Source organism: Sabethes cyaneus, chromosome 2 (assembly GCF_943734655.1).
Source record: "Sabethes cyaneus chromosome 2, idSabCyanKW18_F2, whole genome shotgun sequence".
Classification (NCBI taxonomy): domain Eukaryota; kingdom Metazoa; phylum Arthropoda; class Insecta; order Diptera; family Culicidae; genus Sabethes; species Sabethes cyaneus.
Window position 1 is genome coordinate 109,318,166 of NC_071354.1, and position 72,089 is coordinate 109,390,254.

Consider the following 72,089-nt stretch of genomic DNA (forward strand, 5'->3'; position numbering starts at 1 on the left):
TCTTTAATTTCAGTAAGGTAGCAGGAAAGCAATAGTTTGTGTTCTTGATTTTGTTAAATTGTTTTCAAATGCACAATCTTTTGAGAATTGAGCGTATGCAATGTTACTACTTTGATAAATGTTACATACAACGCATGTTGCATATAGCATGTATACATGAAGAATCGAATGATTACAAGCATGAATACATGCTACTATCACTACAAAGAGACTTACGTAGTCCTGCGTCACCTATATATGCGGTCGTGTCTTGTACACAACCCCACTGATTTTTTTGGTCTTAAAATAATCTGCGAAAATCTGCACACGTTTTTAGGAAGTCTGTGAAAGCTTAAAGAGCTTCAAACAAAAATCTGCACCAAAACAATAAAAGTCATAAAAACTGCAAATATCTGCAAATTTATAATGATCTCCAAGACCTTTCCAAAAATCTGGAATTGGCAGACAACTCAAAATATTCTGCACATAACCAATGGTAAATTTCCATATGAAATTCCAGATGATTATCATGTGCCACATATAGGCACAATCCGCCTAGAAATACACATAAAAATTATACGGATATGAATAGTATGTGCAATTATACACATAAAAAATATACGTATATGAACAGTATGTGCAAAAGTTTCGCATACCCATAAATTATAACTGTTTGGCATATAAAGTTCATTAACTGGGCACATTGCAAAAATCTATGTGTGGGACACATAGAAACTATACGAAAAGTTTTCTCAGTGTAGTCTGGTATCCCTGATGATATAAGTTGAACTTAACAACCGGTATACAACTATCGTCATTTTTCTGCTGGGTTAATTCTGTAAATTTCAAAAGCAGTTTCTTTGTTTGAAACAAAAATTAAATCTGTGTTCCGATTACCAAGAAGAATACAGGGAAAACGTTTTTAAAAACCGAACGCCTGTTTTGGGCCCAGAAACTGCTGCCAAAATTGGACTTAAAGTTAATGACTGCTCATTTCCCCTTAAATATGACAAGAGCATAGAGTACGTTAATACATAAAGAATAAAGCTATGTTTGGGATATTTTTCATTGCATGTAGCGTACTCGTGATCTTTGCAACTAAATTGAACTTTTAACCTTTTTCATAAAATTTATAAAAATCCGTAGGTATGAGCACTTGATCCGTAAGGTCCGTAGAAAATTTATAAATCCGTAGACCTGGCATCACTGCTCTGAGGTACTTCCCAATCACAGATATCAAATTGGTATATGTGTAAGGTTCAAACACGGATCCAGTGTTGCCACATGTAGATTTATCTGGAAAAGTACAGATTTTTCCGATTTTGACGTAGGACTACGTCTTACGGCAAGTTTTGAGATAGGGTGTCATTCCAAAAAATCGAAAAATGCGAGCGTCACGAAAAATGAAAGGTTTTTAGCGCTAATAGCTCAGCGGTTTTCCGATCGATTTTCAATATTCTTACACCAATCGATCGGAAAATCTTCTAAGAATTGACCCAAATGAAGAAAAGTATGGATTCTTGATGTTGAACTATTGAAAATTTGAAAATAATGAGCCTATGTTTTACCAGAATTCTCGCTTCGTGATTGGTTGGAAGATTCTTTGCGATGATCTAAACCTATACCAATTTGATATCTGTGCTTGGGAAGTAAGCCAAAACAAGTGACAAAGTTCCCTCATTTCAGCAAGATTTCTTAACACCGCGGTTAAACCTAGACCATTTTGATATCCTTGCTTGGGAAGTACGCCCTGGAGAGTGACAAAGCCCCCTCGTGCCAACAGATTTCTTACGAACGCGATTAAACCTAGTCCAATTTGTTGTCTATGTTAGGGAAGTGTGCCAGAAAAAGTGACACAAGCTCATTGTCCCAACAGATCGCAAATTCTTTACTGGGAGACGATTAAACCTCGGCGAATTTGATATCTGTGTTGGAAAAATGTGCTATAGCTGTAGTGTTCGGTCATAATACGACTCTGTATGAAGGTGAAATTAGTCATCATCAATTCTGCCAATTTCAAAAGCAGTTTTTTTGTTTGAAACAAAAATTCGGTTTATGAAAATATATTTGCTGTGTTCAGATTGGCAAGAAGAATGCAGTATATACATTTTTATAAACACAATCCCGTTTTTGGGCCGAAAAACTGCTTCCGAAATTGGACTTTCCGACGAAAAGTCAATGACTGCTAGTTTCCCGTGAATACGCATGCTTACCGTTTCATTAGAAGTGTATTGAAAAGATGTGCTGTTGATAAAATAGGATTGAATTGGTAAAATCCCTTCAACGTGGGGAACCATGGGTAATAAAAACAATATTTAATTCCAGTAAGGTAGCAGGAAAGCAATAGTTTGTGTTCTTGATTTTGTTAAATTGTTTTCAAATGCACAATCTTTTGAGAATTGAACGTATGCAATGTTACTACTTTGATAAATGTTACATACAACGCATGTAGCATGTATATATGTTGCATATAGCATGTATACATGAAGAATCGATTGATTACAAGCATGAATACATGCTACTATCACTACAAAGAGACTTACGTAGTCCTGCGTCACCTATATATGCGGTAGTGTCTTGTACACAACCTCTCTGATTTTTTTTGGTACAGATTCTATACGGTATACTGAGAAAACTTTTGGTATAATTTCTATGTGTCCCACACATAGATTTTTGCAATGTGCCCAGTCAATGAACTTTATATGCCAAACAGTTATAATTTATGGGTACGCGAAACTTTTGCACATACTATTCATATGCTTATATTTTTTATGTGTATAATTGCACATACTATTCATATCCGTATAATTTTTATGTGCATTTCTAGGCAGATTGTGCTTAAATGCGGCACATGATAATCATCTGGAATTTCATATGGAAATTTACTATTAGTTATGTGCAGAATATTTTGAGTGTACAGATTACAGATTTTTGTCATAAACTACAGATGGGTGCAGATTTTTTTGGGTGTCAAAAACTAATTTTTTTCTTTCAGTTTTATTACTTGAAAACAATAGAGGAGCACCTCTTGACATGAATGCAAACAAAACAAAACGTGTTTGTCTATAAGGTTATGTACCAATATCATCAAAGAAATCAGTAATTTGCGATTTTTGTATTTTTTAAAGCAAACAAACCAGGTTTCCCTATGTAACAAACCAACTTTGTGGTACAGATTTTTGAGAGCAAAAGTACAGATGAAAAAGATTTTTTTACCTTCCAGTACAGATGAATATGTGGCAACACTGCACGGATCATCATAAAAGTTTGTTGCTATTATTTTTGTTTCCAGAAGAATCAGTACTCTTTTGTTGTATTAGTAAAAGCTGGTAATGAAGTAATTTGCGGTCAAAGTAAATTGATATATACCAGGTATGTGACCATCGAGGGTTGCATTAGTGTGTGTAGAAAGAAGAAGAAATAGTTCTGAAATATGGTGGAACTTGCATGAAAATTAAAACTAAATTAATTGTAATTAATGAATGCAGCTATATTATTCCAGAGAAATATTTGAACATTTACAATGAAATGTAAGGAATATATTTTAAAGTCATTTGCACTTGTAGCCTTCTTTATTATGCGTAAAAAATTTGAGAACATGAGTGACTAACTATTTCGATGTGTAATTGAAAAATGAATTTAATGTTTCTAATACTTCACGATCAATACGGTATACGGTTGCTTAAATTAAAACACGTTCCATCCAACATTTTGCTTGCATGATGCTCTTGAATATCTGCCTTTGATGTCTTCTTTTAAAAAATAGTTTTATTCGAATAGATGCTTGTGCTACTGCTTGAAAATCCTTAAGTTGAAGTCACTGTTCCAAGATGATACCTTTTTATCATAAATTTACCCGTCTCAACACTATGTAGAAAACCATAAAAAGTAATCTTAGATTGCTACAAAACGGTCTTAGAAGATAATTAACACTTTCACCCTTATTCTGCGAGTCACGTGACTCAATACGACAATTGTCACTCGCCGTGACTCGCCACGGTGAGTCGAATTGAGTGCTGTCAACTAGGTGACAACCGTGTCACCTAGGTAACAACCCCGTGCCACCTAAATGACAAACCGTGTCACCTAGGTGACAAAGCGAGTCACCTAGGTGACAAAGTGAGTCACCTAGGCGACAATTGTCACCTCATTCGCGATGACTCCAAATTAGTTACGTCACTCGCCTCGCAGAATAAGGGTGTTTAAAAGCTTACGAGAAATCAGACGAAAAATATCGCGGGCGGATAACAATGTTGCTCATGTTGCTTATTGAACAATCATGTCCGAGCATTTCAAAAAAAATCTTTTTTGTTTTACTACTTGTAGGAAAGCGATATAACGACATTTCTTTGAGACATCTTGATACCGTTTTGACGAAAAAATTTCCGCTTGCAATTTGGAATTTTGCACTTCATTGTATTCATGAAAATACATACTAGAAATAATGTTCTAAGCATAAACATAAAAACTGTGCGAAAAAAAATAGACAAATCTTGCGTATTCAACGATTTTTTCAAAAAATTAACTAATTTTCCATACAAAATGCTCGAAATCTCAGAACTAGTGTAGATGTGTTAGTGAAAAGTGTATATGACATCTCGCATTGTCATATACCTGGTATATATTAATTTACTTTGATTTGCGGTTTCGTCACCAACGAGAATGACATTTGCTGAGGATCGCTTATGTAGGAGTGAGAGGGGAGCAAAGAGTGGAGGAGAGGATCCGGGAGTTTGGAATTTGATGTTGTTGATATTACTCCTACTGCAATCAGCCTCAGCGAGGGCCTCAGCTAATGTCAAAAAATCTTTATATGTGTGCGTGGTGGAATACTTCATAGGGTGTTTGCAGAGTACATATCAGCCGTATGAAGCTGAAGGGTAAAGATGCGGCCACGGGAATGACACTTCCAATACCAACCTGTACAAAAAAAACGTAGCCAACATAGAGCGGGCCCAAGCTGACAGCTTCATAGATGGGCTCAAGCTGACAACCGAGTCGGATGCGTAAATTGTTAAATTTTGTTAGTTTTAGTTTGATTTTAGCCAAGGTTTTAGCATCACATAGCCAATGCCAGGCAGGCAATTGATGCGAAGTACATGAAACTGTGAAAATGATTAGTTAAATTCGTTTTGTGAAATCGCTTTGCGTTTGCCGCCTTTTTCATGTGAGCAACGAAAATGTGACGTCATATCAGCCCCCTGGATGCGGCTAACATCTTTTTACGCTTCCTACACGTCCGACACAAATAGTAAAAAAACCAAAGAAGTAATTTTGTTCGAGCGCTTACCAATACATATTCATCCGAGGCTGAAGTTAGAGCGGGCTACTCACAAATACATTTGGTCCGAGGCAAAGTTTGTTATGGGCTAGATGAGATGTTGGCTATACACGAAAAATGTATGGGAATGACATTTGTGACAGTGGGGTGGTACATATGTATTGGAGATCTGTTGGGCAGGCAAAAGTGACAGCTCCATATAAAACACACGGGCTGGGAAGAGCAAAATTTTTTAAATGATTTATTTTCTTCATTTAAAACAGAAATTACAAATTGCTTCATACATATGGCAAGGTAATATATCTGTTTACTAAATAAAAAAAATATTTTTAACAAATAAGCTAAGACGCGGTAGCAATGATCAAAAATGTAACTATGACCTAAGTTAGCGGGATAAAATTAAACAAATATCAATAGCCAGCAGTTGCTTTCGGCTAAGAAAGCAATTTATTATGCTAAAACCAATTTTATATTCCGTGACTTTCAACTTGGCCTATGCCGCCTATGCCGTATACTGCTTCAAAAAACAGTATATTTGGGACACCGATTTAGCGCGAATTCACCGAAACCCTAGTTACCAAAAGTCAGCATATATCTCAGGGAACATTTGTCGGATACTTAAACTATTAGTTGCTCTAAAATGATGAATAATTTTAGAAAAAATGATAATTTTATCCAGCACGTTTTTGCTGCATCGAATAGGAAAATTTGCAATGTGTGCCCAACAGATGTCTTGCATGTGTGTGTAGCAAAAGCCCTTTAATTATGTGAGGTTTGCACAACCAAATTTCAGGTTTGAAAACAACGCGCGACCAGGATGCCTCCCTGCACTAAAAAAAATCGTCACGTCAAGTTTACGTGAAAACATAAGTAATCCTCACTTACGCACTTTTCATGTAACATTCACGTGAATTCAACCGCTTAGTTGATTTCGAGGTATAATGATGGCCTAACAAGCCAGTCGTCGTATTTTCGAATCTCAGCTAGGCGAAAAGCCTTGGGCTTAACCATGTTTTCTAAGACTTCACTATTATTGTGCTTTGCAAGAAATCTTTTCATTCTCGGAAAGTTTACAGCAAGCTGTCAAAATAATTCTGTATTGAGCGAAGCTGACGAATTTTCGTTAATTGAATATCGATATTTTTCACATATCGATACGTATACTCAGTTGAAAGCATAATCAGCAAAATTGCTCGCATCACGTGACGATCTGCATTTTACATTTATTTTATAACACTCTGTATAACGTGTTAACATTTACAGAGCTGTTGTATTTATTTATATGCATGCCGAAATTAACTATATTTCGAAAAAATCTCTATCGAGATTTCGTCCACAAATGTCGATACCAGTGATATCGATACATTATCGCCCAATGCTGAGTTCGCCAAATATTGAAGGATGTGCTTTTGTTCAGAGCTGCCATACAAATAGATCAATTTCTATTGTTTAGATATTTGCATCATCATTCCGTACTTCTTAAATTTTTCTACTATTTGTAGGGAACGTACGAAGGTAGAAGAATTAACGTAAAATAAATCTAGTGAAACTAAATCATTTGTTTCAGTGTAACTGAAATTGCTTTGCATGTGTTGCGAGAATTTGTCATACGAACGGTAAGAGACAAGGAGAGCAATCTTGAATCGCTCAATATGAGACTCACGTATACTGACACATGGCATGATAAAGCTTGCTCTAAAAACAAAGAGTCAGTTTTTGGACGAACGTAGACGTTTACGGACGTTGTTGTTCCGTGTTCCGGAGGGCTCGGTCGGAGGCAACCGAGACAGACACTACAATGGCGCAGAAGGCAGAACAAAAGGGAATACGCTCCCAAAGAGTGAGTATAGTGTAATATATGGTGGCGTCTGGCCAACGCCAATTTAAGAAAAATTAAAAGACGTTTGTGCGCGTCTGTTTGTTCTGCCTCTGGGAAGGCAGAATATATTATTCAAATACGCTGGTATGCGTAGCTTGTGCGCCTCTGGGAAGGCTGTGAAAAATCGCTTGTGTGCGATAATTCCCCTGAGAGGGATGTTTTAATAACTCGCTTGTGCGCGTTTTACTTTATTGAATACGCTGGTATGCGTAGTTTGTGCGCCTCTGGGAAGGCTGTGAAAAATCGCTTGTGTGCGATAATTCCCGTGAGAGAAATGTTGTAGTAATTCGCTTGTGCGCATTTTACTTCATTCAATACGCTGGTATGCGTAGCTTGATCGCTTCTGGGAAGGCTGTGGAAAAATCGCTCGTGTGCGATAATTCCCCTGAGAGGGACCGTCTAGTAATTCGCTAGTGCACGACTTTCTTTATTGAATACGCTACTGTGTTACCTGACTCACTGCGAAATGCGTTGTATTCGCGGTATCGTGTTGGTTCGAAAGGTTTCGAAAAATATCGCCCTTGTATCGAAAATATCGTTAATTTTGATCACTAAAAATAACGTACTTGTCGTGTCCGTCGGTTATTTCCAACCGAGCCCTCCGGAATACGGAACAACGTCCGTCAAAGTCTACGTTCGTCCAAAAACTGACTTGTTTAGAGCATGCTATATCATGCCACAGTATGCGTAAGTCTCATATTGAACGATTCATTTCTCTCCTTGTCTCTCATCGTTCGTATGACGGTATTCTTCCTATGCAAGGGGTTTCAGTTACACTCAAGTAAATAATTCAGTTTCATTAGATTTGTTTTACGCTGATTCATCTAGCTCGGCTCGTTCCCTACATTCACCCCCTCCTCTACTCTTCTGATTAATTGACCAAAAAAAACTTATGACCATCATCATTTTTGACATCCGCATCGTTTTAATCATTACCACTATCAATTTCGTCATTACCATTATAATTACCATTACCATCATCATAATTAAAATCGTTAACATAATTAAAATCGTTAACATAATTAAAATCGTTAACATAATTAAAATCATCAACATCATCAAAACGTTCAAAATCATCATTCACGCCATCGAAATAATTAAAATCAACATCTATACTATCAATACTATCATTGTCGTCATTACCATTATCGTTTTCGTTATTACCCTCATCATTTTCGTCATTACCATTGCTATTTTGGCATTACCATCGTCATTTTCGTTATAAGCATCATCGCTTTCGTTTCGTCTTTACAATCATCTCTTTCATCAGATTCGTCATTGCCATCATCATTTACTTCATTTCTATCTTTATATTCGTCATTACAGCCATCACGTACGTCAGATTCGATATTACCATAATCATTTACCTCATTTTCATCATCACTTTAGTCATTATTATAATTGTTTTCTTCATTGCAATCCTTACTTTCAATATCACCAGAATCAGTTTTGTCATTACCATAATTATTTCCGTCATTGCAATCATCATTTTCATCATCAGCTCTCAGGGAAACCTTCGCACACAAGCGATTTTCTACAGGCCAGATCAAACTACGTATATCAGCGTGTTTCAGTAAACTATTCTATTTCTACCTTCCTAGAGGCACGCGATTCACACACGAAGCATATGCAAAAAGTAGCCCTCACAGAGGCAGCTAAAAGATATCAGGATCAGATTCGTGTTTTTCGACGAAGCATATGCAAAAAGTAGCCCTCACAGAGGCAGCTAAAAAAATAACCAGATGCATACAAGCATCTTTTCAACTTTCTCCGATGAACGTTTACCAGACACCGCTAATACGCCCACACCACCGTATTCCGAAAAGGCAGGCGCACACAAGCGAGTTACTAAAAGTCCCTCTCAGGGGAGCAATCGCATACAAACAAATTTGCACTGTCTTCCCAGAGGCGATCAAATTACGCATACCAGCGTGTTTCAGCACGCGATCACACACAAAGCATATACAAAAAGTCGCCCTTACAGAGGCAGCTAAAAAATAACCAGATGCGCACAAGCATCTTTTCAATTTTCTCAAATAGACCTTTGCCAGACGCCACTAATTCGCGCACACCAGCGTATTCCTATAATAGTAAGATGCACACAAACGAGTTACAAAAATCCCTCTTAGGGGAGCTATCGTACACAAACGATTACGCACAGCCTTCTCAGAGGCGATCAAACAACGCATACCAGCGTGTTTCAGCACGCGAATCACACACAAAGCATATGCAAAAAGTCGCCCTTACAGAGGCAGCTAAAATAACCAGATGCGCACAAGCATCTTTTCAATTTTCTCAAATAGACCTTTGCCAGACGCCACTAATTCGCGCACACCAGCGTATTCCTATAATAGTAAGATGCACACAAGCGAGTTACAAAAATCCCTCTCAGGGGAGCTACCGTACACAAACGATTACGCACAGCCTTCCCAGAGGCGATCAAACTACGCATACCAGCGTGTTTCAGTAAACCATTCTGCCTTCCCGGAGGCACGCGAATCATAATCGCAAATCACACGCAAAAAATACGCATGTGAAAAAGTCGCCCTCACAGAGGCAGTTCAAAAACCAGCCAGATGCGCACAAGCATCTTTTCAATTTTCTCAAATAGACCTTTGCCAGACGCCACTAATTCGCGCCCACCAGCGTATTCCAATAATAGTAAGACGCACACAAGCGAGTTACTAAAAATCCCTCTCAGGGGAGCTATCGTACACAAACGATTTCGCACAGCCTTCCCAGAGGCGGTCAAACTACGCATACCAGCGTGTTTCAGTAAACCATTTTGCCTTCCCGGAGGTACGCAATCACACACGCAAAACACATATGTTCAAAAAACAGCCTTCACAGAGGCAGTTCAGAAAACAGCCAGATGCGCACAAGCATCTTTTCGCGCACACCAGCGTATTCCAATAACGTAAGACGCACACAAGCGAGTTACTAAAAGTCCCTCTCAGGGGAGCTATCGTATGCAAACGATTTTGCACAGCCTTCCCAGAGGCGATTAAACTACGCATACCAGCGTGTTTCAGTAAACCATTCTGCCTTCCCGGAGGCACGCGAATCATACTCGCAAATCACACACGCAAGCATGTGCAAAAAACAGCCCTCACAGAGGCAGTTCCGAAGACAACCAGATGCGCACAAGCATCTTTTCGCGCACACCAGCGTATTGCAATAAAGAAAGACGCACACAAGCGAGTTACTAAAAGTCCCTCTCAGGGGAGCTATCGTACACAAACGATTTTGCACAGCCTTCCCAGAGGCGTTCAAACTACGCATACCAGCGTGTTTCAGCAAACCTTTCTGCCTTCCCGGAGGCACGCAATCACACACGCAAAAAAACACATATGTTCAAAAAACAGCCTTCACAGAGGCAGTTCAGAAAACAGCCAGATGCGCACAAGCATCTTTTTTAATTTTCTCGAACAGGCGTTTGACAGACGCCACTATTATATTCAACTTAACATACTCACAATTAGGGAGCACTACGCCAATGTCGTGTCCGTCGGTTATTTCCAACCGAGCCCTCCGGAATACGGAACAACGTCCGTCAAAGTCTACGTTCGTCCAAAAACTGACTTGTTTAGAGCATGCTATATCATGCCACAGTATGCGTAAGTCTCATATTGAACGATTCATTTCTCTCCTTGTCTCTCATCGTTCGTATGACGGTATTCTTCCTATGCAAGGGGTTTCAGTTACACTCAAGTAAATAATTCAGTTTCATTAGATTTGTTTTACGCTGATTCATCTAGCTCGGCTCGTTCCCTACAGTACTTAAACGTTATATTTCATGTGCCAGTAGTACGCAATAATTGTATTGTGAAACTGAATTGTTATTTATTCAACTTTTTACAAATTAAATGCAATAACAAAAGCACAACTTACAAAAAATCGTTTGTTATCGATATTAACTGCATATGCGTTTTAAACGAATAAAGCGCATGGTTACGTTTTATTTCAATAATACGCATATTCGCAGTGAGTCAGGTAAAACAGTAGTATGCGTAGCTTGTGCGCCTCTGGGAAGGCTGTGCAAAAATCATTTATGTGCGTTAATCCCAGCTAATTGGCACCTTTATCTCATTTGTTTGCGTTGACAAGGGCTAACATCACTGTGGGCTCAGGAGTCGTGGGCCCCACTGACAGCTGAAGAGCTAACTTGTGTGAAGAGTGGCGAATATATGATATCTCGTTTACGCTAACGCTAACATGTTGGCATCGAAAACATAACTTAATGCCAGCTACTACTGTGTTACCTGACTCACTGCGAATATGCGTTGTATTCGCGGGATCGTGTTGGTTCGAAAGGTTTCGAAAAATATCGCCCTTGTATCGAAAATGTCGTTAATTTTGATCACTAAAAATAACGTACTTAAACGTTATATTTCGTGTGCCTGTAGTACGCAATAATTGTATTGTGAAACTGAATTGATATTTATGCAACTTTTTACAAATTAAATGCAATAACAAAAGCACAACTTATAAAAAATCGTTTGTTTTCGATATTAACTGCATATGCGTTATAAACGAATAAAACGTATGGTTACGTTTTATTTCAATAATACGCATATTCGCAGTGAGTCAGGTAAAACAGTAGGACCCCAGAGAGGGATGTTTTAGTAATTCGCTTGTGCGCGTGTTACTTTATTAAATACGCTGGTATGCGTAGTTTGATCGCCTCTGGGAAGGCTTTGGGAGATCGCTTGTGTGTGATAGTTCCCCGGAGGGGAATTTTCTAGTAACTAGTGTGCGCAATTTGGCATCTTTTACTCTACCACATGTTCCTCTGAGTATTTTGAGTTCCTATGAAAAGGACGGAATACAGTGGAATTTCGAACCAAAACGCAATTTTTTTACAGTTTGGTATGAGGATGATGACGAAAATGATGATAGTAATGACGGAAATGATGAAAAAGATGATATTAATGGAAATGATGATTGTAATCAGGAAAATGATGATAGTAATGACGGAAATGATGGTAATGACCAAAATTAATAAGGTTATGACGAAAATGATATTTATGATGATGAAAAAGGAAAAAATTTCTGTAATCACGAAAATGATGGCGAAATGACAAAAATGATGATAGTAATGACGGAAATGATAATGATACTAACGGAAATGATTATTGTAATCACGAAAATGATAGTGGTAATGACGAAAATAATGATAGTAATTACGGAAATGATGGTAATGAGGGAAATAATTATGGTAATGACGAATATGATGATGGTAATGACAAAAAAAGATGATAGTAATGACGGATATCATGATAAAAATGGCGGGAATGATGACGATAATGACGAAAATGATTATTGTAATCACGAAAATGATGGCGGTAAAGACGAAAATGATGACTGTAATGTCAGAAATCATGATAAAAATGAGGAAAATGATGATAATGACGGAAATGTTTATTGTAATCACGAAAATGATGGTGGTAATGACGCAAATGATGATGGTAATGAAAAATATGGTAATGACGAAAATGGTGTTGGTAGTGACGAAAATGATCATAGCAATGACGGAAATGATGATGATAATGACGAAACTAATGATGGTAATGAGAAAAATGATAATGAAAATGACGAAAATGATTATAGTAATTACGAAAATGATGGTGATGACAAAAATAATGATACTAATAACGAAAATGGTTATTGTAATCAGGAAAATGAAGACAATAATAACGAAAATTATGATAGTAACGACGAAAATGATGAATAGATTATGGTAATGACGAAAATGATAGTAATGATTGAAATGATGACTACTCGTATAAAGATGAAAATGATTATGATAATGACGAAAATGATGTTAGTAATGACGAAAATGACCATAGCAATGACGGAAATGATGATGATAATGACGAAACTAATGATGGTAATGACAAAAATGATAATGAAAGTGACTAAATTGGCTATTGTAATCAGAAAAACGAAGACAACAATAACGAAAATGATGATAGTAACGACGAAAATGATGAATATGACGAAACTGATTATGGTAATCACGAAAGTGATGAGGAATGAACAAACTGATTATGGTAATGACGAAAATGATGGTAATGATTGAAATGAAGACTATTCGTATAATGATAAAAATGATTACGGTAATGATGAAAATGATGATGATTATTACAAAACTAATGATGGTAATGACAAAAATGATAATGTAAATGACGAAAATGATTATTGTTATTACGAATATGGAGAGGGTAAGGATGGAAATGATGATGGTTATGATAAAAATAACCGTGAAAATGATGATTATAATTACGAAAAGGATTATAAAAATGACAAAAGTGATGATAATGACGAAGCTGAAGATGATGATGAAGACAAAAATTATGATGAAAATGATGTTTTATCAAGATAATTTACCAGAAGAGTAGGAGAGGGGGTGAATGTAGGGAACGTACGAAGGTAGAAGAATTAACGTAAAATAAATCTAGTGAAACTATTTAAATCATTTGTTTCAGTGTAACTGAAATTGCTTTGCATGTGTTGCGAGAATTTGTCATACGAACGGTAAGAGACAAGGAGAGCAATCTTGAATCGCTCAATATGAGACTCACGTATACTGACACATGGCATGATAAAGCTTGCTCTAAAAACAAAGAGTCAGTTTTTGGACGAACGTAGACGTTTACGGACGTTGTTGTTCCGTGTTCCGGAGGGCTCGGTCGGAGGCAACCGAGACAGACACTACACTATTTACGCCAATTTTTATACTTATCATATTCAGTGAATTTATATAAAACAGATTCTTGAATGTAACAGGCTAAAAGAAGCTTTTTATGGTAGTTTTAGTTGCTAAAGCATCAGTAACATTTGCACATATAAACCAAAAAATATTTGGCCACCTTTTCTTGTTCTCGTTGCGGTGATTGACGATGCGGACTACCGCCGCAACAGGATGAAAATTTACGTAAATAACCGCAATATTTATCGACAGACTTCACAGCCATTAGAGTATTAGTTGGTTTCAAGGTATGATGCCGGTTTTTTTTTTCATGTGTGGACTCATTACTGCGACCAGTCTAGTTGATCTATTGCAATATCGCCCGGGTGTTTGCTGTATGACCTGCACTGTATTTCTTTTAGCTATAATCGCTATTGAATGAGCGATATGCTTATTAAGTTTTATGCGTGCTTGTGTGTATTGGGGTTTACCCTTCCTTCAAAGCTTGATCTACTTTACCCACATATTCCTCGCTGCCAGTACTATCCCATATTAAGCCGTCCCTGGCGAGGACTCATTCGTACCTCTGACCAGTACACTTAACTATAGGAGGGACATTTGCACTGTCAAGAGGCTTCAGAGGGTAAATATAGAATTCAGCATGAAGGAAGGGTAAATGGAGGGGCCTGAGAATAAACCCATGCTAAAGTCACGACATCGAATGGCTTGATTCTACGAAGATTCGAACCCACGACCACTTGCTTGTCAAAGCAGACTCGATAACCTTGCGGCTACGGAGCCCCCCATGATGCCGGTTTAACAAGCCAGTCGTCGTATTTCGAATCTCGTCTAGGCGGTGCTGATAAATAGTCAGTAGGATTGTTGCACTAGCCCCGTAACTGTCCTGTGCATCAATAGCAGGCTGTGAAACCTGTCGATAAAAAAGGGTCAAGTCTTAGAAAGACGGTTAAGCCCAAGGCTTCGCTTTTTTCACTTGAATTATTGGTAGCTTGCACTCATACTAACCGGTGTACGTGCGATCCCGGTAAATTTGAACAACTTTCCTCATATCGCTTTCGTAAAGCTTATTTCATGATTTCTTTACAATCATCATCTCTCTGGTTATCGGACATCAATTCAACATTTGTCAACGTTGTAATTATATGTGTAATGATGAAGATTATTTAAATAATTCAGGGTGTCGATTACCTGGAAAATCAGGGAAAACCTGGAAATGTCAGGGAATTTCGTTTTAACCTGGAAAAGTCAGGGAATGTCAGGGAATTTCATTTGTAGTCAGGGATTTTTGGCACTGGAAGAAAATATACCGGCGCTTAGCAACAGTCTGCAAGGATAATATTTATTTCAAGTCTCTGGCACCTTTTTGTTCAATGCCTCCGCGTGTGTCCAAATGAAATAAAATATAGGTAACACGTTATTTTTACTCATGTGCATCCTATTTGCTGTGTGTATATTTCAAAGAGTTTCGAAATTTAGAACTTCATGAATATACCTCTGACCCCCCTAACCAAACAACGTTTCTCAACAATGGCTGGACCGATTTAGGTTTCAACTAGAAGAGCTCACAGCCTAATTGTTCATTATTTACTGTCTGAAAGTTCTTCGTAGTTGATTGGATATTTAGTTCAAGCACATATTTTTTAGTCTATACAGGACTATTGTTTGAACAATATTTTCTCTGTTTTCTTAGCGGCCAATTTAGCAAAATTTCTATGTTTCATTTAGCAAATGACCATTACTTGAAACTGCCCAATTTTGCATTCAGATAATTCCGGATTTCCAGACCGAAATCGCATTGTAACGTATTGTCGTATTGTAACGAAGACGAATCAAACTGAACCAAGATCAGACCGTCATTTGTTTGAAACTCGACTCGACTCGGTGATAGAAACCCGAAGTAGCAAGTGGATCGAATAAAAGCAGAACGTCAGGTTTTAAATAGTAGAACGAAGTAGCTTTGCTTAATTTTCACTTTGCACATAGAAATTTCGCATAAAAGATGAATTTGAACTGAAAACGAAAAATGTATTTATCAAGAAATCAAAACTGAAGAGTACACAACCAATTTAAATGAATAAACACTTTGAAAATAGAAATTAACGAGATATTTTGCTTCTGGATTTTTTCGAAATATTCCTGGAAAAACCTGGAATAAGCGTGTAGGGCGCTATATCTCTGCATATTAGCGTTGATAGGAGGAAATGCTTATCAACTTAGGAACTATATGGGCTTGTTTCATTATGCCTGATTTTTGTTTTCAGGTATAATAAATTCAAATTTGTCACGAGGTTTTCGAGTCACTTTAAATCTCGCATGTGCATAATATTTTTAGATATAAATTATCAAATTATGGTTGTATATGAGCACCAATGGCATTATATTAAATTTATTAAAAGGTATTTTTTAAAGGTATCTTAATTTTCGTAATTACTGGCCTTACCAAAAAATTTTTGAATAGTTAGGTTAGTCTCATATAACTCCCCCCATCTACTAACAACAATTCCTTTCCCGAAATACTTGTGAAGATGCAGAGGATTCCCTGGTCTTTAGTAGCAACAAGTATTGGACTAACATTCCTTCCCATCCCTCCAGGACCCGCATTCGGACGTGGCCGGCGTCGGTATTGATCAGCATGTAGGGACCTGATAAGGTTGCACAATGAGGAATAGCGTGCTGTCCCAAGTATGCTCTTTCCAGCCATCACTTTGCAATTTTCATCGGTTCTGGTCAATAACGGAGTAGCAGCACACGGGCGGTATCCTATGCTTATGCTTATGCTTATGCTTATATTCCTGGAAAAACCTGGAAAAGTCAGGGAATTTTATTTTCGCTAGATAATCGACACCCTGTAATTGTAATGTTTTATAACAATAGTTACTCCGATGATGAAGGCATAGTTCTTCGAAACGTCAGCTGAACCTAAAATAGTGTTTTCGTAAGAAACCCGAGACCGAAAAGCCACATTATTTAATAAAAATTCAACGGTCTATTATAACTAAATAATAATGGAATTTCGCTTTATTACTGGCCAACAAATAAAATTTATAAAATATAGAATGTTAAATAACCATGCATGAGCTGACTTGACACTACTTTTTATTTGCTTCTTTAACGTCCGGTTTACTTCCTTGAATGTAGTTTATCGGTATTAAACCAGAGGTAGTATTATCCATGGTAGCCAGCACCCAACCGGTATTTAATAAATTATGCTCAATCTGTACAGCCTTAGGAGCAATTAGTACTGGCTGTCCAGCTCGAATTGTCAATTCATTAGGATGCGTGGAATCAAAATTGAACACCGCAATAGCTTCTAACGGATTTTGCCATGATTGAGGATTTATAGCTAAAAGCGTAAATATTATTATTATTATCGAACTTTCTTTTGCAAGAGCAAATAATACCTGACACAGATTTTTCGTTACCGCCAAATATTTTCATTAGTAGGTACGGTGCAGACATAACAAAACCTAAGAACAAAATTATTGGCAACGAACTGTTGCTTTGTCCAACATGTTTATTAACTTCGGCTGCTTTAAAAGCTTGCGTAAAATTTTCTAAAGTGGGATCTGTTTTGGTCAGTTTGAGTAAATATAACGTTCTGAAAGTAAAAAATAAAATAATTATATATAGAAAATAAATACTATTACTAAATTGGTAATTATTTCACATTCTCAACAATAAGAATATAGATCACTTACTTCTTGTAACACCATGTAAACCAACGGAACAAAGCAAATGAGGTCCAAAATTGCGCAAATAACCCGCGTAGATGAGCGAAGTTGGCTGCTACGCCAAGGACTGCTCTAAACGAACTTGTGAGTGCGAAAAATGTTGAATCCATTAGTGAAGCAATGTTACCGATAGCTCCAACTAATGATTCAATGTTTTGTAGCGCAGGTCTCGAACTTTCTTCCGCCAATTGGATGAAGCTGCAAATGTAATGAAATTATTTGGGGAGAAATCTTTTTAAATCCTGTAGGTAACGCAGAATTGTACTGCAAACAAACCGGTGTTCCGGAAAGCCTGCGCTGTGCCCATAGCCGTTGCCATACATGTTGTTCATGAACATATTGCCATACATGGCATGGCCGCCGTAACCACCACTAAGCCCTGAATATCCGTATGATGGTATTCCGAAACGATTTCCGTAATTTGAGCTGTACATACTAGAACTAGTCTGTAATGGCCTTGGAGGCAACGGAGGTGGTTGGGTAGTAGCAACATGCCCTGCAGGAGTATTCAAGCTGTATTCACCACCAAATATTCGTGGTTCATTTAAAATTGGGCTCCGAAAATTGACAGGTTGCATTTCTATTGAACTTTGGAACTAACTTACAGCAAATAAATTATGAAAATATTACGAGTCAGTAGAGTGACTTAGAGTGACTATATACAGAGTGGCGACATGTCATCTCAAAAGTTAGAGTGACTATATACAGAGTGGCGTGGCGACATGTCATCTCAAAAGTTAGAGGGACTACAGAGTGGCGACAATGTCAAAATTGGAATGATAATAAATGTGATACTTTGAGGCAGGAGAAAAGTGTTTCATCAGTTTTGCAGTTTTGGGTAAAAGGTAAGAGAATATTGCCCGTTTCTTTGGTAACAAAACGCGCTGCTCACTTTTTTGATAGCTTGAAATCGTCGTACACGGTAAAAAATCGTCACGCCCAAATCAAGTGTTCTTGCATTTGAATCAATCTGTTATACCCTAGACAGACATACAATTGTACCAGCGTTGTACGTGTACAGCGTTGTACATGTACAACGGAAGAGTGACAGACATACTGCTGTACACGCTGTACATAGCACTCAATGAGATAGGTGCAGTGAAGTTTGTAAAGTGGCGTGTGCAATTAAGAAATTTTAAATTTTATTTTTAGAAAGCGTAACGTGCACCATTTTTCGATATTTTGGTAGTTTGACGTTCAATATTAGTTTATCGCTATATAGTATTGGCTAATACCAGGGGAATGAAACTGTCAAATTTGGCAGATTAAACATCCATGGATGGCGACAATTTTGAAGTAGCCTACATATGTCGACTAACATTTGAAAGGGGCGGATAAGCCAACTGTCAAACAGAACGAGTGAGAGTTCATATTCCTATGCTGCTCCAGCAAAAAATAACTCTCACCCGTTCTGTATGACAGTTGGCTTATCCGCCCCTTTCAAATGTTGGTCGACATATCGACTCTAACAACTAATAACAGTAAAATTATAACTAATAGATTTCTGATTAGTTTCAGTAGTTTTAAAATCAACAAGTAAGTGGATACCAACACCAAAAGTACCAAAACCAAGGGGGACACGGACAATGTATGTAGTTTGCCACCCACATCACCCTTCTGGCTAATAGACCTTTGCATTTATGTGTGTGTTGGTGCTTGAAAATGAGGCAAACAGGCATCAGCCTTTCCCCAAAATGAGGCAAATATCATGTATATAAACCACGGGCGTAGCCAGAAATTTTTCCTGGGAGGAGGGGGGGGGGTACAAAAAAATACCGTAAGGCATTCAGGAAATGGGGAATTATTTTCTGTTAAAACTGTATGTTCGAATCTCGGCGAGGGAGGCTGTTAGAGTCGAAAGGATCAAGTTTCTTCGAGACGCGGCTAGAGTTGCTGACAACTTATCTCGCATGATTTTCAACATCGCTCTTGAAGTAACCCGACGAGCAGATTTAGAAACGAGAGGTTTGATTTTCTGTAAAGGTAGCAAACTTTTAAGCTAAGCAAGGGACTTTGATGTTAAAGCCAAAAACATTGCTATGGCGGAGACCATTTGCGCTAAGCTGAAAGCAGAGGCTAGGAGATCCAGCGGCATATTCAAGCAGGACATCGAACCTACTTTGCCCTTCGCAAAACGCTAAGATCAAGAGGCATAAGCCGCCGGACTAACCTGACAATGTACAAACCTCCTAATAGACCAATAGTTTTTATGGATTTGACAATGCTCATGGAGGACACACGCGCCTTTGCGGACGACATTTGGCGGAGTACAAGCTGCAGCTACATACCTACGATTTTCAGCACAAAGTTGTATAGATGTATAAAGCTGGTCGCGCTTAATCGGATCTTATCGTATTGAAATACCTATATAAGTGTATCGCTCTAAATTATTACTTAGTGCGTAAATCGTATTTGACGTCGCTTATCCGTACCATTTTGAAGTCGATATACGCAAAGCAAAGCAAAGCCTACTGTGTTACCTGACTCATAACGAACCCCTATTTCCGAAATTCTAAAATCTCTCATGCTTTTATTTTTGGAGTACACATGTAATTTCTTATGTTATATATTTGTATGCCCTATTCGAATTTATGATCAATTAAACGAAAAACCACATAGTTTGTGAGTTATGAGACCCTTCCCCGTATATAACGTATATTCGTTATGAGTGAGGTAACACAGTAGGTGCTACATTCCGTTATCGAAACTTGACCTTCTGTTTTCGACAGACTCCGCAGCCAGCTGTTAGAGTACAGGACAGTTACGGGGCTATTGCAAAAATCCTACTGACTCTAGCATCAGCGCCTAGGCGAGATTCGAATACGACGACTGGCTTGTTAGACCAGTATCGTATACCTCGAAGCTTACTGGGCGGGAAGATCGAATTAAATGGAGCTTAAAACAGCACGAACCACCCCCGGCTCTAAGCTGCTGAAAACGATGTCGAGGATCATACAACCAGCCCCGTAAATTTTCCTGTGCTTCACACCTAGCTATGAAAGTTCAAGCTTGAAAGTGTAAATCAAATTTTCTTCTGGGGGGGGGGGGGGGTTAAACCCCCAAGCCCCCCCCCCCCCCCCCCCCCGTCGATACGCCCATAATATAAACGCGTATTTCGTGTTCGCTAGTGTGGGTGCTTGAGCTGTCAGAAAGCTTTACTCCGACAAATGTTTTCTTCTTTCACACCTCTTTATACCTCATTGCACTGTACTCAACACGACACCTTCAATGTCATTTGTTTATGTTGGTTTTCATGAAATGTACTCAAATTTCAAAATGGTGAACGCTCGGAATAAAATTGCTACTAAAATCCTCCAAAATAATACCAAGATTCAAATTCTGCTGAAACAAAACAGGCACTTCAGGATGCTTGCGTTGGTTTCAAGGATGAGGCACAGCAGATACATGTCGATTCTCTCAACCCCGCTCAAACCAAGAAAACGCAGAGTTTGGTCAAAAGTACAGTTGAATTCAAGAATGAAAACTATTGCGGAGTTTGCACCAATTTAGAGTCCAACGCAAAAATTATTAGCGTGGTTATTTTCTGCGTCTATCACACATGTTTGCAATTTAGCAATTTGAACCATCTAGGGTTGCCAAGTGGCCGGTTTTTGGCCGGCCCGACCGGTTTTTAACTTGCAAAGCCGGTGGCCGGTAAATCCAGCAAAAAAGCCGGTTTTCCGACGTATGAAGCCGGATTTGTACTTTTGGCCTGGTTTGTTAAATTTTCTGATAAATTTATTACCAATCCTGAACAGTGGGTCATTGAAGATAGCTAGTTTTGCAGTGATAATACCTTGCTTCTGGCGGTAATATACATTAAATTGTCCACTAGCGCCCGCATTTTTTGAAGGCAGGACCGACCGGCCGGTTTTTGTAATTTTCAGACTTGGCAACCCTAGAACCATCAGTGTTTCGTTATTGCCTCCCAATTGCACCCCTCCTTGCTTGACAAGCATATTTTCAATGTACTTAGTAAATACAGGATAATTATTATTAAAAAATGAATTTGCGTAGGACTCGTAAAATTGCTGCAAGGTACAATAACTATTTTTTAAATTATTTACGTTTTTCTTAGGTGGAAAATTCCAGATTCTGGGAACAAGAAGTGCCGAAATTTAGCGATAAAAAATTTAAGAACACGTTCCGGGTGGATAGATCCTCCTTCGATTTTTTGGTATCAAAATTGAAACATTTACGAAAAGATGATACCTGTTGGAGGCTTGCTATTCCGCTGCAGAAACGCATTGCTGTAGCCCTATATAGTCTTGGGTCTTCGGCAGAATACAGGACCATTGCTAGTTTGTTTGGCATCGGACGAACTACCACTGGTGAGCTTGTTCTTGAGTTCTGCAAGGCGATAGTAGAAGAGCTACAGCATGAAATGTTTGATGCTTATCCACCAACGCCTGACAAAATAGCTGAAATTGTCGGAGGATTCACTAAACTGGGTTTCCCTCAATGTTATGGGGCTATCGATGGATGCCACATTGAAGTCGGTGTACCGAAAGACGAAGCAACGGACTATTACAATTTTAAGGGCTGGCACTCAGTCATACTTTTTGCAGCGGTAGACCATCGTTACCGGTTCACGTATATCAACGTCGGGGTGCCCGGGCGTGCAAACGATTCTACTATCTTCGAAAATTCCAAACTCAAAGAGATGCATTGTATGAACGAAGTCTTCCAAGCACATTCCCAAAGAATCGAAGGTGTAGAAATACCGATTCTGCTGATAGGTGATTCAGCATTTAAATTATCGAATTGTGTAATGAAACCGTTTCCATTCTCGATCAATCAGCCAGAAAGCGAAAAATTGTTCAACTACCATTTGTCGGCATGCAGACGCGTGGTTGAAAATGCCTTCGGTCATCTGAAAGCCCGGTTCAGAAGAATCGGGAAAGGAATGGAAGTTGACATTAACAATGTCAATGTGATTATAAAAGTCTGCTGCATCTTGCACAATATGTGTAACAACCGGAATGATGAAATATCCGATGGTTGGAAGACGAAGCTGGAGAATAGTAAGCGGCAGCCTCAAAGAGGTCTAGGGGTTAAACACGAAAGTACAGCAGGAACCGTGATAAGACAGGCACTGATGTTACACTTTAGTAAGTATTAAATTTAGTAAGTGAGTAACTGACCAACTTCGTGTTTTTGTCTTAACCTTGTAATGAGGTCAGGCATTTAATTAATTTTTTATATTGGTACTTTTTACAATTAACAGAGGGGACGATTTATTCTACCGGGCATGAAAGGAAAAGAGCGGAAAATGAGGTAAGAAAGGGTCATTGAAGCAACGCTAAAGCAGTTGTATACAGCTTTATTTTATCCATGCTATAATTGGCTTCGATTGGTTTAATTCGCGAATCCCTCAGCTTGGAAAAGAAGCGATACACTACTGCTTAAGCGCTGCTTCAATGACCATATCTTACCTCATTTTCTGCTCTTCTCCCTTCGCGACTAGTCCCATACTGATTGAATCCTATCAACATTTTTCATTGCTTTCTACTACCGTCCTCTCCGTTGATGGTAAAAAGCTATACCGTTATAAAAAATATTACAGCTGTTAATTACTGTTAGTAACGTGGGAGTTTGTTCATAAGTACCGATAAAAGGGAGGAGGAGAGGGTGTAAAGGTATCTTTTATCACCCCGGAGGTGGACTTGGATCCGAGTTCACCGAATGTGATCCAAGCTACTGACTATTTGACGACAGTGCAAACAGGCAATCGTTTAATTTTTAATTTTGGTTTATTAACAGAAACTGTAACAAAAAAATAAAATTACATTTTATCGATCATTTCACGCATTAGGTTGTTGTTCTCTTTCATCAATTGTACGATTTCACGATCGGTAGCTTTTGCGTGCTCCAAATATGATTTTATTGCAGAACTGTCTTTTTCAACTAGCTCAATAACTTTCTCTTGAAAATTTGCTTTCTTCCTCTTAGCCACTGAATACCTAGCCCGGGCGGAGGAAGAGGGTGTCGGTGATGATGCGGAACCAACGGATGACTGATATGAAGACTGACTGCAGGAACCGTCTTCCAGAGCCTCTTCTAGATACTCAGCGTCTCCAAATTCTTCATCTATGCAATAAAAATAACATTAAATGATTATTTGACCTATGCTGGAAGTCTTATTAATAAAGTCGCTTAATTTCTGAGATATTCCATAGAAGACCACGATTGCAACAATAAGAAATAAAATGGCTAATATTTGCGCATTGTCAGTAATCCGAAGTGCGAATTCACCAGATTGTAGTTGCTTTGCCATAAAATGCTTTTTGTCCCACTAATTAGTCTCCCATTTCTACGGATTTATGAGCCAGATATGGAGGTCACTTACGAGTACTATCTTTTTCAGACTGCAGATTGAGAAAACCGACAAATAAAAGCGAGGTGACAAATGTCTAGGAGCTGTTCATAATCTACGCACACCCATTTTTTGATCAGTACCTCTCTTTCTCCTTGGAAGACTTTCTTTAATCCATGAATATTTTGGAAACTTTGCATGTAGCCACGCATGTAGCGGAGGCTTACGCCTGCTTCTCGTCTCACCGAAAAGTGCACGTGGCTTATGAACAGCCTATATCTGTCTGATAAAACACTATTAACTTAAAAAAAAGTAGGTAGATTGTTCCCTTTAGCACTGTTTTTTCATTTTTTATATTTATAAGATATATAGATACATTTAGTTCTTAGATTAGCTGATGGGTTAGAGAATAAATTTGTTTAACATTAAACACAAATTTCGTTTATTGTGTGTGTGTGTGTGTGTGTGTATGTGTGTGTATGTATGTGTATGTATGTATGTGTGTGTGTGTGTGTGTGTATGTGTGTGTATGTATGTATGTGTGTGTGTGTGTGTGTGTGTGTGTGTGTGTGTGTGTGTGTGTGTGTGTGTGTGTGTGTGTGTGTGTGTGTGTGTGTGTGTGTGTGTGTGTGTGTGTGTGTGTGTGTGTGTGTGTGTGTGTGTGTGTGTGTGTGTATGTGTGTGTGTGTGTGTGTGTGTGTGTGTGTGTGTGTGTGTGTGTGTGTGTACTCGCATGAACTAATGTGACTGACTATAACCAAGATAAAAAATTACTTCATTAACTAGTCGCTTTTGATCAATTGAAAAACTACTTTCTACAAAAAATATAAAACTGAAACTCGCACTCAATCCTGATTCATCTACTCGAAGGATGGGCCCTAAGGCTTCTAAGGAGAATCCGCTGACCGACTCCAGCACACCGACGTTTGCAACGTCGTGTTCTTCGTTAGCATTGGCACCGCCACTCGAATCCAGAGCCACCTCGAAAAAGCTGCATCCAAGAAGAATGCATCGGAAAAAAGTTCACTACCGACCGCATATGACCATTATAGCTGATGGCACTAGTTGCAGCATTTGCCCTTATGACTGGGGCAGCAGCAATATAGACGTTACCAGATGGTGGCATTGGTGAACCGGCTATCTAACTGCTTCTTGCTTTTCCGAAACTAGAAGAATACTTTACTACAAACAAAAAGCTTCTGGTGGCTGGATAGAAGACAGAATCAAGAAAATACTGTTGAGTAGATGTATATAATGGCGTATTTTTGGGGAAAATGAGACATTCTCCGCTGATGGAAAATGACATTACTCTTAAAACTGAGATCTCTAATCGTATTGATGTTGAGCAAGAGCAAGGCGAAGTTTGAAGTAATCGTTGCGGCTACTCCGGTACGTTGTTGCGTGCTATTTTGTTTAAGTAATACCCAGATAATATCTACAATTTGACTTTCTCAGTAAAATAAAATATTTTAGTATACGAGAAAATCTGATCTGATTGGGATTCATAATCGAAATAAATGGATTTTGTTTTGGTTTTTTAATCGCAGCTTGTTTTAGACACTCCGCCTACACTTACAATAATGTTAACGTTGAAGTTAAGAGAAAAATAACGTAATTTAAGTTTTAAGAGGCTATTACATTTTCTATGTGACTACTCACTCCAAATAATACATGAATATCCTTTCTATTTCTTACACCTCACGACAGGTGCACCCCAACAAACATTAAATTTGAAAAATAGTTGTCAACCATCATAAAACAAACATCCAGGAAACGAGTGCCTAACATAATCAATTATCAATTATGCAACAAAAATGTTTGTTGGGTTCATATTATAATTTGTTTGGTGGAATTGGATCAGATTTTTGTTTTTCGCTGGCTCGATTATAATCGATAGCGATCGACTATCGACACAACGTACAGAAAAAGCTGCCGTTTGGGAACTGAGTACTGGGTCCCCAAGGATCCTGACAATATTTATTATTGCCATAGTTTAATAAGCAATTGATACTTTTCTTACCTGTACCAATAACCTCATCCATCAATTCCCGGGTGCTGTTCTGTTTGAAACCATGAAGAAAGCTGTGCAGGGTGTCGAAGTATTCCCATGTAGATGGTGAACCTCCCGATGGACCCATGGCATTTCTTTCGGTCCTACGTATATAAAAAAAAAAGTTAATATTTTATAGCGATATCTAAAAAATAACTTGCCTGTACTTCCGCGTTAAATTGTGGATGCGATTTTTCAATTCGACGGGCGTTACGTCTACTCCCAGTCCCCGCAGCTCCTCGCACATTTTCGCGTAGATGTGGCTGTTTTTCGCATTGCTGCGTAGCGCCTGAACATTTTCCTTCCAAACTTCTATGACGACAAGCATCTCTGTTTTAGCCAGCACCGTGGCCTTCCGTTTTCTGGTAGTCTCCATTTCCTGTGTTCTGTGTTCACTCTTCACTTACAGTTGCAATAATCGATGAGGGAGAAAATTTTTGTGCCAATACGGATATATCCCCATAAAAAGTTTGACAGATGGCATTTTACGCGTCTACCGACAAAATAGGGTGCCTAAGACATCAACCTACTAATCAACCTACATCGTTGGGTTTCGTAGGTAGGTTCATTTCGTCACCCGACTTATTGGCGAATTTAATCTGTTTTCGTAGGGTATCGATTAAATCGGTGAAAGAGTTGGTTTAGATTGCAAGGATTAGTTTGTCAATTAAGTGCACCGATCAATCATCAAACGGGATCGGTTTTCGTCACCCAACCCGTAACCCGATTTATTGGCGAATTTAATCTGTTATCGTAGGGTCTCTATTAAATCGGTCGAAAAATCGATTGAGCCTGTATAGAAATACCTGTATATACCTGTTGACAAATCTGAGTATCGAGAAAATGGCGCTACGGGATGATGTTTGTGGAGTTTGCATCAATAGTTGGTAATTTTACAATGTTCGAGTGTAATTATTTAGTCAACAATTTTAACAAAGTGTTTTCGTAGATACGAGCGGTTTGAATTGTGCTTTATTTGCAATTGACAGTGACGGTGCCATCGGAGGCCATTGCATAGCAAAGGATAAAACACAGATTGCAAACTTATCAAGGAAGCAGCTGCCGAACCTGGGTCTAACCCAGGTTTAGCTGCTCTGATTCCGGCAGGGCAGTATTACCGATACAACGATCACTGGCACTTTCTTACCCAGCGGGTAATTTTCCTAGTTGCGCTTACAGTCTACTTAGAAAAGGAGGTTCTTGTGAGCAGAGATGCAGCGGAAATTTTGGGAAGTATGTTTCGGATGTGCAATAAATTCTAGAATTATATATAACATAGTTCATTGATTTCAGTGAAAACCAATCAAGTCGATGGCTTTCATTTGGATATTGAAAATTATCCTGTGGGCGTTCTTCATATGGCGCCCGAACTGGTAAAAGTTTTGTTGCTACTGAAGCGGCCGAGGAGCCATAAGGTATTACAATTACAAATTTTAACAGTGAAGCAATAATAAAGATCTGAGTTTCAGGATAAAGAAAAATCTACCTGCTAAAGCCATTACACGAGGAGATACGGCTTGAACGGAACCGCAGTGGCAAGAAAGCAGGGACTGAGAGAGCAGAGACTTCTGTAATAATTTTTTAAATAAAAGATAAAAGTACAACGAGAGTGTGATTTCCGATCGACTAGTTCTGAACGAAATGGGTTGATTAATCGGGATATAAAATTGATCAACACAGACGAAATAGGTGGATTAATAGGTGCATAATATTGTGTATCCATCAGCACTAAATTGGACTTCCGAAAAAACGACAAACGATTTTGCTTCCTTACCGCACATTAAACCTAATGTCGGAAGTAGTGCGCTGTATAGCAAATGAGACGCGCTATACAGCGCACTACTTCCTAATACACTAGGATTAATGTACGGTATGAAAGAAAAATCGTTTGCCGTTTTTTCGGAAGTCCAATTTAGTGCTGGATGCACAATATTATGCACCTATTAATCCGCCTATTTCGTCTGTGTTGATCAATTTTATATCTCGATTAATCAACCTATTTCGTTTAATTCCGTAGGTTGCAAAATTTTTTGCATCGATTAATCCGCCTATCAAGTTTGATTTACTTATTTCGTCATCCGATTCCTCCTCCGATTTGGTAGGGACCTCAATTGCATACACCTATTATTCCACCTATTTCGTCGGGTTGCGTAGGTTGCATAACATTGTGCCTCAATTCATCCGCCTATTTAGTTTGATTTACTTACTTCGTCATCCGATTCCTCCTCCGATTTGATCGATTTTAGTATGGAGCCCAATTGAATACATCTATTAATCCACCTATTTCGTCTAGATCCGTAGGTTGCATAACTTTCTGCCTCGATTCATTCGCCTATTTAGTTTGATTTACTTATTTCGTCTTCCAATTCCTCCCCCGATTTGGTCGGTATTAGTAGGGAGCCCAATTGCATGCACCAATCAATCCACGTATTTCGTCTGTATGGATAAATTTTATCTCCCGATTAACCAGCCGATTTCGTATGGTTCCGTAGGTCGGCTCTAATTCAGCACCCTACTAAACAACCAACTTAGTCGGTTCTAGTCGATCGATTTTGTATACCTGAGAATCGGTATATTCCCCTGTAAAACTCCAATAAGCGTAGGCTGGTAAATGTTGCAAAAATCGGCCGATCCGTAGGAAGCAAAATAGGGCGATTCACCCTACGCGAACCTACTAAATAGGGGGAAAAGTAGGAAGGATTTTTTATGGGGATGCTTGGATTTGATTGTCAAAACTATAGTTTTTATTCCTACCACCGCTGGTCAATGGCATTGCGCACAGAAAAAATTGACAGGTTGTAGCTTCGTACAACGGCGAAAGAGGTAGGTACAGAAACCACGGTTGTACAACGTTGCTTGCGTGATTCTATCGTTGTACATGGTGACAGACATACAATTGTACAGGTACAACGCTGGTACAATTGTATGTCTGTCTAGGGTATTACGCAGCATTGCATATTGAAGTGATTTAGTGTTGATTTTCGAGAGATTCCCATTTTTCGAAGAAGAGATCTTCCATTGAATACTAATCAATAGAAATCACCATCGAATCATAATGCATGTCTATTGAATTTGCAACTAATTATTTTTCGCATTTAACAACTGTCAAAAAGTCTACCTCAAAAATCGAAAAACATAGTATCCTTCAGTAGTTAATCGAAAAAAAGCATAAACGCAGAAGGTGAAATTACGTTTTCGACTGAAATTAATGCTATTCTAGAGTGTGAGTATAGCTAAATTATGTATGTCGTTAAAATTAATAAATTGTGATTTGTTTTCAGGTTATTTCTGGTTTCAGGTTGGATTCATCACATCACCACGGCTATGACAACGACAATCAACCATATTTGGACATGCCAGCATTACAAACAACAATCCACTTTATTTATAATCAACTGAGGTTTATTTATTTTTTAGTAGGTACAAATAAATGTATTTTGTTTAATTAAATTAGTAAAAAAAATCAAACATATAATTTATTTTAAATCGAATACATTCAATTCATTTGACAGCTCAAAAGTTTAAAACATAGTGCATTGGAAATTAAAGTGATTTTCTGTTGATTTCATTTTGCTTTGTGTTGATTCATTTTCAACGGATTTTCATTTCGAATCGTAATGATAGGCAAGTAGTGCGAATCCAACGGTAAATCACTTCGCTTCAACGTGTTATTTTTTTACCGTGTAGAAAGAATCTGCTTGGCTGTATGCAAGTTATAAGTATACCGCGCACCCCCGTTCGTTTGACCGTTTTTAATCTGAACACTTTTTAATTTGAATCCCGTCGGTTTGCACGACGTGCAAATTAAAAATGTTTCAAATGTCATTCTCAATATGACATCATTTGCTTATGCAGACAATGCACATAAACACGATTTGTTTGTACTGATCTAGCGTGCTTATTCTGTTTTAAAATGCGTTTTCCCAACGATTATGGTAGAAATCTGATCGGAGAATGAAATATTCGCTGCTTTCAACTGCCAACTAAATCACACACTTAACAAAAAGCACCGAATTCGGTAAAATTTTACCGAAATCTAAACAGCTGAACGTTCGGTAAAAATTTCGATGGTGCCAATCGACGTTTACAGATCATTAGTAATGTTTGGTGCAATAAAAAATTTTACCGAACGTTCAGCTGTTTAGATTTCGGTAAATTTTACCGAATCGTTTAAGTGTGCAAACCACCAAAAAGTAATAAAGAACAGGGCAGCCAGTTCACACCCAGTAAACCATTTGGTTTGTATACCTCGATTGCAACTGAGATATACGAAATCATATCTGAACGAAAAAGTTATATTAAAAGTTATAAGTTAAAGTGGAGGCGGTATACGTGCGAAAATTTTGACAATTATTTGTAATTCTATTTTGCGTAGTTTTTATAACACGCTACTAAATACCCCTGAATATAAGATTAAGATATAATCAAATATTGCAATCGTCTATACTGCTTTATAATTCACAGTCATGACTTGTATATGAAGGCATGCACGACTGCAAAACAACTACTTATTGTTCACTTCGATTTGACATACTCTAATCATTATCCAGCTTTTTACGCGCTATAATGGAGGACGCTATAAATTGTGTTCGTAATATGCGTACAATCTTTTTGACAACTCTGCATCCATCAAAACTGGGCACTCTTCTCCTGTACGGCAGTGTTGCTCTTTCTTTCGTTTACGCAAAAGAAGGAAGGCAATAGTTTTGTTTACATTTCGCACAGTTTTGCTTTCCTTCTTTGACGTAAACGAAAGAAAGAGAACGGTAGTGTTGCAAGAGAAGAGTGCCAGATTTGATGTATGCAGAGTTGTCAAAAAGATTGTACGCATATTACGAACACAATTTATAGCGGCCACCATTATAGCGCGTAAAAAGCTGGATACAATTCCAATGTGAAATTGACATGAAAACGATTTAATGTGAACTTTCTATTACGATTTTGTGTTTTCTGGGCACAAGCTCCAGCATATTTAGGATTACCAGTTGTTCAAATTAAAAGCTAACCCCGTTAGTTTGCATGAGGAATCGTTCAAACGAACGGGGGTCCACTGTATATTATGTTTGTCTAGCACGTAAGCTATTGTGCATTTACTTGACCGATGGATTCCGAGGGGAGTTCAGGTACTGTTTCAAACGATCCAAAGGTAAAAAAATGACTAAATTGGCAACACAGTTCGTAATGTTTTATCGCCATAACTGGCAACACAGGCTCATTGCGTTTCTGTCGCAACCTTAATCGTGACTTCGTGTTAATCATACAAAAGCATTAAACAAATTGTTTTCGAATACGAACGTTATTGCTTGTTTGGATAATGAAGGATAAACTACGGTTTATTCACTATGAAATTTCGGCAAACCGGCGTTGAAAATACAAATTCATTTCATGCTGAATTTCATTCCGTTTCTTCTGATAGAACGGTAATTCCTAGGTTTATTTACTTTGCTCGATTGATTCCAATAATGAAACAGCGATGATGACACAATTTGACATTTTATTTATCTGTTAAAAGCTAAAAACGACCCTTTTTACGACCGTTCAGAAACACGACTGTTTCAACCGTCGTGTCCAGTAAGGGAATGCGCGCACAATATTGATTTACTTGACAAAATAGCAAAGCGATATTTGCCCCCGCGATGATTCTGGCGACGATTATAATTCATCGCGTGCGAAAGGGTGGGAAATTGATTGAGGGCCCTATTCTGTAAGTCACGTCGAGTGTCACTTTGCTCGACTAGTCGACTTTTGGTATTATGTAAGTCACAGGCGACCCGATTTTGTCGAGTAACTCGACTGAGTCCACCGCCAAAAAGCCAGTGACTAAACGGTTAGCAAGTGACGCCTGAGCTAGCTTTGTTTTGGTCGTGCATTGAGCCGCTATGCTGCCCGTTCTTCTTGCACTCGACACTCGACAGTGACTGAGTCGAGCCGAGTTGCTCGACGTGACTTACAGAATATATAATATATATTCTCTATTATAGAGCCCATAATATGGAACATGACAAAGCAGGTATAATTTAATTTCTAACCTGTTTATTGCAAGCTTCTTGCTGCTACAATCCGCTGCTGCTATCCTCCAAAAAAGGAGGGAAAGCAGAATCGGTACAAAACCGGTTTTTATTCGAAACCTCTGGCAGAAATCGAACAGAAATCCGGCAGAAAAATCGCAAGGCGAAATTTCTGCCCGAATCCAATGTGTCATTTCTGCTACAGTCACCCCAGTATTATGGGCCACCCAGTATTATGGGCCAGTCTTTACTTTACGTTAGTTTTATACGTAGCAAACTAATATTTAACCATCGTGTATGAGCCAAGCCCATGGCAGACAACCATGTTCTCGCCGCCAACATCTCGTTTATTTGTTTGTTTATTTATTTGTACATCAACAGGCCTTGTGACCCAAATGATAATTTAACCTAAAAACTACGCGCTATTGAAAAAAAGCGATTTTTCAGCACGTTACGGCTGACGTCAAATTCGAAGCTGGTGTAAAAGCGGTTAAAATGGCGTTGGAGACCGGTAATCGTGCTGAAGCTGCTGTAGTTAGTCCGTCGATTCGGCACGTGTAAAAAGTGGCTATTGCGTAATGTACGACTCCGGACGTGAATATCAAGGTTTTGCAATATATACGGGCAATCCACCCGTGAGGTCAATAAATCGGAAACAATTGTTGCTCTATTTACATCGCGACGAACATGAAGGGGGTCTAGGTCGATGAGCTTACAGCGTTGTTCGTAGCTTGGCAGTTGGAAAGGGTTATTCCACGGAAGTTTCCGAAGAGCAAAACGAATGAATCTCCGCTGCACTGACTCGATTCGGCTAACTCCATTTTGATAGTATGGGCTCCAAACTGGAGCACAGTATTCAAGGTTGGAGCGGACTAATGCACAATAAAGAGCTTTCAAGCAGTAAACATCGTTGAAGTTCTTGCCGATGCGCATAATGAATCCGAGGTTTCTGCAGGCTTTGTCCACGATGTACGCGATGTGCTGTTTGAATGTAAGTTTAGAGTCGAGCAGTATCCCCAGATCCTTGACGCAGTTTTCACGACGTAATGGCGTATTTGACAGCTTGTAGTCAAAAGCGAACGGGCTCAGCTCGTGTGTGCGAAAATGAGATAGCAATTCAGCACTGCGTTTCACTCAACTGCCAGCAGTCTGATTTGGGCCCGCTGTCAAACTTTGAGCCCCGGACATGCTGTCGCTGACGTTTACTGCAGCTCGATATAGAGATGTCGATGGGGTGAGTTCAACAGACAGAAGAAACATTCCGTTGCATGCTTGACAGCAATAGATCATTACACGGGAGCTCCTAACCACACTTTTTTGACAGCACTTGGTGGTTTGTTTACGTGGTGTTAAATTTTGAATTGAGTTTTCTATCTTTGTCCGGCATATAATGATAGAAATATATAATTTTTATTGAAGAGAAAGTGCCTTACATGCATTTTACAGAAATTGATGCAGTAATCCTTCACGAAATTTCAAATCGAAACTGCTGGATGTGACAAAAACATGTAAACAAACCACCAAGTGGTGTCATTTGACGGCAAAATGACGTCATCGCAAAATGATCTACACTTCTAGATAGAATTAACAAAAGGGCGAATGTCGCAAATGTAAATAAAACGGGTGAGAGTTATTTTTTGCTGGACCAGCATAGGAAAATCAACCCTCACTCGGTTTGTTTACGCTTGCGACATTCGCCCTTTTGTTAATTCTATCTTCACTTAGTTCCAATGCGTAAATTTTCTTAGTTTTCCGATAGTTGGCAGTTGGCTCCAATCGACTGTCAATTTGTTGTTATTTTTGCGGCAGGTATAAAAAGTCGGTTGTGAATTGTAAGCTGAATAGCGGCGTAAATTTGAGTGTCTGAATGCTAAATGGATGAAAATTGAGGAAATAGCCCAAATAACAATTTGGGTTTTATTACACCCTTATGATAGTATTTAAGACCAAAAATGGTCTTGAAGACCCCCATAAGAGTACAATAAAACTCACATTGTTGCTTGGGACGCATGTATTCATTGATTTACGGTGAAACCACCTAAAAAAATTCGTTTTCCGCTTTAATATACGAAGTTAAATAATGGCTCATAATACTGACAGTAAAATTCACTTTTCCCAGTATGGGTAAAACATATAGATCAACAGGGTTCGCTGCTTTTGACTAAAATTGTAATTTGTTTTCAGTAAAACTAAAAAATGTGCTAGGAAAATCAATATACAGAATTCGAAACATTATGATACTAAATGTATTGCATCACGCGCTTGATCAAGCAAAACAAACCGAGAAAGTTCGGGAAGTTAAAAGGGATCACAGTCTACCGTACAGTACAGTTCTGCCACAGAGAACAGATTAACAGGCTCGAAGGAAGTAATCGATTTTTTGTGTGTAAAATCTGTCGGTAGCGCCCTCCAGAAATAGTTTGCCAAACGCATCAAAAAACATCCTTGTACCTTTATCAATATTTCTTTGTGCTGGAGTTACATAGCAGCGATGGCAGCGACATCAAGATTTAGTTTGCCACTTACTGCTCGAGGGGTGCTCTATTGAAGGATTACTCGTAGATTACATAAAAACCTTTTACACACTTTTTGTCAATTACCTGGTAGTCTGTTCTCTGTGGTTCTGCGTTATTTTCTGAAAACACGCAAAACTAATAAGCCAGGATTAAATACTTTTCTTCTTCTTGAACTTATTTACTTTACTTAGTTGGCATCCTAAGATCTCCAATGCACTCGGTTCCCAGACAACACAAAATCGTAATAGAAAGTTCACATTAAATCGTTTTCATGTCAATATCACATTGGAATTGTATTATAATTAGAGTATGTCAAACCGAAGTGAACAATAAGTTGTATTGCAGTCGTGCGTGTCTTCATATACAATTCATGACTGTGAATTATAAAGCAGGATAGACAATTGCAATATTTGATTATATCTTAATCTTATATTCAGGAGTATTTACTTGCGTGTTATAAAAACTGCGCAAAATAGAATTACAAATACCGTGGACCCCCGTTCGTTTGACCGTTTTTAATCTGAACACTTTTTAATTTGAACCCCGCTGGTTTGCACGATGTGCAAATTAAAAATGGTTCAAATGTCATTCTCAATATGGTATCATTTGCCTTCGCAGACAATGCACATAAACACGATTTGTTTGTACTGATCTAGCGTGTTTAATTCTAGTTTAATCAGTTTCACATTTCGTTTCCCAACGATTACGATAGAAATCCGATCGGAGAATAACATATTCGCTGTTTGCAATTACCAACTAAACGAGACTAAATCAAACCACCAAAACAATAACAAAAAGCAGGGCGACCAGTTCATATAAGTTTCAGCATATTTAGGGTTGCTAGTTGTTCAAATTAAAAACGAACCCCGTTAGTTTGCATGAGGAATCGTTCAAACGAACGGGGGTCCACTGTAGTTGTCAAAATTTTCGCACGTATATCGCCTCCACTTTGGTACATATATGTTCTTATATGGCGTGAAATGTAACTTTTTCGTTCAGATATGATTTCTTATACCTCAGTTGCAATTGAGATATACAAACCAAATGGTTTACTGGGTTGTGGGCCAATGCCCTCTAATTCCGTATACTCTCCGCCAGATCTAGCTCCACCTTGTCTAACCATCTTGCTGCGCCCCTGATCCTCTTGTTCCTACCGAATTTGAGGCAAACGTCATCTTTGCAGGGTAGTCGTCCGGCATTCTTTCAACATGCCTTGCCTATCGTATCCGTTCAGCCTTAGCCGCCTTTTGTATACTTGGTTCGCCATAGAGACCATCACCTTGACGACGCCCTCTGTGTGATTCGAATGAACTTGACAACCCACTCGAAATCCGAACACAGCACTGAGTACCATCCATCGTAGATTGAATCTCGTCAGTGAATTTAATCTCAACTCACTCAGACAGTTGCTGAGTACATTACAAGATACAACAAGATCCCTAAATCGCTACTGTGTTACCTGACTCACTGCGAAATGCGTTGTATTCGCGGTATCGTGTTGGTTCGAAAGGTTTCGAAAAATATCGCCCTTGTATCGAAAATATCGTTAATTTTGATCACTAAAAATAACGTACTTAAACGTTATATTTCATGTGCCAGTAGTACGCAATAATTGTATTGTGAAACTGAATTGTTATTTATTCAACTTTTTACAAATTAAATGCAATAACAAAAGCACAACTTACAAAAAATCGTTTGTTATCGATATTAACTGCATATGCGTTTTAAACGAATAAAGCGCATGGTTACGTTTTATTTCAATAATACGCATATTCGCAGTGAGTCAGGTAAAACAGTAGTATACTGTCACACACACCCACATCCACCTACACACACACATCCACCTACACACACTCACATCCAACCATCACACATACTCACATTCACCCCCTCACATACACACATACAAACACACGTTTTTTCTCGATATAAAACCAATTTTGTTTTATTAACCCATAATACTGGGAAGATTGCCCATAATTCTGACCAGGTTTAAAAGTGGCCCATAATACTGGGAATGGAATATGGTTACATTTTCTTGTTTTGCAAAAAAGTGTGCAATTTTGGAACAAGATTATCTACAGAACATCAAACTATGATATATTAAGTTATAAATAAACTGTAAATTATTTAAATCTGTGTTTCTACCATTAATTTTGTAGCATCATCGTGCTTAACTGGCCCATAATACAGTGGACCCCCGTTCGTTTGAACGATTCCTCATGCAAACTAACGGGGTTACTGTTTAATTAGAACAACTGGTAACCCGAAATATGCTGAAACCTGTGTGAACTGGCCGCCTTGCTCTTTGTTATTGTTTTGGTGGTTTGTTTTAGTTGGCAGTTGCAAGTGCGAATATTGCATTTTCCGATCGGATTTCTATCTTAATCGTTAGGAAAACGAAATGTGAAACCGATTAAACACGCTAGGTCAGTACAAACAAATCGTATTTATTGTCTGTCTGTCGTGTATTGTCTGCATAAACAAATGATCTTTCTTCTTTTCTTTTCAATGACGTATAGCAGTTGGGGAAGAATAAATGCTTAATGCGAGAAATGTAGATTCAGGCAAACTGAAAATTCTTGATATTAGGCCAAAAATATAGACTTAGCGAAGGTGAGAGTCGAACTCACAGCTCCCAATCTCTAGTTGAGCGTGTTGTTTAGCCAATTACACCACTAAGCCGTCTATACTCTATGATCTTATATCAAGGTTTTGTTATGACGCTTGCCTGATTCTATCATTCATTCGCACATTTATCCGCACAACGTCACTGACGTTGCTAAGCGCAAACCGAATAGCTATATGTCTATCAATCTGTGCGGTTGCAACACATACAGTCAACAAAAATATATTCGCGCTGGATAAATGTGCGAATGAATGATAGAATCAGGCAAGCGTCATAACAAAACCTTAATATAAGACCATAGAGTATAGACGGCTTAGTGGTGTAATTGGTTAAACAACACGCTCAACTAGAGATTGGGAGTTGTGAGTTCGACTCTCACCTTCGCTAAGTCTATATTTTTGGCCTAATATCAAGAATTTTCAGTATGCCTGAATCTGCATTTCTCGCATTAAGCATTTATTCTTCTCCAACAGTAAACAAATGATGTCATGTTGAGAATGACGTTTGAACCATTTTTAATTTGCACGTCGTGCAAACCAACGGGGTTCAAATTAAAAAGTGTTCAGATTAAAAATGGTCAAACGAACGGGGGTCCACGGTACTGGAATGACTGTAGTTTTCACGGGTGCCCGCTTACGAAAAAGTCGGATGCCTGGCAGAAATCGAACAGAACCAATATGGCGCCGGCTGAATTTGACATTCAGAACCGGTTCATCTTCTTCGTTTTTCGCTCTACTCTCTTTATGTCAGAACAAGTGACAAGGATGACACGCGCTGCTCGTTGCAGTTTCCGATTCTAAGTAAGGAAATTACAAATTCATATCTGCAAACTTCAGTTTTTGTTCGTAAAGCCACACTAAACAAATCAAACAATCTGCATCTATAACTAATCACAAAAATGTTTGTTTTGTTTAGTGTGATACATTTATAACCAGACCTTTTTTTCAGAAAATTGTTTCCAGTACCGGTGTTCTTTTGTGCGCCATTTATGTGCTTTACGTGTGTGTGCTTATGATAATGTAAATAAAAAGCTAGAAAAATAAATATAAATTTGGTTTAACGTAATTTGTATGATGACATTCTATCTTTAATAATGAAAAATAATATTGTCCGTTCAGAGAAAAATTAGCGTTTTGCGCTCATTTTGACAACCGCAACTGACAACCGAAACTGACAGTTCTCATAAAACACTGATACAAATTCATCTCAAGAAACACGTAAACATTATGCGTACACGCTGAATTATTTTTAGTCATAACCTGCAAAAATATACATTTAATCACGCAAAAATTCAAAAATTTAAAAAGCACATTTAAAATATACATTTCAACGACGCAGAAACATATTTTTTAGAGTTAGCAATGTAAATACAAATTATTGACATGGAAAAGGTTAGATAAAGCATCCCATTAGAATCAAACATAGAGCTGCAGTGAGCTAGACAGAGTATCTAACTAAATCGTGCAGTAGTTTAAAAACCTACTCAACTCGTAGTGAACCACATATACCTGCTACCCCTATCGGGGCTGGTGACGGTCAGTTTCATCACTGATACTAAATGTCATCTTGCAAAATAGTCTCATGCGCTCTTTGTAAGTCTCGCCATTTTGAAATCTCAGATGACGGTCAATTTGCATGAAAAACCTTGCAATTAGACTTTTTTAGAACGGGTCTAACTGCTAGTAGTTGAAAATAGATGTTTGACACCATTTGACTCATTTCTAGGGGGGGCTTTAGCATCCGACCTTTTTTCGACCATTTTATTTGTTTGCCCAGGTCCATTTTTCTAGGTGGGGCTAAATCTGCTCTTGCCCCCCCCCCCCCTAGAGTGACTGTATACAGAGTGGCGACAATGTCAAAATTGGAATGATAATTATCTGTCAGTGTCATTCCAATCGAGCAGACGACCTATCCAACGCGTATGCAGGAAAGAGAAAGAAAAACCTTGGAAAAACCGCATTGCATACATTTGGGATGACTTGTCGCCACTCTGTATATAGTCACTCTACCCCCCCCCTAGTTCCGCCAATAAACTTGCCTAAGGTATCAAGTATGCAAATTGGCCTGTACGACGAGGGATCAGGGTAGCAGCTGCAGATGTAGACGCCATCGACCACAGCAATCACGACGTCGGTCGATAGAACCTCCTGGATGCGGTATCTACCCATGGCAGCCATCAAACTTTGTCCGTTACCCCGTTACCCCGAGAGACCCGCAGGCCCCTGCGATAATGGCAATATCGCACCTCGTCTCGCCTGCCGTTTGCCAAAGCAACTGCTGAGCCGTATCGCAGTGGTTGAGGTTAATCTGTGTAACCTGCACCATTATCGTTGTATAGCCCGCCTAAAATCCGCGCACAGTGGACCACCTGTTGCGTGCTTGTTACCTACTTCTGCTGTGCAGAGCAAGCATCTGGGTGGTTTACTATACACCCGCGTAAAGTGTCCTTCTTCGCCCCACCGCATACACAACTTAGACCGATCGGGTGCTTTGCACTTACCCGCCCGATGGCCAAAGTCCATACACCTGAAACAGCGCTCCACGCGCTGTTTACTTGCCAGTGACCACACTGACCATCCTACCTTAATTTTGCCAGACGCCAACATTTTGTTACCAATGGCCTCTGGCACATTTATAGTTGCGGTTTGCTTATCACCGTATGCAACTTGATGTCTGTGGGTGCCACCTCAACCTTGAGCTGGTCCCTCAAAGCATCTTTCAGGTCAACTGCCGTCGTACTCTCGTCGAGGTTTTTGCACTGGACAAAAATAAGCTGCGACAGGGCCTTGACCTGGCCCGCCTCGCCCAGGGACTGTTTAACCAGTTCCCTGTGTTTTGAACTCTGGACTGTCAGGTCCTTTTTAAGCTCAAAGAGCATATCCCCAGCCTGGGTTCGGCTGATCTTCATCACGTTCGCCCCAAGTTCCTGCAACTTGGGGTCCCCTCTCACCTTGCGGAATAGATCAGCATATGACAGTTGGCCTGTCAGTTTCACTGCTAAGGTGTCGCTCTTATGGGCCCGCCTCGACTTTGGTTATGCAGCCGCAGCTTTCCGCAACTTCGGTTTAGGCGATTTACACCTAATTATCCGCCAATCACGGAGCATGGTGCAACCGGGACCGCCTTCGCCTGTTTGCTGGTGGAGGCACGGTCAATACGCTCCCTCCTTGCAACCAGCGTCGATCCAAGGTCGAGTGTCGCCGCTTTGCGCATCGCTGGATAAGCTTATGTCTTTCCACTTCCGCAGCTATGACGGTAGAGCGGAGGCTCACCGCTAGCTTCTTAATGTCGAGGTGAACATTGGACCGCGAGTTGATGAACGAGAACAACTCATCCATCAACCTTTTGGCTTTCTCCAGCTTGCTACTGGCTGGACGTAGCCCACCTTTTTGGCTGAGCTAGAGCCCCTATCTCCGCTCGTGTTGTGTAGTCGCCTTTATGATCCCATGAGTATCTGTGCAAGCAGGGAGGTCATGGGGACAGGGATGTCAGCATTCGTCAGCGTTAGTCAGGAATGTATCATCTGAGCCTACACCACCGCACTTTGACGTGAGTGACGAACTTTGAATGTACCTAGAGACTCGCCACGGTTTTTGTGGGACGGATGGTCGCTGTACCATTAACCTACTCGCCGTTTCGGGAAGCTGTCACCCTTCCTTACCTAAAATTGTAGAATAGCACAGTCGTCAGCTCTATAGCGTCAAATCCGAATCGTTTTTTCCCGCCCGTTTGGTATGCAATAATTAGGGTCTTCCTGGAATCGATCCTAATGTGCCCACGGCACTCCCGACCTGGCTTTTTAGCTTAAAGTCCTGAGCTCTAACACGACACTACGACGTCTGCAGCTGGCTTATGGGACATAAGCTACGCTCACCTCTTTTCACCACTGCACTACGCCATCCGCAGACACTACGTGTCCCCCTCTCTCTGTTAGCACACAACCGCAGGTACGATCAAAGACTGGTATTTGGTCGACCCCAGGCCCGGTTGCGTCCCAGCCGGAACCGCGTGGAGGTAGGGATAAGAGTTCCCGCTCCCATTATGTTGGCTATATACGTTGGTCCAAAGCCAATCTGGCTTTTTGACCGGCCCATAACCTCGCCTGGATTGGGGCATCCACCGGCCCTCAAGTTAGGGGCCGTGCAATAATTACGTAAGGGCTTTTTCCTCATTTTTGAACCCCCCTCCCCCCTACATAAGATTTTGTAAGATTTTGGCCAATCCCCCCTCCCCCCCTAAAAAAATCTTAGTAAGATTTTTTGAAACATCAAAAGTCAAGTTTTATTTAAAAAGTTATACATTGAAAGAATATTGAAACAGTTAACAAAGTTTAAACAAGTTTATAAAAACCAAAGTTCAAAAAAATCATTTAAAAAAACAATATCCATTATCCATTATTGTTGTAAATTTCTTTATGGGCCACTCACGAACAACGCGTTTTTCAGCATTGAGGTTGTCAATAAATGTTGGTGTATGCTCAAAAAATCACTAGCGTTCACTTAATTCGCATTGATCCACTCTAAATCGTCTAAACACGTGTCCTCGTCAAGTAGCATACAAAGAACTTCTTTGCCTCTTCTAGATGACACGCGGCATGGTCTTATGTTGGAATTTGTAAAATGCCCAACTGCATGAGCGTTTTATACCAGACGCCATTTCATATTACTCTGTAGAATCACTCGGCACGGAAAACTACTGCGCGCACAAAGTACGTCTTACCTGTCCAAGAGTCTGCTGAGAAAGAGGGAGATGCATAAGCAAGGCAGCCAATAATAATCGCACACTATGACATGACAACGTCGCCTGACAGCGTTGCCGATATTCACATCGTAAGGAGGGAAGGAATGCTAAAATACAGAGTGCGGTATGCACCTCACATATGTGTATCTCACAGAATTAGCACTCCGTTGCGTCTAATGTACAGATCTGTAATGATCACCCGCGGTTTCCTTTGAAGCAAAATACTGACCCCACTCTGGTCACATGCGGCATTCAAGATCTATAGGAACAGAAGAACAATACATCCCAAGAAACATTTTTGTTGTATAGTAGCTTAGCACTAGTTCCTTTGGTACAACTATACATTAGTTGAATAAGCTACTTTTAAACAAAAATGTTTCTCGTGATAGCATAAGGGATTTTGCGGCTGCCTTGCGGGATTAAGATAAGCAATTGCAACGAAATATGTTGGAATAATCCAGTTTTCCACGAGCGATAATGGCGGCTGATGGGTATAACTTTCTGAAGGGCGTATTTTTTCAACACAGATATCAAGTTCGCCGAGGTTTAATCGTCTCGCAGTAAAGAATTTGCGATCTTTTGGGACAACGAACTTGTGTCATTTTTTGTGGCACACTTCTCTAACACAGACATCAAATTGGACTAGGTTTAATCGCGTTCGTGAGAAATTTGTTGGCACGGGGGGGCTTTGTTACTCTCTCTGGCGTACTTCCCAAGCAAAGACATCAAAATGGTCTAGGTTGAACCGCGGTGTTAAGAAATCTTGTTGAAATGAGGAAACTGTCACTTGTTTTGGCTTACTTCCCAAGCACAGATATCAAATTGGTATAGGTTTTGATCATCGTAAAGAATCTTCCAACCAATCACGAAGCGAGAATTCTGGTAAAACATAGGTTCATTATTTTCAATTTTTCAATAGTTCAACATCAATAATCCATACTTTTCTTCATTTGGGTCAATTCTTAGAAGATTTTCGGATCGATTGGTGTAAGAATATTGAAAATCGATCGGAAAACCGCTGAGCTATTAGCGCTCAAAACCTTTCATTTTTCGTGACGCTCGCATTTTTCGATTTTTTGGAATGACACCCTATCTCAAAACTTGCCGTAAGACGTAGTCCTACGTCAAAATTGATGAAATTTATTCTAGAAAACTTTATTGGTGTGAATCAAATAGGCATTACAGGAAATTATGCATAGTTAAAAAATCTATAAACTAGACCTTTACTACGCAATGTATATGTTAAAGAATAATATTTGCTCTTACAACCTACTTTTACTTGCACTTACTCAAATTATTAACAACTTACTTATCCTTATTCAGCAATTTCATGAAAAAAGGATCTATCAAAATTTATAAGTGGTCATATTTTGTTCAAATTTTGTAAACGTATTCAATTTTCAAAAATTTTATGTAAACCAACGCACTACGCAACGTTAACCAATAGATGGATTATACTCCGAAGACGTGTCGGTTTCTATCTCGAATAGCAAGTAAGACCGTATAACAAAGGTTCCTTCCACCACTAGGTGGATTAAATCGGGTTTTTCTATTTGTGAGTAAATAAAATGTGGCAATATGTGACTAGATAAACGTTTTTACCTTTGTTATACTATAACAAAGGTTTAAAAATTGGTCGAAAAACACGAAATTGATCCGAGACCTGGAGGGCCAAGTCACATATACCAATCGATAGGGTTCGACGATTTGAGCAATGTCTGTGTGCGTGTGTGTGTGTGTGTGTATGTATGTAATGATTTTTTCTATCGCCTGTTTCTCAGAGATGGCTGAACCGAATTGTTCGCTATTACTTTTGTTTGAAAGGTGTTATTGTCTAAGTAGATCACTATTGAGTTGTTTCGTGATACGACGTTTCGTTTAAAAGTTATAAGCAAATATGTGAAAAATACGTGACACGGGTTTCTCCGGAACTACACGACCGATTTAAACGATCTTAATATCAAATGAAAGCCCTTATTAAAGTTAAATTGTTCAGGAATTTTTAATTGAAAACAAACAAGTAGTTTAAAAGTTATGCTTAAAAAACCTGTTTTGACAAGGTAATAATTATCGCCTGTTTCTCACAGATGGCCAAACCGATTTATGAGCTATTAGTCTCATTTGAAAGATAATATATCCTAATAGATCACTATTGAATGGTTTTTTGATTGGACGTTTAATTTGAAAGTTATGAGCAACCGTATACACCACACCAAAATTAACAATAATTTATAATGATTTTAACCAAGATAATTTACCTAATTTCAATTATTTTAATATCAAACGAGAGCTTTTGACACTACGAATATATATGCAAAATTTCATAAGAATTGGTTTTACCGGTAAAAAGATATTAACCCTCGAACACTCGCGCCAACTTTTGTAACACAGTTACTCGAGCGCAAAATAGCCCCAAACCAAAGAAAACGTATGCGCTAGAGTTTTGACTGGGAAAACTCGGTTTTAGGTTTATCGAACCTTTGGAAGAGTTTCTTGAAATTGAAAGCTTTATCGTCTGGTGCAATTTAAATTTTGATTAATCCCCTTAAAAGTGATTTAAAAAAATATTTTTCTTTATAGTCAATATAACACATTGATGTGTTCTGCAAAGTTATAGAGCATATTATTTCAAGAAATTTTGCTAAAGACAGTAACCTTCTATCTCTGCAGCGACGATAGGAATATCTTATTTATTGTATATGAATTTTTAAAATCAGTTTTTCTATTTTTGCTCTTTTTGTAATTGTTGTATGACTTTTTCATGTACAACAAAATTGTACAAATAGTGAAAATACACAACTTTGCTGAAAATAGTATACCTGTATGTTTGCTTGTTTAAGAACTGTAGAACTTTGATTATACAGAATACCCTAATTTTGACTCCGAATTACTTGACTACCAGCAGACGGATAAATTTTAAACATTTTACATTTGCTGATAGTTTTGCTGCATACATTTCCCAACAATTTAAATTATTAATTGATTAAATAATTATGATATTTTGCTCACAATAAGTTTGTTGAATAATATACGTTTGTTAAACAACGATTTGTAACTTTATAACAGTATGGCGTTGAAAAACCTACACGTGTTGTATAAAATACAACAGCGTGAGTAGCCGAAGGTTAATAAAAATTGATGAAAATTATTCAAGGAAACTCTATTGATGTGATTCAAATAGAATGGCATTACAGGAAACTATGCATAGTTCAAAACCCTATAAACTAGACCTTTACTAGACAATGTATATGCTAAAGCATAAGATTTCCTCTTACAACTTACTTTTATTTGCACTTACTCAGATTAATAACAACTTACTTATCCTTACTCAGCAATTTCACGAAAAAAGGATCTATCAAAATTTTAAAGTGTTTCTATTTTGTTCAAATTTTGTAAACTTATTCAATTTTCAAAAATTTTATGTAAACCAACGCACTACGTAACGATAACCAATAGATGAATTATGTTACGAAGATGTGTCGATTTCTATCTCAAATAGTAAGTAAGACCGTATAACAAAGGTTCCTTTCACCACTAGGTGGATTAAATCGGGTTTCTATATTTAAAAATCAGAGGGGTTGTGTACAAGACACGACCGCATATATAGGTGACGCAGTACTACGTAAGTCTCTTTGTAGTGATAGTGGAATGTATTCATGCTTGTACATTCGATTCTTCATGTATACTTGCTATATGCAACATATATACATGCTACATGCGTTGTATGTAACATTTATCAAAGTAGTAACATTGCATACGTTCAATTCTCAAGATTGTGCATTTGAAAACAATTTAACAAAATCAAGAACACAAACTATTACTTTCCTGCTACCTTACTGAAATTAAAGATTGTTTTTATTATCCTTGGTTTCCCACGTTGAGGGGCTTTTACCAATTCAATCCTATTTTATCAACAGCACATCTTTCCACTACACTTCTAATGAAACGGCAAGCATGCGTATTCATACAGAGTCATATTAGAACCGAACACTACAGCTGTAGCACATTTTTCCATTACAGATATCAAATTCGCCTAGGTTTAATCGTCTCGCACTAAAGAATTTGCGATCTGTTGGGACAACGAACTTGTGTCATTTTTTCTGGCACACTTCCCTAACATAGACATCAAATTTGACTAGGTTTAATCGCGTTCGTAAGAAATCTGTTGGCACGAAGGGGCTTTGTCACTTTCTGTGGTGCACTTCCCAAGCAAGGACATCAAAATGGTCTAGGTTGAACCGCGGTGTTAAGAAATCTTGTTGAAATGAGGAAACTTGTCACTTGTTTTGGCTTACTTCCCGAGCACAGATATCAAATTGATATAGGTTTTGATCATCGTAAAGAATCTTCTAACCAATCACGAAGCGAGAATTCTGGTAAAACATAGGTTCATTATTTTCAATTTTTCAATAGTTCAACATCAAGAAACCATACTTTTCTTCATTTGAGTCAATTCTTAGAAGATTTTCCGATCGATTGGTGTAAGAATATTGAAAATCGATCGGAAAACCGCTGAGCTATTAGCGCTCAAAACCTTTCATTTTTCGTGACGCTCGCATTTTTCGATTTTTTGGAATGACACCCTATCTCAAAACTTGCCGTAAGACGTAGTCCTACGTCAAAAAAACAGACGTTTGATCTTCGGAATACATTTTTTTGTGACGATTTGCGCGTAAATTTTATTTTTGTGCATTTCCAATTATGAGTGTATCACGATTATTCATAACGGCGTTTTTGTTTCAGTGTTTGAGAAGTTTGACAACTGCGGGGTTGCTTCTTCTTTTTCGTTCAAAATCGCCCGATGAGAATTTTTCTCTGAACTGACAATACAAAAAAGGAAAATCAGCCGAACCGGTTCCTGCACCGCTTCTGTTCGATATGACTGACAGAAATCGAACAGAACTCGGGCAGAAAAATCAAAACAAAACCGTTAGGCGAAATTTCTGCCCGAAACGGTTGTTGCATTTCTGCTAGTTTTCACGGGTGACGGCGGCCAGAAATCCGGCAGAATGTCTGGCAGAAAAAGTTTTTCGCTGCCAGATTTTTGTTCGAATTCTGCCGGGCGCGCCTAAAGCGTCGATGACACTGGGCGAGTTTTTAGGTTGCTAAGCGAGTTGGCGAGTAGATCGTGAACTCGCCCTGTGTCATCATACACACTAGCTGACTAGCAGATTGTTTGCTAGTAGAGAGTAAAGTTGAATGCTGCTCAACTTTACTCGCTACTCGATGGCGTGTGCGCTTGTTGGCTAGCACACTAGCTGTGTGGCATCATAGTTGCGATTAACTAGCGACGCAGCGAGGGGGTTTTTAAATTATTAATTTTATAGCACCAGAAATGCCAAATATTTTTACTAATTTTGAAATTGTAAATACAAATAAACATCTATGAAGAAGTTAGAATTAAATAACATAAGATAACTCTCATGTAAACTGTACATTGTGTACGTTAAACGTGATCGTTTATCTAGCAACGATTTGTTTGTATGTACGGCATCGCTGCCTAATACGTTTTAGATTTATCATACTCGCATACTAGCTTACTTGCCGATGTGTGTGTCATCATGACTCGCGCATTCGCTAACTCGCCCACTCGCGAGATCGCTAACTAGCAGCTTACAAACTTGTCCAGTGTCATCGAAGCGGGTAGTTGTGCGCAAAGGTAGGGTAACCAACCTATTTTGGACCCCATTAGCAGCTGTACTTAATCTGGACACTTCCATTTGATTTTGCTGTGTCTTCAAATTATGTACAGCTGCTAAAGGGGTCCGAAATTCGTTGGTTACCCTAAATTATGTATTATTGACAGTGCAAGTTTTCTATGTTTATGCTCTTATTCTTTGTTTAGATATTGTCAATTGCAAGAAAAATTGTCCCAACAATAAGTGCGCAATCGCTCATAAAAGTGCTATTTTAGCTTAAATCGTTTCGGTCTCCTCGGCGCACTTATTGCTTGAAAGATAACGAACAAGTGCGTCGAAGATACCGAAACGATTTAATGCAAAATAGCACTTTTATGAGTGATATCGCACTTTGGATGGTACAATTTTCCTTGCAATTGACAATAACATTTATTTTGTTCTATCACGCACAGACTTACAAACAACACAGTTATAGACCATTTTATATGACAAGCGACAAGGTAACGTGCTGATATTGATATTGCACTTTCCCGTTCTGGCCGACCCCCCGGCACGTCGCCATTTTTCTGTGACTGAAACTGAAACGTCAAAAATACTGGGCGGGAAATCACTCCATAGAAAATCAATGCGACGCCATTGTTGTTTGGGGTACAATACTGAGGGGTCCAACTTAATGGGGGTACTGTCAAACTCTGTAGACCAAGATAGCGATGTCGTGGAGGTGGTTCTGGCACTTTGACAATCCACAGATGACCCCACGGGAAAGCAATATCAATATCAGCAATGTTGTTAGTTCGTAAAATGGTCTAGCCAGCTTTTTACCAAGGGCATGGTGTGTTGCTATCTCTTTCTCATGTAGGAGTGAAGAGAGCAACGTTTAAATGGTGCTTTGATGTATGCAGAGTTGTCAAAAAGATTGTTCGCATATTACGAACACAATTTATAGCGTCCACCATTATAGCGCGTAAAAAGCTGGATATTATCTGACAACAGCGCCAGCGCAAGCGAGAGGCGTTCTCGCGCAGCGACTATTGTTTGAGTCTTGGTTTAAGCACAGACAAACAGACATAACTCTTATAAGAAAAATCAACAAAAATTATCGTACCTCACATTTAGCCTGAACACTAGCACCACCTATGATCGACATTCCCAAATATCAAATAGCAGCATGGGTATCCACCCCATCGGCAGGCAACCATGTTTTCGTCGCCAACATCTCGCGTTTCGTTCAACTGCCAGCAGTCTGATTTGGGCCCGCTGTCAAATTTTGAGCCCCGGACATGCTGTCGCTTCCCAAGCAACCAAAAGTTCGAATATTACTTGACACGCGAACTCGAAAGTTCATAATTAGTTCAGATTCAGTTCCGTGGAACTTTCACGCTGATTAGTAGTGTATATCAAGTATATGTGGAACTAAATGCTTTAAGAAGTGCTGCGAGTACTTCATAGATACTTCAAAGCTATTAGGATGCTACATGAAGTTCTGAAGTAACTTTAGTTGCTAACAAGTTCTGCGTGTTGCTTTTTTGTTTATATTTCTGGTGATCAAACCAGCAGAACCTGAAACTATTGGAGATTAATTTTTATTTCACTTGAATAAATTTAATCCTCGCACATTTCTAATTACAAATATAAATTAGAATGTAATGCTCTTCATTATTGTGTTGTGTAGCATATGCTGTCGGTACCTCACTACTACAGTTAATTGCCTGGTTCCAAACTTTATGTTCTATAATTAACTCGCGCTGCATAAAGCTGCTGCAAGTTCCAAATCAAACTTTTACTTAACAACTCATTGGCAAAATTCACATCGCTTGTATACGACAAAGGTGACGCAGTGGATCGGTATAGGTTTACAACGCGGAGCACCCGGGTTCAAACCCAACAGCAGGCAAATGCAACGAATATAGAAATTAGGTAGAAGTATAAAAATCACCCCATCGACATCTCTATATCGAGCTGCAGTGAACGTCAGCGACATCATGTCCTGGGCTCAAAATTTGACAGCGGGCTCAAATCAGACTGCTGCCAGTTGAGTGAAACGCAGTGCTGACATGCTATCTCATTTTCACACACACGAGATGTTGGCGGCGAAAACATGGTTGCATGCCGATGGGGTGATAAAAATAGAACATAGAAGTGCTGCTAAATTTGTTTTTTCTTAGTTTTTGACAGTTTATTTCGAAGCTGCTTAGCGTTCTATGCAGTGAACCCAAGACAGCTTGAAAGTTCGGTTAATTACTTAAAAGTGACGCTGCTTAGCAAGTTATAGATTGATATACATAAAGCTGTTTAACCCTTGTTAGACACCATTATTCGAACTCTTGGTTACTTGGGTTACGTTCACTGCAGCTCGATATAGAGATGTCGATGGGGTGTGGATTCGTCGATTAGTTGGAGCAATTGACAGTAGACCAAATCGAGGATTGCCTTGGAATCCTCTAACGATGGAGCAGCTAAATGACCTCGACCTAGCCGACGACATTGTCTTGCTCGCACAACGCCGAAACGATATGCAGAGCAAGTTAGACGACCTCTCCGAGAGCTCCCAGGCAGCAGGTCTCACAGTCAATGTAGCGAAAACTAAGTCTATGGTAGTGAACACTGACAATTCCACCAACTTTACAGTAGCGGGACAACAAGTTGAGCAGGTAGCCGTCTTTCAATATCCTGGTAGCCAAACAACGCCCGATGGTGGTACCAAGACTGATATAGCCACACGGATCAGGAAGGCCAGGGGTGCCTTTGTAGGTCTGCGAAACATTTGGCGCTCAAACCAGATCACTCTACGTACGAAAACCCGAATCTTTAATTCAAACGTTAAATCCGTACTGCTGTATGCCTGCGAAACGTGGTGCGTCTCAGCGGAGACAACGCGAAAACTGCAGGTATTCATTAACCGGTGCCTGCGATATATTATTCGTGCCTGGTGGCCTGATAATTGGATATCCAATGAGGAACTCCATCGTCGGTGTCATCAACGGCCGATAGCCACAGAAATTCGTGAGCGTAGGTGGAAGTGGATCGGACACACCTTGAGGAAAGGAGCGAACGAGGTTTGCAGAGCAGCACTCGACTGGAATCCACAAGGACAGCGTAGAAGAGGCAGACCCAGAGGCTCATGGCGACGGAGCTTAGCCAACGACATCCGGGCTGTAGACGAGAACCTGTCCTGGCGACAGGTAAAAGCCATGGCGGGTAACCGTCAGCAGTGGAGATCTCTGATTTCATCCCTTTGTTCTGCCGGACCGGCGGACATGGACACATAAGTAAGTAAGTAAGATGGGGTGTGGGTATCCATCGAAGTAGCAAGTATTTTTTATGGTGAATTCCACTTCTTTCGTCAAAAAGCGCCAGTTTGACCAAAACGGAGACATTCCCAACTAAACTCAAATTTGAAGTGACGGTTTAATCGGTACGAAGAACGAAAAACGAGTGTTATGTCTGTTTGTCTGTGATCATATGTCGACTAGAGTGACTATATCCAGCTTTTTACGAGCCATAATGGCGGACGTGTTCATAATATTTGAACAGCATTTTTGACATTTCCCTAATACATCGCACATTTTCTTTCCGTACATGCCTTTAGTTTTACCGTGAACACGCGGAACGAAAACGTGCGATGTATTAGGGAATTGTCAAAAATGCCGTTCAAATATTACGAACACGTCCGTCATTATGGCTCGTAAAAAGCTGGATACAGAGTGGCGACAATGTCAAAATTGGAATGATAATTATCTGTCAGTGTCATTCCAATCGAGCAGACGACCTATCCAACGCGTATGCAGGAAAGAGAAAGAAAAACCTTTGAAGAACCGCATTGCATACATTTGGGATGACTTGTCGCCACTCTGTATATAGTCACTCTAATGTCGACCAACATTTGAAAAGGGCGGATAAGCCAAACGTCAAACGTTCCGCGCGAATTTTTTTTGCTGGAGCAGCATAGGAGAATGAACTCTCACTCGTTATGTTTGAAAGTTGGCTTATCCGCCCTTTTCAAAAGTTGGTCGACGTATATTCAGGAGTATTAACACAGAGAACAGATTAAGAAGCTCGAGGAACGCAATCGATTTTTTGTGTGTAAAATCTGCCGGTCTCTCACTGAATTAGGACTCCTTACCTTTTTAGGAGGGGGGGCTCCCATACAAATGAAATACAAATATCCTCATAACTAATCACTAATCAAGAAAATGGAACTAAATTTGACATGTGGGGGGTTTACGAGACAGGGTTTTTTTTTATGATGATTTGAGACACCTCACCCCTGTGGTAGGGCGATAAGGACTGTCATGCAAATAAAACAGAAATTTTTGCTTGACTCAAAAACTAATCGAACTCGAGAAATTTTGGACTCTTTCATAAAACATTAGTCAAGACCACCAGAAACTATCAATAGTAACATTAGATGATTCAGGGCGAGACGGACACAGGCCGTAAGTGTTGCCGGCGACCTGCCGTCGGAAGCGCCGGCCACTGCGGAGGGGTCGGAGGTGGGGGGTGGGGAGTGTGCAGCCCACCGTAGATATCCCCTCTATCTAGGTTTATTTATTTTCCTAAAGCTACTGACCTCTATTACTTTCCTTCAGTTGGGTCACCCCTGCGAAATGTTACTTTCTACGAAAAGATTTTCCGTGAAATGGTACATCCCGCGTAAGGTTTTTCGCGAAATGGTATTCTGCGAAACTCTATATTCCGCGTTATGCTCAACCGAGAATTGGTGTTCCGCAAAATGGTATTCGGCGAAATGGTTTGTAATGATGGCAAATATTTAATTGCTATCCGCTTTATTTTATCAGGCTAAGCAACGGGGGGAGTTGTTTTCTATTTTACTGAGAGGAAAATTTGTAGATTAAAACACCCATGAACTCCTCAGAAACTTGCAAAACTCGAAATTGTGATAAAGGTCATTCGAGATTCAGGATTTATGTACAACACAGTTTAATTTGTGGCAATACGAAGTTTGTCGGGTCAGCTAGTCAGCTGGAGCTAAAACTAAACAAATAATTAAAATAACATATTAGACTTACCTGCTAACAAGGCCGTGAGGTTCTGTCGTCTGCCCAAAGTCTCAGTTCAGCTCGTTCGATCTACCAATGTTTTCAACCTGAACAATAGACAAAAGAGGCCTGAGAATTATCCACGCAGCATCGCACCTCCTAGCTTAGCTACTCACTGGAGTATTAGCGGGTATGGTCGCGTGGAGGTCCATTTGATTTCGCTGTGGTGGGCCATACAAACCGAGTGAGTGTTTCTTTCCCTATGCTAGTCTAGCAGAAAGACTTCTAGGCCACATAATTATCTTTATTTTAAATTTTCATCAATTTCTGAAATGGCCTATTTTGGAAAATCGATTTTTAGTTTTTAAAATGCTTTTTTTTCAGTTAATATTCTTAATTCTTAAAATATTCTTAATATATTCATACCGAAAAAATAAAAATTAATTTCGATAGAAATGAAAATTAAGGGGAAACCGAAAATGGCTCAAAGATGGCTGGATAAATGGCTACCGTTCGATGCATGTATTGTTTTGTGCCTTAAAAATGCATATGTATTGGCAGAGCACGTAATCAGTGCTCCCAGTGCTGTTAGATTTCCTAAATCTTATCATTCCATTTGTCGACCCGGTATATATCAACAAACGCTCAGCAAAACATAGTTGCTAATGGAAAATAAATTCAACGGATCATATAGATCATTACGTGTTCATAAAACGTATAATCTGGAATTGGTTAACAGATATTTGGTTGCGCACATATTTCGTTGTACTAGCGCTTTTCGAAAAAACAGCACCACGATCTCAAAGTTTCGCCACATCAATGAGCTTTTAAAGAGCTTTCTGCTTTTGCCGCATCGATAAGTTTAGAGAATCTAAACAAAGAACTCGCCTTCAATGCAAACGGATTAATTAGCCATCCTATTGAATGCATAGGGTCAATAGGATTGCTGCTGCAAATCTTAGATGAATCGGAATGTCTTGATAAAGAAAATAAACCATATTTCGGGATTTTAGTAGTCGGTGCGGTTGGCTGCGGATCAGCTGTGTTTATGTTCGCAAGCTCTGCCATTTGACATATAGTACCAATACTAATACAACATGCAAATAAACGTTTAGGATTTTAACGAACACATGAGATGTACAGTACAGTGTGTGTCGCTCTAACACAATAACGTTAGCCACTTTCGGAGTCTCCTTAAAAATATTTTCTAAAAGTCAACCATAGATCATTTTTTCATAGGTGACTGTCGAATAATTTTCGAATTAAATTATTTAAAAAAAAGAAAAAAAATTAGGCGCTTTCCAAAGTCAGTCTACACTAAAAAAACTAGGTATGCGAAGTTGCTTGTTATGAACTTTTTGCACACACAAAGTTTCACTGAATTGTAAGAGGGTGCTGCCAACCCCATAGGCGAGTTGGCGTGAAATCCGTCAGTTATCTTATCTGACTTACTGACTGAATAGATATCAATGTTTCAATGGTTCTACGTCAACCTCGCGTTCGTGTCCATCTCGAAGTCATTGCGGGGTAGTTTTTAAAATTTTCAATCCTGGCCGTGCGTTTGCTTGTTAATATTTAATTTGTTTAAGCGAAGCTTATGCGAAAAATTCGTTCCGCATAGAGAAAACTGTATAAATTCCAAAATTTGCCTGGAACACCGTTAATTCCGAAGTTCGCCTAAATAAGTGAACTCGGAAAAGTTAATCGCTTGGGGTTTGGGTCAACTTTACCAAATTACAGTTCAAAAAGAGACACTGATGAAGCCTGCAAGTCGTAGGCGAAATACGTATCTGTCACGAATTAATAAAAATAGTAGAGTTTGATTTGTGTAGAAGTTTTCTTTTATTTAATTTCAGATTTCGTATTTTACTAAGACGCTCCAAAAAACTTCAGTCAAAGAAAAAAGGAAAACACACGTGTGTGAACGAACGCTTGGACAACCAATAAATTCGAACTCTCCGAAAAGTTAAGGAAAAAATTAACTTTCTAAAGTTTTGCATGAGAGCTGATATTCGCTTAACTATTCAGAGAGTTAACTTTTCCAAGAGTCTACTGTATATTGCGTAAATAAAATAGAGTCATAAATTCAAAATTTCGCTTAAAAATATTGCCTGAAATATAAAATTTGTGTAAAAATGTAAAAGCCGCATGAAAAGCGATTTCAGTGTAATATTTGATTGTAAAATGTATTCAAACCGAGTGAGAGTTATACTCTGTCCGCGTTGTGTAGCAACATCACTTATCACTTACTCTCATCCGATTTGTTTACATTTTGCAATTTGTTTTTTTATTAACTTGCTCTTGAAACATTCAAATAAAGCGATATTTGTTTTGTTTTAGCATCAACGTTGAGCAAACAAAATTTTACCAGAATATAAATGCCGATTATGTCGTTAGTATGCAGAAACATGGAAAAAAATATCCTCAGCATCTTATTTGCCGCAGATTATTACATTACCTTAGCACTACCAACACAAAAACTCGCTAATAAATACATTGCTATGCGCATGCGGTATCAACATTCCAGGCGACATCAATAGTATTTGTTTACGGTTTTCATCGTGTTGCAAGTAGTAAAATAATATAATTTTTTCTCAGGCAGTAAAAACTGAGTAAATTAGATATTTTATGTTGAATTTACATTACGATCATACTTTAGCTGTCCTCGTGTCACCTAAATAAGGATATCAAACATATTTTACAAGTCTTGTACTACAGTGCGCGTTTGTTTAAGCAACAAACTAACGTTATATCGTGTACATATAATATTTAGAAATTATATAATCATTAATCCAAAATTACAAAACTGAAAAATCGAACAATTATGAATTTAATTGTTAGTAAATAGTAATATAAGAACTAAGCGCTTCGATTATAGAATAGCTGTATGCTAGACAACCATTACAGAAAACGAAGAAAAGGCAACATACAAATGATGAATTGTTAATTAAAGATAATATATTGTGCATTGCCGTAATAAATAAGTGCTCTTGAATCGTGCTGTGTGGAATATATATGAATGATTTTTTTGTAAATCGAAGTTCAATGTTTCGTTCAAGTATACAAATAATCAATCCACTTGCTTGTTGCTGTTTGATCAGCAGTGTAATCAAATGAATATAGTATATGAGTTACGTCTACTATATTTCCAGTAATGGTTCTGCATATACTTGACTGGTAAGTGTTAATTACAATTCTCGAGAGAAACTACTTTGTCCATTTGAAATAATATAATTGACAATACAGGTTTGTTGAATCTATAAGCCAATATGCTGTAGCTGCACAGCGGAAGGACTACGAATGGGTCATCGACATTACTTTGATCTATGAAACTATCGATTTTTCTCTTATTTCGTTGTCTCCCGGCGGTCTAATTTAAAGGCTCGCAGTTTGAAAGTCTTATTCTTTTGGTTTAATGTGTGCTGAATAGCTCAGCTTCATATTGAAAGTATCAAATAAGCAAAATTGTATCTTATGTTAAAGCATGCGGTTGCTTTATAACTAATGTCATTTTCGAAGCAAGAATTTAAAAAAAACAATGATAAAGCTTTCTGTATATTGGCAAAATAAAAAACTTTCGCTAAAATCAACTGGTAATATAAATTCGTATACTTAAGAATTATTGCTGCGTTTCAAATTTTATGGAGGGCGTAAGAGGGGGGCTCCTACAGTGTGACACATATGTTTTAGAACAAAAAAAGTCATATATTTTTGATATTGTGCCTGGCGGTTAAGGGGAAACCGAAAGTCGCTCAAAGATGGCTGGATAAATGGCTACCATTCGAAGCATGTATTGTTTTGCGCCTTAAAAATGCATCTGTATTGGCAGAGCACGCTTTCGCCACGTAATCAGTGCTTCCAGCGCTGTAATAATATCCTAAAACTTGTAATTCAATTTATCGATCTGCTGTGTATCAATAAACGCTCAGCAAAACATAATTGCTAATGGAAAATAAATTTAACTGAACATATCGATCATTACGTGTTCATAAAAGCGACCAATGTATAATTTGGAATTAGTTAATAGATATTTGGTTACGCACATATTTCGTTGAACTAGCGATTTCCGAAAAAGCAGCAACACAGTATCAAACTTTCGTCACATCAATGAGCTTTTAAAGAGCTTTCAATTTTCGCCGCATCGATGAGCTTAGAGTGAAATAAACAAACAAAACGCAAACGCAGGAATCAAAAACGCAATCCGATGCAAGCGGATTAATTAAACATCCTAGTGATCCTACGCATTATTCAGTTGCTGCTGTTAATTTTGATTGAATCGGAATGCCTTGATAAAGAAAACAAACCCTTTTTCGGGATGTTTGTAGTCAGTGCGGTTGGCTGCGGATCAGCTGTTTATGTTTGCAAGCTCCGCTATTTGACATATATTACCAATACTAATGCAATATTCAAATAAACGTTTAGGTTTTTAACGAACACATGAGATGTACAGTACAGTGTTTGTCGCACTAACACAATAACGTTAGCCACTTTCGGTTCCGCCTTAAATCTGGATTATTTTTCCTAATGCCAATGTATATGCCGGAACGAAATAGCAACATTGCCGTTGTTGCTCTTTCTCTCTCTAACTACAGTAATTTCAGTATGTCGCAGTTTGATCGCAGTTCGGTGCAATCGCAGTTTAAAACTGCTGAGTCCAGTTTGGTGGGAAGTGCGGTATAATAAAGGCTGAATGTCGAATTTTACTGTTAGAAGATGTTTACCCATAGATACAGAACGCAACAAAGAATCATTTTACTGTAGAGTAATACCAGGTATCAGGTATCAGCATCTAAGTAATTCTAGCTCAACTAGCAAAACGATTTGACTCGGTTATTTTTGATGGAAATGAAATTTTCCTAACGTAGTGGATACCACGCAAGATATCATTTTCCACTAATTTCGATTTTTTTCGTCAAGAGTAACTTTTCAAAAGGGCGTATTTAGAAATGAGATTACTTTTTGTCAAAACAGCATGTCTTGAAAACTGCTTATTTGATCAAAATGGCGCCAAAGAAAAAGTTGTAGGAAATCAAGTGTATTGTTAGAAATTTACGCATCATTTTGAACAAATTATATCATAAAAACTTTTTTCTTAGGCTCAGCCGTTCTTAAGTTTATTTATTTATTTACTATTTGATGGGGCTTTCAACCGTTGGTTGGTTCGCCCCAAGTTCTTAAGTTATTGCAAATCTAAAAAGAAAACCCGATTTAATCCACCTATTGGTGAAAGGAACCTTTGTTATACCACCTTATTTGTCATTTGAGTTAGAATTCGACACACCTTCGGAGCTCAACTTTTTGACAACACTATGATAGTTATCATCAATACATATGCATGTCTATGTAACATACTGATAAATTTGTATAATATTCCAAAGCAATCAAAAAATGTCTTCCTTTTATTTGTATAATTTGTTATTTTGAGTTAATAGCGGGGTGACATTCTGGGGTTTGGTTTAAGTGAGCAACTGTCCGTTTTCCTGGATGTATTCGGAACGTTCCTAGAATGTGTCCAGCAGTAGCCAATGTAACCCTGGCCACTTTATATGTCAACAAACGAACTACTTTTGCAATTTTGAGTACTTAAAGATGTCATATGTTGTACTTTAGCTGAATTCAGAAACTGAAGGGGGACCCTCACTGGAAAATCGAAAAACTTGTTTGTTTTGTATTTTCAGAAGGCTTTTATCTTTAGAAATGTTGAGCCCATAGTATTTTTCGGTACGTGGTCTCGTTGAGAATTTACAGTAAAACTGTTGGATCACTTGAAGGGAAGTGCAGTGCTGTACAATTGTTTAAACGCGCTCTTCTCGAAATCATATGTTTTCAGCGACTGTGCGTGTATCGCAGTATCTTAGAGGATCGATTTGGGTGAATTTTTTTGACGTGTAAAAATTACTTATCTAAATTGTGACGTAACCGCTTTTCGATATCTCAACTTTTTAATTTTCGCTGCATTTTTAAAAAAATCGTTACACTTCGCAACCAGTAAGAGATGGATAGTTACTATGTACAGCAAAGTTGCTTATTTTACTGTGTTCTATAACTTTTGTGGAGACACTGTACTTTTTTGGACGCATTTAAAAAAACAAAAATTTGTATCACCCTAATAGGTAGATTTACGGTCACCCTAATAGTGTAAAAAGTTGCGCCAAATTTTTTAAATAAACTTTTCCAAAGACACACCACCTGGAAAATTAAGCATTTTTACGCTAGAGCACATGATCGTGTTTTTGAAGTAGGACTACTTCTTTGATTTTTATTTTGGGGTTCACTTTAGAAAAACGAAAAGGGAACATGTAACGAAAAGTGGTTATGGTTTGCACGCTTATAACTCAGTCATCCCTCAATAGATTCTAGAGATATTGGTATCAATCGATTGGAAATTTTTCAAAAAATCTATTACAACACAGTTTATTACATGTTTCCCTAAAAGACGTGTAGTAATTAAGAAATTATTAGACGAACATTTATTAATTCAATATTTTCATTTTTTTGCCTCCCCCACGTCAATGCTTCCCAAGCACAGATGACAGAAATATATACGAGATGAGCGGTTTAAGCTCCCTTTGATTGTATTTAGTTTACGCCCTATAATAGAATCCGTTCGAAAATTGTTCGGCTTCAGCTGTTGCTGCTTGCTGCTTCTTCGGAATAAGACATCGAAGACATCCAAATTCGAAGGCGCCAACAAACCGAAGAAACCATCGACTCGTCCGCCAGCGAACGATATGGTTTTCGCTGCTATCAATACCCTGTATAATCAACGGATCCTCGCTGCAAGCCGTCTTCAAGTAAATCGTCACCAGCCACAATTGTGACGTTTCAAGGTTGACCACATTCGTGAAAAAGGTTTTGAAATTAGATAGCTGTCGAAAAGGTCGAAAAGCTGGTCCAAACAAAGAGAGCAGACGCTTCCGATTCATTCAAGGATGATAAAACGGACGATAACAAATTAACTTTGCTAACTGCTGCAAAGGCGGCTCCGATTAAAGCTGTACTACTGGAGTAAATATGCGGCTGCCCCCGAACAAAAATCTACTAAGCCAATGAAAACCGCAGCAAAGGCACCGAAAGCCCCAAAGCCAAAAGAAGTCGTTCCAGCGGAGAAAGTGGCCCGAAAAGCTGCTGGCCAGATGTAAATTTCCTTGATTTGGATTACTAGTATCTGGTAGAAAACAATCAGTTCTTCTAAGAACTACTGAATAAGTGTACGAAGCAGTTAAATTGATTTTTCTCACATTTTTCCTCATTTTAAAATGAATATGACAAATTGGAAGTTTATCAAGTATGAACGTACGAGCCCGCCAGTCATGTTTACGCTATATTACATGGCAAAATCCTCTGAAAAGCAAACTGCGCCACTTCGTAATTCGAGACTAAGCGTTTAGTGAGAAAATCGAATTGCATCTTCATTTATATATTTGGCCCTAAAAAGGGCTAATTGTTGGATAGTTACAGAAACCTGACCAGATACATTTACTATGAGTATTTGTACTTTGGTGACTGTTTCGGTTAGTTCCGAGATGGCGCGCGAATGGCAAGCTCAACCGGCAGCCAGAGCCACACTCACTATAACTTGATATTATACTTGACTGAGCGGTAGTCAACAAACGAAAGAAAATAGCGTAGCTCTCCAAGCGGCGTGGCTTCTTCTTCTTCCTATCGCTTTTTGCGGCCTTTCCACTGGTTGTCGGTGCCATGACATGAAGAAGATGCTTGATCTACAGAAACTGGAAGCTTCAAACAAAGTACGGTTTCATATAGTCACGCCTTATTTTCTTCTCTGCCATTCCTTTTTCTACGTAGATCGGCCTTTGTTACAAATTGCTGCCGTTTGCTCTGATATATAACCAACGGGAATCCGATGAACCGCATCATTTTCGCATGAACGTCGGTTCCGAGAGTAGCGATTTTATCTCTCAGAGAGGAACCCTCACTGGACGCGGCAAAAGTGGTAATACGCAGCAGCAGCCGATCTGCATTTGCTACAAATTTTTGCCTTCCCACGCCAATGCTTCCCTAGCACGGATGGCAGAAATATATAGGAGATGAGCTATGGATTAAATTCCCTTAGATTGTTTTTAATTTACGCCCTGTAGAATCCGATCGAAATTGCTGAGCTTTAGCTGTTGCTGTTGTCCCCGGATAAGGCAATGAAGACATCTAACTTCACTAAGCGAGACGCCAATAAACCGAAGAGTCAACGGATTCTCGTTGCAAGCCGTCTAGAAGTATATCGCCGCCAGCTACAATTGTGGTTGGACACATTCCTGAAAAGGGCTTTGAAAAGCTAGTTTTCAACAAGTGAAAGGTGGTCCAAACAAAGAGAACTGGCGCTTCCGGTTCGTTCGCCTACCAAACTGGCTAGCGAGGAGCAAGATGCCGAAAATTGCTGCAACAATGGCGGCTCCGGTTGAAGCCCTCCGGTTGAAGAACACCTCCTTGAGCAATGGTGCACCGGAAAGGAGTGTGTTCAATTCTTCGTCATTACGGATGGCCAATTGCAGATGACGGGGGATGATTCTGGTCTTCTTGTTGTCACGGGCCGCATTTCCTGCCAATTCCAAAACTTCAGCTGCCAAATACTCCATCACGGCAGCCAGATAGACGGGTGGCTCCAGCACTAACACGCTCAGCATAGTTGCCCTTCCTAAGTAGACGGTGAATACGACCTACTGGGAATTGGAGCCCAGCACGAGATGAACGAGACTTTGCCTTTCACTTAACTTTTCCACCTTTACCGTGTCCAGACACGATTAGAATTTGTGTTTCGATTCGATGTTTACAGTAACTCGAACAGCGTCTAAATAATGCCGTTCACCGACTTACCTCTTGTTATATATTTGAGCAAGCGACAAGAATCGACAATAAGGCTGTGCTACGTAGGTAATGGAATAGCAGAATAGGAAAAAAGGGTGGAGCTACTGAAGCGTGCTTTGTTCGAATTTTCAAGTAAGCAAGCAAACGTGGATCGACAGGGATGGCACATTGGCACGCCAGACGGCACTCACAGTTGTGTGTGGTTTTGCTCTTTTGACTGTACCTGCTCGTTTGACTGTGGTTGCCTGCCGGGTGAGTTTGCCAAGTCAGGCAGTTTGTCAGGCTTCTGTAACTATACAACAATCAGCCCTTTTTAGGGCCAAATATATAAATGAAGATGCAATTCGATTTTCTCACTAAACGCTTCATCTCGAATTACGAAGTGGCGCAGTTTTCTTTACAAAGGATTTTGTCAGGTAATGTGGCTTTTCCGTTTCATGCATTCCAGCAAGAATCACGAAATGGCATTATTTTGCATATGTAGGTCGGTATATAATCAGTTGTATGCACTGAAGTTCATTTAAAAATTCATTTAAAAGTATGTTATAGTACAGGACAATTATTCAGTAACTTTTTTTCTGCTCATTAACGAGCGCTTTTATTGAAGAAACTGTTGGAAATTGGTGTGGAACTTTTATATTTGATAATTTGGCTGAACTATAATGATCTTTTCGACTCCATAATGGATCTGTTGTGGGAAAGTTGCAGGTAAGAAGGCAACTTATCAAAACACAATGAACAAAATGAAACCGTGAATGCTTGCATCCGTTTGTTCATTTGTTACAATTACCTGATGCTTTTGAGTTCGCAATATTTGTCGTAATGCAGTTTAAACATCTAATTACTGTACGTGTTCATGCTTGGATAAATAAACTGCCAACTTGTCATGTGCATTTTTAAATGAGGAATATCATTCATGAGAAAAATCAATTCATCTGCTTCATATACTTATTCAGTAGTTCTTAAAAGAACTGATTGTTTTCTACGATATTAATAATACAAATCGAAGAAATTTACTGCTTGGCAACAGCTTTTTTCGGGCCGCATTCTCCGTTGGAACAACTTTTTTTGGCTTTGGAGTTTTCTGTGCCTTTGCTATGGTCTTCTGTAAGACTTAGTAAGATTTTTGTTCGGGGGCAGCAGCCTTTTTTCTCCAGTAGTAGTCTGTTCAGGCTGTTCTCTTGCCTAAGAAGACCGAAAAGTAGGCAGATTTCCAACTATCGAGTTGATTGTCAAAAACCCGTCCTTTTCAGGACGACAAACATCTGTTTATGAAGATTTACAAGATTTTGCTCACTGATTCTCGATTCAACTTTTCAGATAATAGCATACTGATTATTATCAATGAATCAATTCTCACTTTAAACAAACTTCTGTTAGAAGCTTATTTTGATGTGAACATTAAAGAACTTATTCGAATTGTAAACTGCAATTAATTCCAGTTACTCACATAATTTTTTAACATTTTAGTTTTAATTTTCAAAAACATGAATTTGACTTCCGCATAAATAACTGAATAACCATGTTTAGAATTATCAAATAGACATCGGACGCTTTAATGGGTAGACGTTCCGGTCCTGTTTACAACATTTAAGAGTTTTTTAAAACAAAGCTACCAGACTGGTGCAGAATTTAGCTTACGAATGATTCATTCTTTACTTTACTTATTACATTCTATACGTATTCATTCTTTACTTTGCTTGTTTATTGTTTAGCTGCGAAAATAGTAAAACTTCTGCGACCTTGCCATTTCCAGCACACCACAGATGACCTTCATGGCGTAATGATGAATTGCTGTAAATTACGGCATCACGAAACAAAATACAGATGCCAGCGGTCCAGTGCCAGTCCAGGCAGAATCGTAATCGTGTTCCCAACCGTCCCAAAACAAATCGTATCACATACACATGTGTATAAAGCTGCATAGCGGAACCAGAGATGCCAGGTTTTTGCAAAATATAATCTGCATCTACTCGAAACTGTTTGAAATAATTCCCCAAATCTGCACCAACATGTATCACATGTAAGAACACACTTCTTTAATGCGCAACTTGAGCATCTATATATGAAATTCATAAAAAATCGGCTTTAGCATTGGGAGACGAATTGCGCTACATTCGTAGTCCTACTTCAAGCCTGCGCCCGTGCCACTAGGCATGGACCTTTGTACTTTTTTTCTGTTTGGTTCATATCGGTAAAGTTTGCTTAAATAATTTCATCAATGTTTTTCAATTAACTTTTGACTGGTAAGGCCAATTCAAATAATATTTAGCAGATATGTTCACAGCATTAAGGCCTCCTGTTTGATACTAAAATAATTGAAATCTGATTAATTATCTGGTTAAATACGTTATAAATAATTGTAACTTTTATTATGCTGTACACGACTGCTCATAACTTTCAAATTAAACATCCAATCCAAAAACAAATCAATAGTGATCTATGAGGCTATATTACCTACCAAATGAGACTAATAGCGCATAAATCGGTTTGGCCATCTCTGAGAAACGTTCGACTAATTGACACCTTGAAAAAGCACATTTTTAAGCATAACTTTTGAACCGCTTGATTGTTTCCGATAACACTCTCCCAAAAAATTTGTAGTAGCAAGAGCCTTCATTTAATACTAAAATTGTTGAAATCGGTTGAGCGGTTTCGAAGAAAATCATGTCACATAATTTTTACATTTTTGCTTATAACTTTTAAACAAAATGTCGAACCGTTAAACAAAACCATTCAATAGTGATCTACAAGGTGATAACACCTTTCAAATAAGCGTAATAGCAAATGAATCGGTTCTGCCATCTCCAAGAAACAGACGACTAAAGTCAAGCGTCACACACACACATACACACACACTCACTCACACACACACACACACACACACTCTCACACACACACACACACACTCTCACACACACACACACACACTCACGCACACACACACTCACACACACACACACACACACTCACATACACACACACACACACACACACACACACACACACATACAAACACTCACACTCACTCACTCACACACACACACTCACTCACACTCACTCACACACACACACACACACACACACACACACACACACACACACACACACACACACACACACACACACACACACACACACACACACACACACACACACACACACACACACACACACACACACACACACACACACACACACACACACACACACACACACACACACACACACACACACACACACACACACACACACACACACACACACACACACACACACACACACACACACACACACACACACACACACACACACACACACACACACACATAGTGAGAAAATTACAGTTGGGGCCAAATTCTGGTACACCTCACATGCTGATTACTTCGTTTCTGTTATGGCGGCTTATGCTGATCTTTTCCCAACAATTTAAATTATTAATGTATGTATAATGTAATGTATAAGTTTTTTTGAAGAATTTACGTTAATTAAACAACGATTTGTAACTTTATAACAATATGGCGTTGGAAAACCTACACGTGTTGTACAAAATACAACAGCGTGAGTAACCGAAGGTTAATAAAAATTGATGAAAATTATTCAATAAAACTCTATTGATGTGAATCAAATAGAATGGCATTACAGGAAATTATGCTTAGTTCCAAAACCTATAAACTAGACCTTTACTAGGCAGTGTATATGTTAAAGAATAAGATTTTCATTTACAACTTACTTTTATTTGCACTAACTCAGATTAATAAAAACTTATTTATCCTTACTCAGCAATTGAAAAAAGGATCTATCAAAATTTAAAAGTGTTCCTATTTTGTTCAAATTTTGTTATATTAAATTTTCAAAAATTTTATGTAAACCAACGCACTACGCAACGTTAACCAATAGATGAATTATGTTCCGAAGACATGTCGATAACTATAACAAAGATAAAACTTCAATTTTGGGGAAGGGGGGATTGACCGAAATCTTACAAAATCTTATATAAAGGGGAGGGGGGGGGGGGTATTTCAAAAATGAGGAAAAAGCCCTTACGTAATTATTGCATGGCCCGTTACCAGCTATTTTCTTCACATACAAAATTACTTCGGTTTGCTTATTTACACGTTTTTTCTCTGTTTTGCTTATAAATTTTACAGCTGCGCTGCTAAAAATCGGCAGTTTAATTCAAGTGTTCATTCAGTCTATAGAAACATTTCCCATCATTGATTTGCTTCAAAAATTATTGTTTATAAAATTTGTCAAGTGTCCATCTTTCCCGCAGTGTCCGTCTTTACCGCCCTTCTCCTATTTCTACCCTATTGATTGTGCAGGACAGGTAGCTATGATCAGGGCCCGACAACGGCACCTTCAATTGCATAGTGTCACTCAACAATAAAGTAGTGAAGCTTCGGTTTCAACCACCCCATCGGCAGGCAACCATGTTTTCGCTGCCAATATCTCGTGTGTGCGAAAATGAGAGAGCATGTCAGCACTGCGTTTCACTCAACTGCCAGCAGTCTGATTTGGGCCCGCTGTCAAATTTTGAGCCCAGGACATCCTGTCGCTGACGTTCACTGCAGTTCGTTATAGAGATGTCGATGGGGTGGTTTCAACAGAAGTAGCACCGCTTCAGTTTCAAACTGGCTTCAGTCAGCGTCAGCGAAACGAGTTTCACTTCGTCATGACTATCGGTTTCAACTTTTCATTTGTATTTTTCTTTCAAATATTCAGAAAAAGGCCAGCAATTTTGAATGCAAATGAATTGAATTTGAGTAACATTTCCTACAATACAACGCATAATAAAGTTAACCTTGTCAATGTCGCCAAATCGTGCCTGACTTTTTGCCGTCGTCAATTGAAACAGCTACCAACCTCAACTGAAACTTGCTTGAAACGTTCTGTCCAACAAGTGAAGCAAGTCACTTCATGTAAGAAGCGAAGGTAAGAGAAAGTCAGTTTCATTTACACTCGAGTCTTTTTTTACACGGTTTGCTTTTTTTTTCGATTACTCAAGAACGGTAGAGTGACTATATACAGAGTGGCGACAATGTCAAAATTGGAATGATAATTATCTGTCAGTGTCATTCCAATCGAGCAGACGACCTATCCAACGCGTATGCAGGAAAGTGAAAGAAAAACCTTGGAAAAGCCGCATTGCATACATTTGGGATGACTTGTCGCCACTCTGTATATAGTCATTCTAAAGAACGGGGCAATTTAGGGACCATTTACAAAATACATGACGAATGTCGGGCCTCTCCCAAACGTATTGAGAAATAAATGAATGGTCCCTAAATAGCCCCGTTCTCAATATTCGAAAAAACAAACCGTGTAAAAAAAGTACTTGAGTGTATTTGTTTCGACGATGCCGGGCCCTGGCTATGATATGAGAGCGAATGCCACCAAGATTTAAATACGACTGATTTCAACCCGCTCATTTATATCAGCTGTGGTTGTCATGCCAGGTTTTGCTGAATAAAAATCGTAGTTTTACTAACTGTGTTTTAATCACAGAGGAATGGGTTGTAAATTATAAAACAGGTAGATGCTCCAGTAATGGAGGGATTATGTCGGGAGATAGTGTGTAAAGACAATTTGAACGCTCAATTTATCTGTTTCTAATTGAACTACTTGATAATATGGTGCACCATAATGTTGGCTTTAAATACATACCAAAATTATACCATTCTGCTGGTTGATATATCTAAAATATTGCCTTTCCTGTCATTAGTTTGTGCTCCTAAAGTAGTGGTAATGTTCCTCTAATAGTGGAAAATTTGCCTATAATAAGGGAATGTTGTTTACCGCCTTAGTAACGCTTGCAGTGAGCATGGCAGCAGGTGGATAACAGCGTGGGCTTGTTAAAATGCTATGGATTTTTACGAATTTCTTAAGCAATTGCACTTTATTGGTCTGCTGAAAAAGAATTTGTAATTTTTGCACCAACATCTTAAAGTTTAACTGTGTATCTTAGATAAAACTGTTAACAAATATATATTTAATAATTGAAAATTTGAGATTATCTCGAAATCCGCCAAAATTATGATATATTTCGAGTTTCCACCACTACTGGTACTATCACAACTACTGGAGCATCTACCGTAATTAAATTTTAAATCATACTTTCGATTTAAATGGAAGTTTGACTGACATTTGTTCTTCATATAAAGTTTTGCTAAAAAGTTACATTTTATATCGCATTGGTATTCTTTATTGCATTTGAAACAAATTAATCTATACACTCAACCCCCGCTAATATGAAAAACAGCTCGTTCAGATTGGGCGAGTTCATTTTTAATCTGAATATTTGGTAACTCTATTCATTTTCACATACGCACAAGACGCACACCCTATGCACTTGTTGTTTTGATTTGACGAAAACAAACGTTTTGAAAACATTTCAAACATGGGCGAATTCTAAACGTTCGGTTTATAGAAGACGAAATTGGCTCGCAGTTTCGACTAAAATGGTCTATTTTGAGTGCTGGAGAGAGGTAAGCTGCATATGAGCTATATTGCCAAAGCTCCTGAGCAAGAGGAAACGCATTAAGATTTTTTGCTTTTTTTTAATTTACCGGTCAACTTTAACGCCAATTGTGTGTGACGCTTGATAGGTTTTTAATGTGAACGCATTCATACCACCGGGGTACAGATTAAAAATGCTCAGATTAAAGAAGGTCATACCAACGGGGGTACACGGTACCTATAAAGAAGGATTTTTGTCTGTCTGTCTGTATGTTCCTTATAGAATCGAAAACTACTGAACCAATTGGCATGAAAATATGCATGTAGAGGTTTTTTGGGGCCAGGAAAGGTTTTAGTGATGGTTAGAAACCCCCCACTAAGAGGGGGGGCTCCCATACAAATGAAACACAAATTTCTGCATAACTCGACAACTAATCAAGCAAATACAACAAAATTTGGCATGTGGGTGTTTCCGGTGACAAGAATTTATTCTATGGTAAATTGAGACCCCTCCCGTCTTTATAAGGGGAATTATAACTCCTCTCCTCTTTAAAAGGGGGGGCTTCCATACAAATTTCCTCATAACTCGAGAACTAATCAAGATAATGGAACCAAACTTGGCATGTGAAGGTTTTCGAGGGCAAGAATATTTTCTTTAGTAAATTAGGACCCCTCCCCACTTTAAGAGGGGGGGCTCCTGTACCAAAGAAACACAATTTTCCTCATAACTCGAGAAATAATCAAGCAAATGGAACCAAATTTGACACGTGGGTGTTTTTGGAGACAAAAACTTTTTCTATGATGAACTGGGACCCCTCCTCACTTTAGGAGGGGGGGCTCCTATACAAATGAAATACAAATTTCCTCATAACTCGAGAGCTAATCAAGCAAATCAAACCAAATTTGGCATGTGAAAGTTTTCGAGGGCAAAAACATTTTCTATGGTGAATTAGGACCCCTCCCAACTTTAAGAGGGGGGGCTCCTATACAAACGAAATACAAATTTCCTCATAACTCGAGAGCTAATCAAGCAAATGGAACAAAATTTGGCACGTGGGTGTTTTTGGAGACAAAATTTTTTTCTATGATGAATTGGGACCCCTCCCCACTTTAGGAAGGGGGGCTCCCATACAAATGAAATGCAAATTTCCTCATAACTCGAGAATTAATCAAGCAAATGCAACCAAATTTGGCATGTGAAAGTTTTCTAGGGCATGAATATTTTCTATGGTGAATTAGAACCCCTCCCCACTTTAAGAGGGGGGGCTCCTATACAAACGAAATACAAATTTCCTCATAACTCGAGAACTAATTAAGCAAATGGAACCAAATTTGACACGTGGGTGTTTTTATAGACAAAAATTTTTTCTATGATGAACTGGGACCCCTCCTCACTTTAGGAGGGGGGGCTCCTGTACAAATTAAATACAAATTTCCTCATAACTCGAGAGCTAATCAAGCAAATGAAACCAAATTTGGCATGTGAAAGTTTTCGAGGGCAAGAATATTTTCTATGGTGAATTAGGACCCCTCCCAACTTTAAGAGGGGGGGCTCCTATACGAACGAAATACAAATTTCCTCATAACTCGAGAACTAATCAAGCAAATGGAACCAAATTTGGCACGTTGGTGTTTTTAGAGACAAAATTTTTTTCTATGATAAATTGGGACCCCTACCCACTTTAGGAGGGGGGGCTCCTATACAAATGAAATTCAAATTTCCGCATAACTCGAGAACTAATCAAGCAAATAGAACCAAATTTGGCATGTGGAGGTTTCTGGAGGCAAAAATATTTTCTATGGTGAATTAGGATCCCTCCCAACTTTAAGAGGGGGTGCTTCTACACAAATAAAATACAAATTTCCTCATAATTCGAGAACTAATCAAGCAAATGGAACCATATTTGGCATGTGGGTGTTTTTGGATGCAACCATTTTTTCTATGATGAATTAGGACCCCTTACCTTTTTAAGAGGGGGGCTCTCATACAAACGAAATACAAATTTCCTCATAACTCTAGAACTAATCAAACAAATGGAACCAAATTTATCATGTGGGTGTTTTTGTAGGCAAGAATATTTTCTATGGTATATTTTCTATGGATTTCCCCACTTTAAGAGGGGGTGGGCTCCTATACAAATGAAAAACAAATTTCCTCATAACTCGAGAACTAATCAACCAAATGGAATCAAATTTGACATGCAAGTGGTTTTGGACGCAAGATTTTTTTCTATGGTGAATTGAGACCCCTCTCTTCTTTAGAAAGCGAGTTATGGCCCATCTCCCCTTTAAGAGGGTGGGCTTCCATACAAATGAAATGCAAATTTCCTCTTATCTCGAGAACTAATCAATCAAATGGAACCTAATTTGGCATGTGGGAGTTTTAGATGGCAGAAACTTTTTCTATGGTGAATTACGACCCCTTCCCTTTTTAAGAGGGGAGCTCCCATACAAATGAAATTCAAATTTCCTTATAACTTGAGAACTAATCAAGCAAATGGAACCAAATTTGGCATGTGGGAGATTTTGGAGTCTTGAATTCATTTTACGATAGTCAGAGACCTCTCACCCCTGTGGTAGGGGGATATGGACTCTCATACAAATAAAACAGAAATTTTTGCGAAACTCAAAAACTAATCGAACTCGAGAAATTCGAGACTCTTCCATAAAACGTTAGTCAATACAAGGCCACAAAAACTATCTATAGTAACACTAGATCATTCAGGACGAGACGGTCGCGAGTGTTGCCGGTGACCCGCCGTCGGAAGCGCCGCCCACTGGGGGGCTTGCAAAATTCGAGATTGTGACAAAGATCATTCGAGATTCATGATTTATGTACAACACAGGTTAATTTGTGGCAATACGAAGTTTGTCGGGTCAGCTAGTACTTTTATAAATCGAATCAGTTCATAATACATTTCATATATCTATATTCCACAAGAACGCATAATCTTGACTTTCGTTATTCGCCTTTTGCCTTTATTTTGCCGAATTCTTTCATGTTTCTTTCGTCGTTTGGTTATTTTGTATTTTGTCTTTTTTTTTTTATTATAGTTACTTTAACCAGCTTGGATCATTCGTGACATCTGCGGGGTTGGGATTTGAACCCGAGTCCTCGGCGTGAGAGGCGTGAATGCTAACCACTACGCTGGGACTGACCCCGTATTTTGTCTTTAATTTTTCGTTTTTTTTAATATTTTTTTGAAACGATGGTTCTACAATCGATGAAGGGTCGGTAGGGGAATGAAATGAAATTTTTTGGTGAAGGATATACCCCCCCCCCTCTCCTTACCTTTCCGCTCTTCCCCCTCCTTCACCAAAAAATTTCATTTCTTTTCCCTACCGTTCCTTCATCGATTGTAGAACCATCGTTTCAAAAACATATTAATATATATGTATGACCGCATTTCAAGGTCAAGACATAAAACTTGAGATTAGTCTGTGTTTTTGTTTGTTTGCTTGGGTCATTCGTGGATTCTGTGGGACTAGAATTTGAGGCCGAGTCCTCGGCGTAAGAGATGTGAACGCTAACCACTACACTGTGTTAACTCCTCGTTTTTTTATTGTCTTTAACAGTTTGTTGGTCTTTTTTCGTTATTTATAACATATGGTATTCTATCATCGTCTTTAGTCTCTTTTCAGTAATTTTTTATTGCTGTTTGTGGTGTTTTTGGTTTGATGGCATCGTCATTATAGTGTCTCTTTTGGCATAGCTTGTCACTCTTTTGCTAACTTTTTATTGTTTCTCCAATAGCTTTAACCAAAGACAACATCTATTTACAGTACTTTCATCGTTTTGTATGGCTGTTTCGGCATTTTTGCCGCTGTTTGTAACGTTTTTTTTGCGTCTGTTAACCGCATTTTTGTCGTTTTTCAACTTTTCGCCTACTTGTCTTCACTTCTTCGTCATATCTTTTCGCAGGCATTTCACTTCCTATTCGTCGATTATTTGCTGTCGTCTTTTCGTCACCTTGCATTGTCTGTTCGTCATCGTATTTTTTATGACATTTTGCCTCCTTTTCTTCGTTTTTATTGTTATCTATCATCTTTCGTCCTGTTTGTTGCCAAGACAACAAAATTGTCTTGTCTTTTTATTGTCTATTCGTTGTTCTTTCGTCGTCTTTTTGATGACGTATATACACCATCCTTTCGTAGTCCTTTCTGCATGTTTTATCGTCTGTTTTTAAATGTCTCTTTCCAATTTTTTGTCGTGTTTTTTGTTGTCTTTTTGTCGCATTTTTACCACCTTTTCATCACAGTTCCATTGACTTCTATTCACATTTTCGTCAACATTCTGCTGTCTTTCGTTCTCTTTTTTTTATTCCAA

General features: G+C 38.7%; 4 protein-coding genes across 5 annotated transcripts in view; 2 read left to right on the plus strand and 2 right to left on the minus strand.

Annotated features, from left to right (window-relative positions):
• Window positions 1–16,846: 16,846 nt before the first annotated feature.
• LOC128737196 (peroxisomal membrane protein PEX13) lies at window positions 16,847–18,234 on the minus strand. Its single transcript, XM_053831786.1, has 4 exons — window positions 17,859–18,234; window positions 17,550–17,780; window positions 17,253–17,449; window positions 16,847–17,194 (listed from the first exon to the last, which is right to left on the minus strand). Exons 1-4 carry the CDS (start codon window positions 18,158–18,160, stop codon window positions 16,941–16,943), a joined length of 984 nt encoding a protein of 327 aa, XP_053687761.1. The 5' UTR covers window positions 18,161–18,234; the 3' UTR covers window positions 16,847–16,940.
• A 3,732-nt stretch (window positions 18,235–21,966) lies between these two features.
• Window positions 21,967–22,704, plus strand: LOC128735854 (putative nuclease HARBI1). Its single transcript, XM_053830337.1, has one exon. The coding sequence runs from the start codon at window positions 21,967–21,969 to the stop codon at window positions 22,702–22,704; it is 738 nt and encodes a 245-aa protein (XP_053686312.1).
• Window positions 22,705–23,367: 663 nt separating this feature from the next.
• Window positions 23,368–28,721, minus strand: LOC128735855 (uncharacterized). The gene is made up of 4 exons (XM_053830339.1): window positions 28,703–28,721; window positions 26,110–26,350; window positions 25,919–26,052; window positions 23,368–23,672 (listed from the first exon to the last, which is right to left on the minus strand). The coding sequence occupies exons 1-4, from the start codon at window positions 28,719–28,721 to the stop codon at window positions 23,368–23,370; spliced, it is 699 nt and encodes a 232-aa protein (XP_053686314.1).
• Window positions 28,722–55,036: 26,315 nt separating this feature from the next.
• The window catches only part of LOC128734052 (zinc finger protein OZF-like), a 164,667-nt gene continuing 147,614 nt past the window's right edge, over window positions 55,037–72,089 (plus strand). For both annotated transcript variants that reach the window (XM_053828033.1, XM_053828034.1), the window contains exon 1: window positions 55,037–55,657. The gene's annotated coding sequence lies outside the window, so the exon portion shown is untranslated. The remainder of the gene's footprint in view (window positions 55,658–72,089) is intronic.

Coding starts and splice junctions, on each gene's coding strand:
- LOC128737196 (XM_053831786.1), bottom strand. CDS start 18,160: ATGCAACCTGTCAATTTTCGGAGCCCAATTTTAAATGAACCACGAATA. Junction 17,781..17,858: donor GCAGGCTTTCCGGAACACCG/GTTTGTTTGCAG, acceptor TTACATTTGCAG/CTTCATCCAATTGGCGGAAG. Junction 17,450..17,549: donor TTTACATGGTGTTACAAGAA/GTAAGTGATCTA, acceptor TTTTACTTTCAG/AACGTTATATTTACTCAAAC.
- LOC128735855 (XM_053830339.1), bottom strand. Junction 26,053..26,109: donor AATTTAACGCGGAAGTACAG/GCAAGTTATTTT, acceptor TTATATACGTAG/GACCGAAAGAAATGCCATGG. Junction 23,673..25,918: donor GGATGAGGTTATTGGTACAG/GTAAGAAAAGTA, acceptor TTTATTGCATAG/ATGAAGAATTTGGAGACGCT.
- LOC128735854 (XM_053830337.1), top strand. CDS start 21,967: ATGTTTGATGCTTATCCACCAACGCCTGACAAAATAGCTGAAATTGTC.